At 36.8% G+C, this 72,089-nt stretch overlaps 1 protein-coding gene across 1 annotated transcript; it reads right to left on the reverse strand.

The window, feature by feature from the left end:
* Positions 1-9,438: 9,438 nt before the first annotated feature.
* On the reverse strand, positions 9,439-53,689 carry ERCC6L2 (ERCC excision repair 6 like 2). The gene is given in 21 exon segments (XM_088531446.1): positions 9,439-9,609; positions 9,611-10,535; positions 12,334-12,518; positions 21,494-21,648; positions 21,975-23,169; positions 23,587-23,667; positions 24,834-24,986; positions 28,008-28,107; positions 29,203-29,298; positions 34,173-34,318; positions 35,172-35,243; positions 39,581-39,700; positions 40,055-40,168; positions 42,052-42,192; positions 43,572-43,779; positions 44,971-45,132; positions 47,296-47,489; positions 48,648-48,767; positions 50,525-50,980; positions 52,306-52,354; positions 53,574-53,689. Coding segments are annotated over 21 exon segments (4,848 nt in total). The 3' UTR covers positions 9,439-9,549.
* Positions 53,690-72,089: the final 18,400 nt, after the last annotated feature.

Raw genomic sequence — 72,089 nt, forward strand, 5'->3', positions numbered from 1 at the left:
TCTGCCTCATTTATTGCTTTGTCACAGCAATAGCATGATCCAGATCAACCACTGATATCTACTCATGTGACACCAAGTAACTGTTTATGTATGGAAGCATACATCTGTACATGTATTGTAAGCACTGCTGATACTTCCACCAACAGTTAAACTTGCTTAACACTTTCTGTTATAGGACCCTGCTTTCAGTTGTTTATAACTACGCCAAGCTTTAAGTGCTCAAGCTGAAATTTTCCATGCTGGGTGTCTGACTCAGGATGAAATTTTCTGGTGAGTTTCAAGTAAAATAGTACAGCTGCTCTGAACATGGGGTTAAAGGAGAGCAATCTTGTTTTTCTCATGTTTTTCTTACAGGCATTTCATTGAGCAGCCCTTGTATCTGCATGCTTTCGGAGAGATACTGGGGCTGGAAAAGGGGGTTACTCTGCTCTAAGTGATCAGACCCTGTGAGGCTGTGCCACATACTAACCCCCCAAAAACCTGCCAAATTTTGGCCAAGTAATAGAGCTCTGAAATATGTGTTTTGTCCAAGCTCCCTGTAAGCTTTCTAGGGAGTATCACAACTATTTCTGCACCTAATATTCCACCTAGATGCATGTTCATCTTGTGTGCGCAACCGTCTCCCAAACCAACCGAGCACCCTCCCCGTGACAAAAGGATACGGGGCAGTTTGGGACTTCTCATGCAGTGTCTCTTCCTAGGCCCCAGGAGCTGCTGTGGCACCAGAACTGCATCACAGCAGTTCTGCTGTTGTATCAGCAATATCAACGAGGGGTACCAGTACAGCATAAAGTCACCTGGCTAGCTTGGCAACAAACTCATTCGTTTAGAGGTAAAATAAGAGAAACAGAAAAGCAGGGCAGACTCCAGGGTACAGATGCAATGGGAGGCTGGGAAAGGCAGGGCAGAATGACTTCAAGGTTTTAAAAATGCAAACCTGCTCTCCAGGCTGCAGGATAAAAATAAGAATTTCCAGGTGAAACCTAGTACTCCATTAAGTCAAACAACAGAAATGGTGACTCTAAACGCTGATAATGATCCACACGGGAATAACCCACTTCAGTGTAACAGAATTCCTCTTCTTTTTGATTTCAAAGACTTTAAAAATCACATAGTCAAAACCATTCTAGAAACTTTCAAGTTATATAAACAGTCAAAGTCAGAAAATTTCCAGCATCAAAACAGTTAATGCAAAGTGGTGTATACACACTATGGTACAATCTTTAACCACATACTCAGTGATAAACACTTTTTTCCCAGTACTCCAGCCTTGTTTTCTGGGAAGCATCCTTCTATGCCTTTCCCTGTCAGACATGCAGTTTTCTTCTGCGACTTCCACACCTTCCCCAGCACAAGGAGGAAGCTCCACTTTGTGCATCCAGGTCAGATGCAGCCTCCGTGCGGCTGAGAGGAGGCCGTGGCCATGTGGCTACCACCCCATCTCGTGCAAACCAAGCCACGGGGCGACTATAACCATTTTTAGCCCTCACTTGATCTCTGCTTCCTACATGAATGAAAACAAGAGGTAAAACCAAACACACAAGCACAGACTTCATGTCTGCCACCCTGTAATCCTGCAAAGCTAAAAATGGAAGTTCTTTAACACTGCAAAGAACAGATTCACTGCAGCTTCCCACCATTTCTAAACACCCGCTTCTCGCCTCCAAGGGATGGAAAGCAAAAACAAAACAAAACAAAAAGTGGTGACGTACTATACTAAGTTGATTAAAGAGGTTTTATGGCTCCTTCTGGGTCTTAAACATAAAGTCTTCTATTAAGACAACACTTGGAATTTCCACAGTGAGGAAAATAAGTGTCTCATTCTATTTTTTTAAATTCTCTTAGACTTTGTAACCATGATTTTTGTTTCATCGAGTCTACGAGGAGACAGCTGTCTCTTCATGAAGCCTCGGGCTTCATCCACAAGATGAAAAGCTGTAAGTGCATTGACCACGGTCTTAAGAAAACTCAACCATACAGAAACTACACTGGAGCATTGTAAAGAGATTTAAATCTTTACATTTCTGAGGGTAGAAGGGACAGAACAGCTTGAAATTCTGGACTAAGTGCTGTAGGTTTCATTCTCTGCTGTTTTTATTCACTAATTAGGATATTCCTCCTTTTAGGGGCATTGTAGTATGTGCAAAAGACAAAAAAAAAAAAAAGGCAACTTCAGATACCTTTTTTCTTTATTATTGAGGACTCTAAAATTTCCAATTCATAAGCAATGTCAAATCCAACTTTTCCCTTCAGGTAAAAATGGCTCCCAACTGCTTTTTCTCTTGAAATGAGGTGGAATTCACAAAGAAATCCCTTCAAATACATCCAAAAACTCTCTAGGAGAAATACCATACACAATGCCAAGTCCACTTTCCTATTTGTTTTTTCTCTCTTGTGCATGCAAACAGCTTACAAAGAACCAGAGAGATGAGTGCCATTCACGAATTTACTATGGATACAAGTTATTGTTTTTCGTTGGTATTGTGAGTAGCTTCCTGAAGTGCCATCTGACAGAACCAATTATAAGAATTTGATGCACCTATGGCTTTATTCTAAATCACAAAATTGTACTACTTTCCTATATTATGTATAGCTATAACTCCTCTCCATGTCTATGCATATATGTATATTACCTATATTTCTTTCTAACTCGAATAATTAGGGTATGAATATAACAGACAAGATAACTTGATTTCAATTTTGTCAAACACTACATCAAAAGTAATAAAACTTAACTTCTGATTAAAAAGCAGATACGCTTCAGAAACATAAGACTTGCACAATCCAGCAATATATTGTTGCAACCACAGGCGTGGAAATGATGACAGTGAAGCACGAAAGAGAACTTGTAAGAAAAAAAGAAACTTTCTCATGGGTACATATTTTATATTCCCAATTAGACCACAGCCTGAATTTGTTTTCTTTACCATTGAATTATAAATCAGAACAACTGGAAACTCTGAGCTGGAACTTCCACCACAGCCTTAATTACCAAAAGGCCACTGCTGCCACTTACACAGTTGTGAGCATTTACCTCAAACAATATAAATATACATCTGGTATTTGTTTTTAAAGTAATTGGCATGGAATGATTTTCAGAGTGATAGAAAAGATCATGTTTACATGAGTGTCTACTTGATGGAAACAACTTAATATCAAACCATACGGGAGGAAAATCCCCCTAGTATAAACAGTTCTGTTTAAGTAAAACACAGATTCATTTTGAGTCGAGCTGGTATTCATTTTGCAGGAACTAGCCCCGGTGTTTTGCTGCTGTCTTTAATGGAAGTGGCATTGGGAATGCTAATACGCGAATGTTAATATCAAAATAACTACCTACATTCAGGCATGGGAGCATGTTGCATTAGAATCTGCAACAGCCCCGTACAATGTAGCTGCCTGTTGGCGCAACACCGCCTCAGTGTTCATTAGGCCTTCAAACAGAATGACCTGAATGTGGTCAGAAGTACCTTAGCCTGAGGTGCCATCAAGGATAAGGACAGCCTAGAAGAAAAAAACTACTTTTTATGTTCCTACATCAGGATGGTAGAATCTGGCCCAAAGTCTTCAATTGAAAGATAATTACGCTTTTTCTACAGGATGCACTCTGCACTGAATCACAGTGTACTGAACCATGGAATGTACAAACGCAAGAAGAGAGTTTTCTTAAGAATATTACCTCATTTGTTGCATAAGCTGGAAGGTATGCACTTCATAAAGCGTGTGGGGCACTACAGAAACAGAAAAATACCTAAGAGCAAAGGTAAAGGCAGATAAGTGCTTCCTTGAAAGAACGAAAGAACAACCATCTTCTTTTCCTTCTGCCATAAGGTTCTCAAGAAAGTTACTTAAATCATCTGTTTCCTAGATGGTTTGTATCTTCTAGGTAAATAAATCTAAATTTATAATTATGCTTTTACCAGTTTCCCTCCCCTCTTATTAGTACTCCTTTGGCTGACTGTGCTAAAGCCATAGTGCTGGCGTCAGCCTGCCTGTCAATGCTTAAAGTCATGACCTGCTAAAGCGGAGCAAATACATCCTTTCAAACTGTCTTACTGTGTCAATGAAATGTTTGTATGCACACCCTGAAATTCTCAACCATATTCATTATCTGAAATTACTCAGTCTCCCTTCCCTAGGCCAAATACAAAATCTGTGTGTCACATGGCTACTCCCTAATCTAGTCACAAGCATGGCTTGAGTTCGTAAAACACACTTGAGATCTAGACTGCATACAATGTGTTTTTAACTGTGTTTGGTGACAGATTTTTATACAGGTTCCTGGCACAGCTGCCTTTGTTAGCACAGGCAGGGTCCAATTTCTTACTATTTCACTGGCATTTTTTTTTCCTCCCCTAGACAAGAAATTTCCATTGAAGCCAATGAGAATTACTGGTACCTCCTCTCAAGACACAGACCCAGAGTCAGAATTACACAAACCTCATTGACTCAGAGATCGTGGAAACTCAAATAAGCAACAGTAAAAGTCTAGAGAACAATTTCCAGCTGAAAGCAATGACAAAAAAGACATCCTTGTCCTCATGGCTGATTTATACTGAGATCAGATGATAACCATTGTGAAGCTGTTTTTTAATGTTAGGAGGCAGTTACAATTTCCTTGCAACTTACACCTTACAGCAACCACACTAGAAGCTGTGAGTGGAAGCTGCATGCATTTCATTTCACATAACCTTGAATGCAGAAGCCTCCAAAGACTCCTTTGTTTTCCAGTCAAACAAAACAGTCATCACAGATTTCCAAGAAGTTATCTGTTTTAATATTTAAAGGATATACCTTCAGATGTAGGTCAAACTCTTCCCTTTTTAAACTCACATATACTTATTAAGACACACTTATTAATTTGTGTATTACATACAGATCCCTAGGGCATTAGGTCACAATATTTATAGCTTAGATGATACTCCCTAGTAAAATATGCTAAATTTATACAGGAAGCTATAGCAGCATAAATCTTCTTTCAAGATGTTTTCCTGTTGTTTAGGTTAATTCAGATAGCAAATGCATTTCCACAAATAAATCAACAATATTTCGCATATACATGGATAAAACATGCATTTCTATGGAGTTCTTGATTTATGCATGTCATCACTTTATGGATGAGAAGCTTGATTTCCTGGTTATTTCACAAAAACAATTACGTTTTCTTATTTGGGAACCATTCCTGCCATCCAGCCTCATGCAGCTCCCCTTCATTAAGGGTTCTTCGAAAGCCAGATGTGCAGTTCAGCCTAGCGCAGTCCTGACCTTGTCCTCCCCAATTGTCCTCCCAGTATCTCCCGCCGTAGACATGACTGGTAACTAACGGTACCGCGGTGGGGCCCTAGTGGCCTGATATAACCAGAAACCAGTGAGATTGTTTTAGCCCCTTCTAGAGCTCAGATACTTTGAGAAGCCACCAGTCCCTCCCGGACTAAAATTAGGTCAATTATAGCCTTGCAATTTTTAAGTTACTTTCATCTCCTGTTCTTAATGGCCTCCAATCTCAGCACTCCATCCAGGTAGCCGCCACTCCAAACTTACCCTTAGAAAGTTTCTCTAGTATCTAACTATGTGTTTGCTGCAGTTTAAGCCTCTTACCTCTGGTCTGTTTGCAGTGGACACGAAGAGACTATTTCTCTTTGCAGCAGGAGCCTTCACTTGAAGGCCATCTTCTTTCTTCCACCGTTCTCTAGGCTAAGCAGCATTAGTTCACTGCTTTAAGCAGAATAAAGTTTACCTGTAAAACAAATCAATATTGATACCATTAATAAAAAGCCTTCGTTTATTCTGTATTTTTAATATTAACAAGAACAGGTTAGATATGCACTGTCTTCAGCTGACTTATTTAAATTGCGCACAATTCAAAGTCAGTAATGGCTAAGTATTTTATAGCTTCTCTATTTTCTTAGTTCACCCTTCTTTTTTAAGTTACTGTAATTGACCATCCTGAATTTGTTTGTATCTTCAACATGAGCATGATAAAACTGTAAGAACATATCAACTAAAGGTGAGAGAAACAATCTTACTACTTTATCACATATGTTATAAACAGAGTTTCTCAGTCCAGGTAGGCAAATGAGATTTCCCAATTAAATATTTAGAAGGTTTCCAGTTACATCAAGGGCATAATGGTTAACACAGACACAGAGCAAAGCCTGTAACAGCTTCCCATGACCCAAAGTAGAAGCTGCTCCAGATCAAATTTAAGCTTATTTTCCAGTGGGCAACCATCCAGACCACAAAAACCACCACAGTTCAGACTGCTGCTGTGCAGCTTCAGTGCCCAGGGTTTTAAAATTTCATAACATTTACCCTTCACATAAAACAATTTATATACTATATTCAATGTAAAACCCCGTATTAGTACAGCATTACATTTGAGATTTCAAAACCTACAGAAATAAAAGATTAGGGTTAAGGTTCCTAGAGAATATGAAGCCTTGGCCTCTTTCGGTTATGTGTTATGATAAGGTATTCTCTCACATGATCTTGTAACACTGGGTAATGTGACAGACTATTCAGCAAATGAGACATGACTATGCTTATCTTATAACCGTTTCCCCAGTCTGTGAAGGAACAGTTTTCACTTGGAGAAAGCCAGTATTTGAAGACTAAAATGATAAGTTTTAGGCATGTAAAGAATTCCTATTCCATATATGCTATATTATATACTCTCAAAAACTGAAAAAATAAATCCTTGCTCTGAAATACCATTAGAATATCAAGTATTGGAACAAAATGAAACTAAACTTTTTTTTTTTCTACTCTCCTAAAAAGCATTTCTTACATATTCAGAAATGCGTAGATCGATCTATGTTCGCATCCCAAACACTGAACAGAATCCTTGGGCCATGCTCTCAACTATCTTAGTACAAAAAATGAACAGGTCCTACTTTTGAAGCACCTCACCCTGCTGCAAGCCTTGTCAATGGCCCCCATGGTAGAGCTGAGATACAAACATTTCCCCTAAGGCCCACTGCGTGCCAGAAGATACTGCTCACTCACAGGGACAGAATGCCAGCCAGACTATTTCCACAACTACTTCAAAACAGGCTCAAGGGATAAGTTAAACAGTGACATCTAGTCATGAACACAGGTTCTGTATGTATTCCTTGGCGATGGGAAACCTGCTGATTCAGAGCATCTGATTTATGTGCGTAACTCTCCACTTAAGTCTGCAGAACGAGGCTACCTGTCCTGCCCCACTCCTCCCTTTTATTTTATCTGGAATTGAGTAGGGATGGAAAGACATTTTAGCCACTTGTGCCATTTATTCACAGATTCACACCTTTCCTACGCACTAGAGCCCATTAGCTTTTCAAAGACCAGGGCAGTGGAGAGCTGAAAGGAAGAGCACCGCACAGCATCTTTTGGAGTAAAGGCACTCCAAGGCTCTTGAGTGCTCAGGCAATGTCAAAGAGGCACAGCAAAGCGCTGAAATCCTCTAGGGTCTGTAAGGTAGCAACTTGGTACCATCAGCTTAGGGACAACTAAAGGAAGTTTCATATTAGACACAGATTTCACTGAGAAAAAGTGCTGTGCTAATCACACTACCTGCTCGCATCTTTCTCTCTATGCATTCATATTTTTCTATTGACTATTTACACATCTTACCTATTTTCAGTTTAATCCCTTCTGCAGCAGGAACCACCTAGGAAAGTCTCTGGAACTCTGTCAAGGATGTAAATCAACATGTTAAAATAGAAATTAGCACAGACACAGCAGGAGCTGCCGGAAGGAATTTCACGAACTACCTAACACTTCCCCAGAAGGCCTGTAGCAATACAACACTTCATGGTGAAGGTTCATCCCAACACCTAGTTTCAAACCAGTTCATCATCTCTCCTGTGCAGATGCCTGGCGACCCTAGGAATTAATGACCTATGCGCTCTAAGAGCGACATTAGCCCCAGTACAGCTACACCATGACAAAAATTAAAGAGCAAATTTAATTTCATATTTGTAGCTCACAACTTAAGTGAGATACCTTTCTGTAGCAAAAGCTAAGGTTAAAAAAGCAAATCGCTTCCATCAGATGGAAAAGTCCCTTTTATACATGCAATGAATGTGACCAACGTATTTGCACATCAGAATAAAAAGGACAGCTCAGTTAGAATTTCATGTCCTAGACACAAGACCTTCCTTCTTCTAAAGAGCCCTCAGGATGAAAACTGTACATTTCTCCAGTATCATACATTTTGGAGTGATTTGATGTAGCACAGTAAGAACTATTTTTACGCATGTATAAAGTGACTGACAAAGCTTCTGTCCGTTAGCACAAGCTGAATCCATGCTGCAACATACTTAACAGTAAGTCTTAATGTCAACAGAACTGCTTCAATATCCAGATTACTGCCTACTTCTTCAGAAAGAGTTGCCTCGTGTTTTTAAAAGTGACTATGCAGGTCTGGGTGATGCCCATTAAACTGCTCATGCTAAAATACTAATGTGTAAACAAAGAAACAAAAGGAAAAAAAAATCTAAAAAAAAATTGAAAAAAAATCCCAAACCTGCAACGTGTGCCCAGTTGCATCCTGTTTTCTAAGTTTATATGCAACACAATACTGTACTAAAAATATTTTTAAGAATATAAAGCTCACAAAAAGGAAACATTTATTAAATCATACAAAAAATACTTTTCAAATATAAGGCATGTTTGTTTTACATAATTGTCCCACCAATTTCTTTGCAGACCAAACAACCAAATGCAGACATAAGAAACAGTAGCATGCCCCAAACACTGAGGGGACATCAGCTTTTTACTGAAATTCACTAGTAAATAGTAAATTCCTTTTAAAATCATACTTCTCCCCTTTCCTTGCATACAAGAATGAAGAGCAGCCAAGTATTGTCCACTATCTGACAGAGACACGGAGTAGATTATAAATCAGGTGGCACCAAGGGATGAAAAGTGGCACACCGAGATACAGCCTGAAATGTGGCATCATTTGAAGTACTGTAGCTCTTGCATTAAAAAAACAGAGTGAACAAACATAACATGGTGGCTCTTCACACTAGGTAAGCTGAGGAACTCATTACCATAGGACACTGGAGATAACTAAGAGGCTTCGTTAGAATGAGACACTGAGCAAAGTCACATAAAAAATATACACCAAGGGCTACTAGACTCAGTGACATCCCCCTGCTTCAGGAAGTCCCCGAACCGACATGCCCAGCAGCCCAGAGAATATGAGCAGTATTACTGCCAAATTTGGTTTCTATGTTAAATTCTGTCAGGATGACTGAGGGTGGCCAGATGTAAACAAAGGGGAAAATAATGTAGTATAGGCAATAACTGTAGGAATAAGATCAGTATTTAAAACAAAGCAGACCACAATGAGAGGGTTTTTAAAAGAGTTTAATTTAAAATTAGCATGTCATAGCATACAATACTACATTGTACACCAAATGTAAAAAAGTGAATCAGTGGTATCACAAATATAAAATCATCACTTTGCTTTAATTTCATGGAAGTATCGTATGCTTCACTGCATACTGCTTAAGTTAGGGTTACTTAATATTTGTTTACCTAAAACAATCTTAGTGCAACTCATGTAGAAAGCTTTCGGTTTACTACATTGCAAGATGTAACAGTAGATGACTCATCCTTAATCATCTGGACAGTACTTTTTCCAAAGAAAGTTTTCATTCTTTTTCCAAAGAGAATTTTCACATACTTTTTTCTTTTCTGTCGCTGGAAGAAGAGGTGCTCTTTCACATAGCTTCTCTATGGCTGCTGTGTCTCTCAGATGTCTGAGGCTTTCCTCGTTCTGCTCATTCAGCATGTCCCAGAAATCCTTTGGTCTCCCTTTTGATTTTTCTGCTTGCCCTGAAGGAAGTCTCCTTGGTAATTCTGTAGACCCATTTCCATCATTTCTGAAGAAGTCATTGAGAATAGAGGTATCTCCAAGTAAGTCCACAAAAGAGTTTTTCTTACAAGCCTGAGCTTTTCTCTCTCCATTTTCTGACTGAGACAGGGATCTTTTTCTTGGCGGCTGTGTTCCTTCTGAGTCCTGCTGTCCTTTACAGCCATTTACAGACAGCACCTCAATTATTTCTGATTTACTGCTTAATGAGCCAGATGCCATAAAATCCTTGAATGCCTGACTGTTTCCCCTCCTGATATGTTGAGCAGCAACAGTGGGCGATTGTTTACATTTTGCATTAACTTCTGCAGTATCTTCTATGCAGGAGTCATTGTGAAGTTGCTCTGCTTCTCCTTTACTTCTTTGCTGGCTGCATATTTCTGTAGCTCCACTCAGAAGATAATGCCTGGCTGAGGAAGGCCTGGACTTGGATCTTCCAAAATTAACAATAGATTTTCTTTTTCTGGAATGCCTTGTCCACACTTCTTCCTCATCTGAAGCATGTGCTGGTATTTTGGCAGCAAAGAAAGCCTCTGTCTCTGGATACTTGGAAATGTAAAATTCTTTCAACATTTTCTGACGCGTTTCTGATGTAGCTTCTGCGAGATGCTCTGCAAGTTCCTCTATTGATCCCATCTTAAAGTGGGATACCATTTCCTCAAATTGTCTCCTATATCATCAGGAAGGAAAAATACTTTTTAAAATTAAGGAAAAAAAAAGCTTGTAAGTAGCCGAGTTCATTAACCTCATATATGCCAAAAAGCAATCACTAAGAGTAATTTCCTTTAGAAGCAGTATTTGTTTTACTACCAAAAAGAAGAAAGAGTAACTATTGGTTTTAGAAGAGCTAAAGTAACTTATAAACCCCAAATTCCTCAGTTTAAGAGCCGAGGATTCACTGACGTTCAGTGCAACCAAAGATTATTCTCCAAAGGCCCAGATTTCAGAGGGTATTTAGCTACTGAAAGAGGTATATAGATGGATGATAGAGTGTTTTTCAGAGAAAAGAAAAAGTAGTTTCTCAAACTCCTTTTAAAGCTTTTTAAACTAGACCTGCATAAACAAAGTCTCAGCAATCAGGGACTGTCCTTTCTGCCTATCGAGTTATCTGTGGAATGTTTGTCTACTGCCAAAAGGCCAAGATCCAAGTCAGGCAGGAGACAACACTGAGGATAACTTGTACTCTGGGGGCAGAGGTGAGTGGGAGGAGGGAGGTGGGTTGATGCTCCCCTCCTGGGGACGGGGCATGAAGCTCCAGGCATCCTCACTGAGTGTGGCAACTGCAGACAGCGCCTCATCCAGCTCTCTGACTGCAACAGCCGACCTCGCCTGAGCCACCCAGTGACTCACACTCACTGTGCAGGGAGTTTGGGCGCACTGCACAGCCGGGTTGTATCTGGAAGCAAACTGATTTGCCTAACGCCTAGGAGCACTTAATCTAGAGGTAGTTAAACCTTTTGTTAGACATGGCTTTAAGTTCCTGTAATAACATTCTCTGTCACTTCACTACCTTTGAAGATTATCTCAAGAAATTACTGATAGCTGTGGTTATATTTTCGAAAAATTTTAGCACAGAGGATTCTCCTCTACTTCCCCTTTAAATGTTCAGAATTTACAATATCTGTAAGAGTAAATAACTCCAGCACTTCATTAATAGTTTGGGCAGTTGAAGCCCGCTAGCTAACATGACAGATTCTGAAAACTGACATATTACTTAGACATCACATCTCCTATCTAGTAATTCCATAGTCCCAACACCAAATAAAAAATATATATATACACAAATCCCACTTCTATAGGATTGCCCAGTTAGCAGCAACTTTCTCCATTCTGTTTCCACTTATCGTTCTGCTACTGCATTTCTATCTATGTACCATTACAATTCAGATTTTAGATGGTAATCATAGTAATAGCTTGGGAAGAGGGAAAACCTGAGAAGACTGAAAGATGACCACCCTTCCAAAGACGCAAGCAGGAAAATGACACATTAAAAGAAATCTTATAAATAAATATTGAGCCACCTGCTACAGCAAAAACATTTTTGATTTTTTTTTTCTTTAAACAGTCTTTCAACGTCAGTGGTGAGATCTTGGCAAAACCAGCAGCCAGTCAAAATTTCACACTGTAAGATTTCTTGTTTCTGTACACTTTAAATCTTAGTTTGTAGTACTGCATGGTGCCCATACCATGAATCCCATAGTGATGGCATCTGCATAGCAATGTAATGTATGACATATTGAATCAACATGTTAGAGGGATTTGTGGGTTCAATTCACTTTATTAATCAATTATAATATTCTCTGTATAGTGTGAGCTGAAGTTTCCCGTTAGCTCTTGCCATAGAAAGTCATCAGTATCCTCTACGTATGGCTAAAGCACAAAGACAAAAACAGAAAAAAAGCAACTGCTCAAAGGAAATTTCTTTTTAAATTTAGAATTTTACTTCTATTGCACTATGACAGTCTTACCTGCGGACTTCTTTGGGCGTCCTTCCAAACAAGAACGTGGTTGAGCCTATTTTGTGTATTTTTTTGTTTTTCTGGGTTACAGGATGCATAACAAACAGGTGATGTTGCTTGCTGTTCACCAAAGTATCTTCTCTGGTAATACTGTTCTTCCCTCCTATCTCATCTTCTGGGCTCTCTTCATCTTCCTAGTAAAAAGAGACACAAAAATATATTTTTTTGACATAATGATGAGTTCTATAATGACCACTACTGCCATTCTCAGATAGGGCTCAGTGGTTTGGGTGCTAAGACACAGAGTCAGAGCTCCAGCATAAATTCCCTGTTTGGATATAAGCTTCCTGCAACAATGAAGGCGAGTGTTACTACATCATGTGTAACATGGGATATTTTTACTTCCAAAATACAGTTTAGTTGTAAAGACAAATGAAGGACCTTAAAGCTCTATAACACATCAAGACGTGAGTGTACAAATACTTTGTGTTGTGCAACAGGACTTAAATGTCAGTTAGACGCTCCATGTATTATTATAATATAGAAAAATGTCTTTGCCAACAGGTTACAGTCTTAATATAGCATCTTCCTGGATTCACAAAATACTTGAAAAGAAAAACTACAAGTAATCACAATATTATTCAAACGAAAACACAAACTGTGTTCACACCTTGTCATCCAACATTCAAACTTTGGTTTTTGATCTACAGCGTTTCTCCCAATGTGTTTCTATTTGATTCATGTCCACTTCCTAATTTCCATGAGCTGTTCACAAAGTTCTTCAGCTTTAGGATCTCGCATCTGTTCTCAATCCACTACTTTGGCAAGTAAGTTCAAACTAGCATATAGCCAGAGATGTTAATACTCTGGGACCTACAGACATACATTTTCACTTCTGTAAGATAAATGCATAACTCTAAACATTAAAATTTCACTGCGCTACTAAAAAATAAACTACACAACCTAAAATCAAGGCTTTGTTTAAGATGAAAAAGCTCTCTACCTCCCAGTTGGAATGATATGATGATAGCAACAAGCTTAGGAATTAGCAGATGTTATCTATGGCATATATAAATATTCTACAGTTATCTTGCTCATTCTGTATACATTTAAAATATTTACAAGTATTCTTTTTTGGATATGCAGGGATAATACAAAACTTTACTTGGAAAACGTATTTTAAAAGAAAAAATATTGGTTTTAAAATAAGCTATTTTTGATTAAGTTTTTGAATGAATAGTATTTACAGCTTTCAGAGCTCAGTGTTGAGTAATGGAGTAATGTGAACGCCGTATAATTTATGTCATGTAAACATATCTTGCGTAAAATTCAAGCCTAACCATGTCAATGTCTGTTCTAGAAGTATTTTAAACTCTCATACATGTGCATCCATCTACCTCTTAATAAACAAAACCAAAGTATATAAAGCAGCAATACTTTGGTTTATACATGTGTTCAAACATAGAAGATTAAAAATCTCTCTCTTTGGGAAAAAAGCCAAATCTTGTAAACATACTGAAAGCTATAAAATTGCTTTTCTTTGCAGAGAATCAGGATTCCTGTAGAAATACTAATTATAAATAAACCTAGAAATGGTCTATTTGGTCCTGCAAGTACAAAATTTCAAAGTACATAGACCAACACTGGCAAATCCAAAACAACAGAGAACCACCATGCAGACATGTAGCTCCTCTTCTTCTGCCCAAATAAGCTGCTGAAAGCTTATTCCAAAACATAGAAAAATTTACTATAAACAGCTATCCCAAGAGCTATAAGAGCAAATACTAGCAAAAGCTCAAGGCCACTGCAAATTACTCTTAAACAGCTCATCTCGGTTGTCTGGACTAAAGCCAATAGGTTAAATAGTGCCCAGTTAGACTGTAGCACAACTGTCTCTACTGAATTTGTGAGTATTTCTGAAAGTTTGAAAATTGAAAGCAACTCTCCCCCATATATCTATATACACACACACACATATATATGTATATAAGGGGATATATATAGATTATATACACCTACATAAATATATATATACAGAGACACATCTGGGTGTCTCTATATATATTGGATTCTGTAAGAAAATTTGTCAGCCCAACAGAAATACTTATTTCAGTTTTTCTTAAGGTGTTCTTTAAAGTCCATTATTCTGAGAGACACCCGGATGACGCCCTACATCTTTCTACTAGGGCTACTGTTTAGGTGAAAAGCTCTGTCTACTTTTCAGCATTTTATTACTATGCTTTCTTTTACCATTTGACTTATTGCTCTAAGGCTACTCAAATGACTTCCCTCTCATGCATTACTTGTTTCTGAATCCCCCTTTCAGTGGCTGCCTTATAACTTACTGATTCAAGTCTCCTTCTTGACAGCATCTTCCTTCCAACAACGTTCTATTTTCTGTTTCTCTATCAGGAACTTTGTCTGCCATGTCTACACCAACACTCCTCCTACATCAAAACCTGTATTTACATTACAACACAGGCCTTATTTGTCTGATATTATCCTGTACTTCATATGCATAAGCCATTCTTGCAAAATATGAATTAAAGTAATAGAAAATGATTAATCCTCCATACGGCTCAGTCCGTGCTCTTCTCATTCCTTGGTTAAGAGACTACGTGATGTGCCTCTACAGTGCCACAAGCAGTGCCACATAAAAGCAGAAAAGACAGTACAGATGTTAAGAGTTTCCTTTTCAAACTCACTTGCAACCAAATAATAAACAAAATCTTATGAAATTCTCTATGACATTCACATAAAACTGTAATAATTTTTTCTTCTTTTTATCAGCAGAGATGGCTAAATACTGGTTCTTCTTGCTTTAAAAATAAAGTCCATACCTTCATACATATAATAGGTATCTAGAGCATATAATCAGAAAACGCCTATTTTCAGTTAATTCTTAACCAAGTCAAAATTGCTTTCTATCTATATTGTACTGAACAAATGATGCACTTCAAAGGTGATTTATACATCTCACAGCTTGAAGTAAGCTTGAACACCATCATATTTTATAATGATTTCTAAAATGCCCATCATTTTTTTCCTTAGAATTTGAGCTGCCTTAGAGAAATGCTGTCTCCCTCACACTTAACTGGTCTATCATTCAAATAAAACAGGACCGCAAAATAAAAATATGATGTAATTGTGAAGATAATATTCACCACCTTAGCTGCCTTGGAAAATGAAGCTAAATTTCAACTGCTCTGGAAAAATTGCATTTTATTCCTGCAGCTGCTGAACTACACAAAACTATTCAGGATGTTGATGATTCATACAGTGACAATAATCTAGTACCTGGTAATACCATAGCAGAACAAAAGCTAAAATATTCTTTAAGCTACAAAAACACAGTTAAACTTATCCTAAGTCATATTTTCTCCTGGTTGTCATCTCTCTCAGTTTTACTTGTTCAACTGAGCCCAAGGACAAATTGCCATAGCAGTGAAGAGCAGACTGTCAGGTCAACCAAGGATGGGCTTCTCCTGGTTTGCGTTACCTTCTGAGTCGCACTGTCTCTTCTCCAATTTGGCACAGGACAAGCATTTCTCAGAAGCATTTTCATGCCATAACTTGACTTTTTAACAAAACAAATTCATAAAAGTAATACATCATTTTTCTGCTCCAAAAACCTGGATATAAATCAATATAGTTATCATACTGTTGAAAATGAGATAATCAGTCTGTCTGAATTCAAAACCCAGGCAATTGCTTATTCTGTCAGAAGTCTGTAAACTGGCACCTATCTTCTACAGTGCCCTGACCTCTCCAACAAAGAGAATTAAACTAAAATCCAGGCAGTTACACCATAAAGAAAATCTAACTATGTGTTTCACAAAATACCACATATAAACAACTCACTGCACTAAAAAAAGAGAGAAAAAAAAAGTGAAAGACATCCTGAAATGGTTAATTCTTTTTGTAAGCTGAAACAGTAAACTCAATAAAGCAGCAGTACAGTCTGATCATTTGGGAACAATTATATTAAAGCTGAATAGCTTCTCCATCCCAAAAGAACAAGTAGAATGGAATGTTATCTCCCAAAAGTCTACTCATTGTAAACAACTGTCTAAGCTTGCTAAACCCAAAAGCTGTGCAAACACACTGCAATCAGAATTACTATAACTGATCAAAAGTCTTTGCTTAAATAATCTATAAAATGTCAATTTAATACAAATACGATAAAGAGAAGTTCTAATAACACAACTTTAGTATTTACAATATTATCAACAGCACTTAACCTGCACTGGAGATAAAAAGGCACATTTTTTCTTTGGCTGACAGCATGCTTACTTCGCTCATTTACACCACATTGCAATAACATAAAGAAGGGTTTACCATTAATCCAGGTTTTACTACAAAGCATCCAGTTATTTCTCTGCCAAACACTGGCAAGAGTGCCAAATGTCTGTCATCCAATTCAGAGGATTAAGTTTTCTTTTATTGTGTGATTCTTGTACCAAATTATAAAAATACAGATATAGTTTCTTAAAGCTGGTCACAGTCTATATTTTGGCCAGAATTCATGCTACAGAGGTTGAATATGACAGCTGGCAGGAAGCTGAGGGGAGAATATATCCTCCCCCTTTTCAGTCACCACATTTCTGTTGCCATAGTGATTAATCCTCAATTGAATGGCTGTCTTTGTACATTGCTTTTCAGTAAAACTTTAAGTAAACTTGAGTTAAAAACATGCAGTTGGCTTAAAAAACCCCCCACATTTTCAAAAGGTACAGTTTTTGTGGTTGATACATTTCCAGGTATTAAGAAGAGTAAATGAACTCTACTGTAGGATGTCACCAGCTTTAGGATGTCCTGTTCCCATTTTTGCTTTTTTCTGTGAAATCTCTAAGCCTTCTCCAAAGCTCCCTTCATGCTCCAACCCCTGCAACAAGATCCCTATTGAAAAAATACTTCGCAAATTCAGCTTTGTAGGAACTAAAGAAAGCCTCTTCCAGACTTATGTAAAATATTTCTCACAGGTTGTTTGTGCCAATTAACAGAAATTAATTAGTGAATTAATTACAGAAAGTTGACATTTAATTCACAACAGACTAGAAACATCAGAAAAGGATGTTTCATTTTGGCTCTGGGAGGCCTCCATTTATTATGGAAAACCAAGAAAATCTTAACAAATGACAATGAAAGTTACCCAAAAATAAGTCATAAACTTTTGCACAAAAAAAAAAAAATGTTTTGTAACTGTAACCACGAAGAAAAAGAGAGCAAATGCCTGAAAATACTTAGCAGGTGACTAAGACCTTACAGAAAACATTAACACTTTTTTTCCCCAAATTCATAATGCTAGAAGATTTTTTTAAAAATTGTATAAACGTGTCTCATGACTTTGTGCAACAGTTGCAATAACCATCCTTTTCTTCCCTTGAAGATTTACTGCAGCTTTAGAAGGCTACCCTGTCCAGTCTAGAGGGTTATTGCACGCTTTCCTCTTTCAGAGCTTTTATTTTGAATGTTCTCCTTTCTTCAGTCACCAAACTAGACAAAAAACAATGCAAAGAACTTTTTCTAACAAATGGTGATAACCATCTGTTAGTTTCATGAAACAGCTATCAATATATAGCAATGTATTTTCACACAGGTGCCAAGTACTTGAACTAAAATAAAGATGCAGAAAAAATATGACTCAATGTAATTAAATAAGCGTGAAAACAACACAAAATGCAGGAAAGAGTCATTTATTACAACGGATGTATTTTTGAAGATAATCTTCACTCAAACCTTCACAAAAGACCAGAAAGCCCCTTTCAAGAATAACCTTATCCGGGGTATCAGACAAAGTGTATTTTACAGTCACGTGAATGACTGCAGAAGCACAAGGGTGAGCTCTGGATAGCTCTTCCTGGAGCAGCCGTGTGCTGCACTGAGCAGCATGCACTCTCTGTCTCCAGGTGTTCACAGTGCTGACACCTGGTGCGGCTCTCACACACAGCATTGCGATGGAACCGTATTTTTGCCTCTGTGTGGCAACTTGCTAGGAGAAGTTACAAACAGCCTGCATTTTTGCCTCCACGCTTGCAAATTACTATGAAAGGCTACAAAGAGCCAAAAATCTTTGCTCCCTAAGGCATCACTTGACTGCTTTCCAAAATGCCAAGGTTCAACACATTTTTATAACTACACAGAATGGCTTCAGCGGAGAGGTTGACTGAGATGTACTATTAAGTCAGTAATGTGGGATAATCTGTATCTCCAAAATATCTTCAGGAACAGCTGTCTGCCACATCTCTCCATGGAACAAGAATGACTGGCCTTTAATTGATTATTAAGGCTCTTAAACACCTCTACCTACGGAAGCCTAACGTTCTTTCCACATAAACAGCATTATTATAAACATAGTGGCAGGAGATAGTGGTTCACTTGGCAGGAGATTATCATGCAACAATATGTTCTATTCTGTTCTTTCTCCTCAAAATCTACATTGATCTGACACTGCTATTTGTGGTTGATTGATAATGCTGTTTAATTCTCTTCTCAGTCTAGATTCATATGTAAGCAGAAACCAAAAAATGTTCTACTTAATGTTCAACCAAGATTTGTAGAAAAAACAGTATTTTCCCAACTTAAAACTCAGCCACTTCAACTGAATACACTGTTAGTCTTTAGTGCTCATCTCTTTTTGAGGATATAAGTTTCTCAAAAGATACATTTGAACGTTATTAAGAAGATCCATATTATAGAAAGACTGCCCGGCAAAACAGGAAGATGGAGATGACTTTGATGTATTGAAGAGTAAAAAAGATATTTTACTCTTCATCCAAAGAGACTCCCTTATGAACTATAAGGAAAAAGATCCTCTTTTTGATCATTCCTATTTAGACAGTTCATTTACGAGACACTGAAAGCAGGGCATGCAGAAAATACACTATCATAGCACTGTCCAGGAAATTTCACAATGCTATTAAATAAGGCTACAACACAATTTACACGTGACTATGAATGAGACCAGGATAGAAAAGGGGGGTGAGGGGGTGGGAGGGGGAGAGAGAGAAAGAGACAAAGAGAGAGAGACAGAGAGAGGAGAGAAACAGTTGCACATCAACACTTGAAGACAACCTGTCAGAACTATGATGCTACAAATTGAAATCAATAAGAAAATTCAGCTGTTTGGTAAAAACTATGTTTTTCTCTCAAGATGTTGCAAATAACATTCCAGGATTTAATAATACCTTTCTATATCCCTAAAACATTTAAGAATTCAGTTCTATCAGTTATATTTTAATATTACATATGATGCAATTTTAACCTGTTAAAAGTCTTGTTGATTACACCGCTTCTGGAACTGGCAATTTCTTGATGTTAATACAATGAATTGCACTGACAATGAATAGCATACCTTAAACTGAAAGTAAGGGAATAATGACCAAGAAAAGCTGATGATCAGAAGAAAAACAATGATCCTGCTTTTTACATAATGTCTTTTGAAATAAGGATAAAATAAAAAAAAATAGGGAAAATAATAGCAGTAACATTCTAAGTAGATCATTTTTCAAAGTTTTCTGTGCAGCTCTACCAGCTCTTTAAGTAAAGGACATAAAACTCAAGATTTCCTCATTTAAAACAGGTGGCCATCTAGTGATTTTTTCTAGCTTAACATTTCTGTGTAAAAACAGGAAATGAAATCAAGAGGCAACCTTTCTGCTATTATTCATGTTTTCCTTCCTACTTAGATCTCTAAGAGAATACAAAACTGCTGTTGCGTCTGAAGGAAGAAAACATAAATAGAAAACACAATCAAGAGAATGCAATATATAGTGTAAAAATTGTACTGTAGAATGGCTGAAGGGACCTCTAGATATCATCTAGTCCAAGCCCCCTGCTCAAGCAGGGACACCTAGAGCACGTGGCACAGAATCGTGTGACACAGATATAAATTACACAAATAAATCTGAAGTCCCATAGGCTTTGGTTTTGGAGATAGTGAATCATATATTCCTATGCAGCACCATTTTCCAAATTTTTCTTTCATTTTTTAGAATTTTGTTAGCGTTGTCAGCCGTTGCCAGTAAGTAAGTATCTTTCTACAGTTTTCTTGAGTATTTTTTACCTAATTTCTTGATAAGAAGGGATATTCTAATGCAAATGTGTTAGAATTGAAAAGGGCTCACTTTTCACTGTGTTGGCCTGGTTTGATCTTCCTAGTGTAAAAATTCTTTGGCATTCTTGCTAATGATTCAATTAATTACAGTACAACAACAACACTGGAAGGCCCTTTTAGCTATTGTGGAAGCTCAACACTCCAGAATGGCATGGTCTTAAACCAATGACTTCTGTGATGGCTGCTAAAATATTTGTGAAAAACAACCTGCACATTCCCCAATTACTTTTTTTATGCTGTGGTCTAACTCATGAATCAGTCAAGAAGGCCACAAATGTCTATTATACGGCAACCAAAAGTGAATTGCTCACGTGTTTAAACTAGATTAAAACCACCACACTGTAAGAACACAAACCTCAAAGCTGTACCTGAGTTTATTCCAGACTTGCATGTATTCCAAAAAAAGTTTAAGCAAGATGCATGATGAACAAGAAGCACAAAAAGCATACCTGTCACTGGAAATCAACACTCTCAATTAATTCTAGTTTTGAGTTTTAAGCTTTCAGCATGGACTATAATGGCCAATTTAATGCATTACAGTGACTGTATGTTTACTTATACATAGCACACACACATACTCTGTGAAATGATTTATGTTTGACTGTCTATGCCACAGAGACATCATACACTCTGCACTCTGGCAGCTCAACTTCTGTTAACACGATTGAAGACAAAATGAAGATTTTTAAGTTTCATTGAGAAAAACAGCACAGAATTTCTACTTAAATTCTCAAACTTTACTTGTAGCATTCCTCTCACCATTCCCCTTCCCCCTCCCCCAAAAGAAACCCACAAAACAAATCAAATCAAAACGAATCTACTCACAGAGGGTCATCTGCTGCTCAACTACTCCTTCAGAACTGACCAATGTAAAAGTAAATATGGTAATTTATTAGAATGCCATTTGAGCCCCTTCCTCCTCCCATCCTTTGAGGCTTTAGCTCATTCATGGCAGCCATTAACAGAAAAAGAAGTTTGTTATTTTTCATCTTAAAGAAAAAATAAATAAAGATTAAAATAGAGCCAAAACATTTCCCAAACATTTCTCTTTACCTCGGCACTGCAGACTGCTACGTTAGCGGGGAGCTGGGAAAACTGCTTCAACTCAAAGACATCTCGTACTGCCCACCGACTCAAACGATTCTCAGCCTTGCTGGATCCAACCACATTCTGATTCGAATGAATATAAGCCACTTCTTGAACACCATCTGATACATTGGGGGAGAAATATAATCAAAACTGCTGGTCATGCCAAAACCCGAAAATACACAGTTGCACTGAAAAAGCAGATTTTTTTTAAAGGTTTTCCTGAAAGTTGTCAGTTCTGTTAAGATCTCAAGAGACAGAAGGAAGACTAGCAGGTAAGAAAAAAGACAGATATTGCTAAGTAACTTAATGGAATACTAATTTATATTGTGTAATAAAAACATATATAAAAGAAAGATCTTAAAACTTCCCAACAGATACAAATTAAAGTTACTAGTTTAGATGAGACAAAAAAAAAAAAGGGAAATTAAATGAAATGACTAGCTACCTAAATATATGTCCATTGATCCCAGTCTTCGATCCCGACTGTCAACTTCTGTTTTACTCACAGAACTTCTAGGCACAGAAAAATTTCCAGGCTTCATTCGTGCAGCAGAGATATCTTTAGTATCACGAGGCACTTCAGACGCAAACTGAACTCTCTTGCCTTTACACTTAAATCTTTGCTTTCGAGCACTAATTTTCTCAACTGGGAAGTTATCTTCTGAGGATGAAAATTCATCTATATTCTGTGAATTACTTCTCCTTTCTCGTTTATTTTGCTTCTTTCTTTGCAGTAGAGTTTTGGAAAAGTTACCAAATTCTTTTTTAAGGTCATGTGTTTGTTTCCGTTTTGGAGAGCTACAAGTTTTTAACTTTCTAGATTCCGAATTATGAGGAATTTCAATATCATCAGACTCATAACTAATGTCACTGGCCCCCTTCAAATCTCTTTCGGTATTATTGTCTTCCACAGAAATGATTTTGCAGAAAGCTGACACAGTATTACCAGGCTGTTTACTGTTTTCCTCAGACAACAACCCATCTTTTTTTTTTGCTGACTTTTCAAAATTTTCAGATGCTCGCTTATAGATTTCAATATTTTTAGTAAGCACAGGTTCTTGTTGAGCTGGATCTTGGGTAGGAAGGATGACATCATCATTCTCATCAGAACTGTTTTCTGTTTCCATGACCACATCACTTTGCTTTGAAAGGCATTGATCTTGACTTTCCCTGTCGTTTTCTTCCTCAGAGTTTGACAAAACCAGCCAGTTTGAGGCTGTACTCGCACCATATGCATCCTGTTTATCAGTTACATTTAGCGACTCAGTCCTTTTCCCATGCTCCAAAGCACAGATATGGCCTTGGTAATTGTGGGAATCACTCCTCTTGTTATTTACATTTGTTTTTACAGCCTGCCCCTGAGAACTTGATCGATGAGCATCATCAATACTACCACTCTCTTTGGTAGTATTGACTTCTCTCTGCAACAATTTAGAGAAGCCACACTGCATTAGAGAAAGTTGTCCCTGTGCTATCATTGAATTATTTGCAGTGTAAGGTTTCCTCCTCTCCATTTTTTTCCTAGAAATTTCCAGAATATCATCATCACTAAAATCATCATAAAAATCAATTTCTCCTTTCTTTAATTCTGTCTTAATATTTGGGAGATCTCTATCATCTTCACAGCTTGGTTGTACACACTAAAACAAGAAAAATAATTTACACTGAAGTTAGATATCACAAACAAAGCACATTATTTAAAACATATGTTACATATGAAGCAAAACCTTACTCTGAAGTAGTATAAGAATGCACATTTTCACTGTGTATTTTCCAAAAGTATACAAAACAGTAACACAACATAGACAAAAAACAGAAAGCAAATTAAGTGGAAATTATATGACGATGTTTGAAAGAATAATAATGAATATAGCATTAAAAAGCTTTATTACGCATTTGAGAAAATAGAAGTTGCCCACTGCTAAAACAACCTCCGTTTGCCCAATCCATATCCCTATTTTGTGCTATTCAGCAATACTTCAGAAAGAGACATGTTGCTCTATAACAGCATGTCACTAATTGTCATCCACGTCAATGATGCATGACAAGCAGCTCACCTTTTCTGAGATGCTTGAAGCAGTCTCTTCCTTTAGCCATGTAGTCGCTGTCATAACTCCTGCTTCTACTCGCCCTTCCCTCTATAAGGGATGAAGAATATTGCAGAACAACAGTAACTGCTTGTTCTCAGTTAATGAAGAAAAGCCCCAAGAATCAGTCTTCCTTCCCACAGAAGCAAAAGCATCAGGGGTAGAATCACCAAAGTCACCAACACTTACATGTAGGCAACAAACTTACCGCTGTTTTGATCTAACCCTTTACCACCAAGAAAGATGACATTCTGTATAAGTGGGAGGATATTGTGCATATACTGTTTTCATATTTTTAGACTTCTTTTCCATAGCAAAATACCTACTGCAGTATTTACAGTACATGCCATCTTTTAATTTAGATCTCAGCAGAGAAGTTTTTAGCTGATAATCTCCAAAATATATTTTTCTCACATTACTCTTACTACTATGCATATGACACTGATCACAGTCTTTTCCCCAGCCTCCTCCTTGTATAGGCAAGATAACAAAATGAAGAGAGGGTTAGACAGCAATAAATTCCAAGATACAAATCATCTGCAACAAACATAGTGAGTAGGAAAGAAAAAAAAAGAAGAAGAAACGAAAACAATAAGTTACACATACTTAAGCCCACTTTGCACTACACTCTATTGATCTGGGCTTGCACCCTTCTTAGACTAAAATGTAAAGCCTTAGTTATCCCCATTAACCCTGCAACATCTTTTAAATATGGTAGTATAGAATGGTATGGTAGTATCTTATTAAACAGTTTTTCCTCATCTCAATACATTCTATATAAAGGTTACCATCATCACATGATCAAAAAAAAAACATTCTGTGAAAAGAATTCAGGCTTAAAGACAATTATTGCTGAAGATGAATAGGAGACATCTGTGCAATAAGTTGAGAATATCTTGAAAATATCTGAAAATACACCCAAACTCGTTTTTTTTTTTAAAGGAAGAGAGATGCATTAGCAAGCTCTTATGTATTATAAACCAAACATACTTGAGAGTTTTTTTTTTTTGATGTAAGGAAACTTTTCTGACTTACATTAGACAGAAAAGTTAACAGGTCTAGTTCATCTGAGGCATTGCACAGGCAGGCACTGCTAAGTTTCACAATTCTGTTCTATAAAGCGCCCCCATTCAAAGTTATTACAAAATAAAACTATTTCATTAGGAAATGAAAAAAGTAAAACTAATATCCAAAAGTGAAAAGGAAAAATTTCACACCTCCAGAATGTCTTTGGTAAGACAGGACCCCTGAGTCCTAAGTTTGAAGAGGTTATGGATCCCAAAAAGCTCTCCTTGATGTTCCTTTGATCCTTGCACTGCTTCAAAATACCGCTTGGCATTTTCACTTCCAACCACCACACAGTGAAGTTGCTAAAACAGAACAACACAAGAGATTTCAGAAGTGTTTGCTCCAACAACATGTCAGAATTTCCTGGCATGCACATTATATACACAGCTTTAGTTGGAGCAGGCAGAAATTCCTAAGGGAGGATATTTTGTTTTAATTTCCCTGGCAGATGTTGCCATTGTGGTATAATATGAACCTGACCGGCTTGACTGAGCTAAAAAAAAAAAAAAAAAAAAAAAAAAAAAAAAAAAGATACATTTCTACTTTATTGTTGTCTTGTATTAGGCACCTACTATACCCACTCTGCATTTTGAGTACTTATCTTTCCTCAGTACTATTTCTTGATATTTTTTCATAGCCCTTGGTGTACTGTATGCTTACTTGGCAAGCACTAAATCAAATCATGTTGTTACTTCTACTGGCCTCTGAATATTTTAGTTCCCATGCACTATTGCTAAGTGAATTGTGACTAATAAAGTCTTCCATGTGGAAGAGAAGAGGACAAGTAAATAGCCAGCTTGTCAGACAGAACGCAAACATTCTTGAAGTCAGGAAGGTTTAGCTGCATTCCAACGACTGCAAATTTTAAATACTTACATAATTGGTATATTTGACTTGAGCAGGAGGAATGTCAAAATTTAGGTTTTATGGATACCAGACTTGCAATATTTTTTGTAACTGTCTCTACGAAGTTCATAGTTCTGGAGGTCTGCTCACTGCTACTTCTCTAGCACTGAATGAATATCCAAGACAGCAACTGCTTCTTGAATTATACAAGAAAGGTGAAAACTTCAGCTAGGCAAAATTAACATATTTTTCAACTTGTTCACGGTATTTACAAAACTACTTTTTAGAATACATATATGGCTAATTTAGGTTTATATATTTTAGATTTAAATTTTGTTTACTTTAGATTTTGACTCACAGAGTCAGACAATTGTCTGCTGCTAATAAAAAAAAATGCAATGATTTTAAAATCAAGTACATCCTTCAGTAAGAATACAATACAACATGACAAAGCACTTTGCATAAATTCAATTCCCACACAGGACAGATGATATTTGGTCTTCAGGAGTTCATTTGCATAGTTTACTAAAAGTTACATGTTCACATGCGCTCATACAATCCCAGATTTACAATGATTTGTTTTGCCTTTTTTTTCTACATGAACTTGAAAAAAAGAAAGAAAAAAGAAAAAAAAGGCTACATGCAAAAAGGAGTCTGGGTACGACTTTTGAAAATCCAAGCAGACAGCATCATCCAGGATGCCCTTATCCCAAGATTATTAACTCCAATGACTCACTAATGCATGGCTTCCATCTTTTAGGATTTTTAGTGAATACAGCTGGTCCTGCTAATTTGCTATTTGTCATTTTCTTAGTCTTTCTGAAATGCCTAATACTTGTACTTGTCTTTGAGATAAATCCTCAGAAGTATCTCCCACAAGGACAGAAACTCTCCAAGCACTTCAAGAATATGGATATGTAGTATTTAAGAGTCTTTTTGCTACAAACACTCTTTGCATTTTAAATTTTGCTTAAGCAATGCCCACACAGATACTCCAACAGGATTCCTTCTCCAGACATGTTTGAAAATATATTTTTAGTTTTTATACTTTTAGCCCTAAGTTCCTCAAAAATCTTTTTAAACTTTAGTGTTTTTAAATCTGACTTGCCTTGTTAGGATACAGTTTCAAAAATCTTTGAAAATTGTCTGATTAGCTGAAAACACTTTGCCCCTTCACATACTCTTAAGAGGTTTCTTCTTTTTATTTATTTATTTTGTTAAAATTAAGCAGATCTATTCTTGCAACTTCTGCAAGATAATGAATTCAAATAAGCTACGGTCTCTCTTACACTTTTCATCATACCATTTTAAAACAGGCCATATGCACTCCTGAGAGCAACTCAAGATTTAGTCCTATAGTTGTGCAATTTCTGAATATGTGCTCTATGAAATCAGATACCGTGTCCAAATATTTTGGTCTCAGAATCTTGTTCTTGTTTGTCACTTACTTAAATCTGTGTGAAGGTAATGGCAATCTCACTATTAAGGCATTTCTCATTCCATCTTCAATCTGTCATGATTACAACACGGTAATTGATACTGAGTGCCAGTACCATATTTTTTCTATTTATGGATGATAATTCAAAGTTTAGATTAACTTGTTAATTTCTTTTTTTTTCTCAGAGGAGTTACTCACTGAACTCACTTACCCTGTCTTTCTAATCCAACATATGACTGTCTCTCACTGATTTCCTTGCTTTCACCCACTTTATGTTATATGTCTATACTGACCATACCTGAATTTATAATACTGCGTTCCATTTTACTGCTTAGATTTGCATATTTTATGTATGAAAAAAAAAACTGTTCAGATTTTGCCCAGTTTCCTATTTGTCTTCAGTCTACTCTGCTTTTGATATTTTAGTTTGCTGATTTTCTGTATGTCCCATCTCACAGGAAGCAGTTGCTAGATAATGTGAACCTCGAACTACACACTATTTTGCACTGCTTTGCTTTTCCCAGTCTTTAGTTTAAAAATCTGTTAAAACAGGCACCAAAATTCAGAGCCCAGAGCAATTGTTCCAAGCTGAAGATCTCATCAGGCAACTTCATAGTTGCCAATAGCTACAAACAATCTACTTCCTTTTCCTTCACACAGGAGGTAGTAAAGGAGCAAAGGTAGCAAAGAGAGGCCTTTTGTAAGATTTTGCTCTCTCCCTCCAATCCTTCAAAGGAAAAAATTGCCTGAATCCGGCTGCCACATGTACTACCTTCCTCTAGCAGATGTTATTTTACAACTGTAAATAAAACAGATTCCTCCTTAGTAACAGCTGATGAATGCATGTTACCTATTTAACATGTCCAAAGTTAAAGAAGCACGTAGAACGAAATATTGCTTTATATTTATATAAATATATAATGTTTTACAATTACATAAATCTATTAATAACAGTATAAACCAAAAACCACAATAAACTAAATTTTGTGATAGGCTAGTTAAAAACAATTACTGATTTAAACAGTTTTGTGAAATTTACCTGTTTATAGACTTGTCGTAGGTACATCATCTCTTCCACAGTTCCCAAGGATATCAATCTAAACACTTTAACATCTTTGCATTGACCTATCCTGTAAGCTCTGCAAAGAAAATGCCATATTGAAAACCATATTCTTTATTAGTAAACATAAAGAGAGCTCCTAGGGGCAGTTTAAAAAAAAAAAAAAAACATAATTCCAGGAAAGCAGAAATACTCTAAATCATTTATAAGTAAAATATTTTTTTTTATCTTTAAAAGCTTTCTCAGCATTCCATCCCCTTTTATTCTTTTGTATTTTTCTTCCCAGCCCTATGCAGCTGAAAAAGCTTTCATCTCTTGATATCACAAGGCCTGTCTCCCATCTCTCAAGAAAACACATCTTCCATTACTTTTGTTTGTTTGTTTTCCTCCATGTCTACATCTGGTCTTGCACAAGATATCTGTGTTAGCTCATGGATTACTTGAGGCAGCCTGTGCTTTCCTAACTTTTTAAAGAACTGCTTATCTGCTTTAAAATAGATAATGAAGAGGGGTTAACCAATTCAAATTACTAGACTCTTAAACTTCTAATAGGTTACTTTCAGAAAATTCAAAGAAGCAGAACCATGTAGAACCGTAATCTCACAAAGATTCCATAAGGACAGTTTCTTCAACAATACAAATTTCTGACAGACTTATTGAAGTAGGATAGATATATATAAACACCTCTTGGAAATCAGAAAAGAGGCTTAAAATGGAGTTGGATGGGACAACAAAAGCAAGTTTACTTTTGCTCATTAAAATATATCAGATAACTGGATTTTGAAAGCTCCCACGATTCTTTTACTTTAGCTATTCAGAAGTCTGTCCTTACTGAGGAAACAATATGGTCAAAAAAAAACCAAAAGAAAAATCCAGATTCCTGGAAATACTGCAGTAGCATAATGTCAGACTCAGAAGTGAGTGATGAAAAGAGGCTAATATCCATGAGGGTGAGGCTGAAAAGAACATGGATGTTTTCTTTATGGATTCTGGAAACACCACACTCTAATTAAGGTCAGTGATAATGTACTTCGCCCTGACAAACACAGGAAAAACGCCATCCAGCTTGGCATTTTTATAACCCCCTTATGAAAGGGCCACAAAGAAAAAAAAACTATAGGATCAAAACAAAAAGAACACAACATGGACCAAGTTCTATAGTTTGAGAATGTACCTGTCAATAGCTTGAAGATCATTTGCTGGGTTCCAGGTTGGATCAAACAGTATAACAACATTAGCACCAATGAAATTGAGACCCAGTCCACCAGCCCTAAAATAATAATAAAAAAAAAATAAAAAGTTATCCTATAGCTAAAAAGCTAGGATATTTATTTCAATGCATTAGGGTATAATCCATGTTGGCATATCATTCCCCAACCATAATAAAACAAAAAAACTGAATCAGCGGGCTTTGTTTTACTGTTGCATTAATAACTACCAACCTCTCACATAACCACTGCTGTGAAATGCAGTCTTTGCACCTCAATAGCAAGAAGGCACCTAAGAAACAATTCATTTGGAACAGCTCCTGTCACCTTATTTTACTAAATTAACTGTCTGTTACTTCATGCCCACAGTGACTTATAGGGCCCAATTCCCTCAGAGTATAGTGAAATTAATAACCACTTTACAATTAACCCTATTTAGCTGTAGTTAACAGTTAACATTGTAGATGTATGATGCCAACAGGAAAACCACAGCTAAGATATAGCAGGACTAAGAATCTGCACTAAATTCTACTGCTTCTAAACCCAGGATATGGTTTTGACAACAATGTAATTATCTTTCACTAATCTTTCACTAATCTAGAATATCTCGTATCTATTCTTAATGAACAAAGAACTGTCAAAAGTATCTTCCTATGGTTTATTAGTCAAGTATTAGATATCTAATTGGCCTCACAGCTGCATGTGAGCAACATTCAAAGGTCATTACAAGAAAAAAAAATCATTGTTAAGAAAGCCATGCTGGGGAGAAGGAGTTGCATGGATAGCTCAGCTTACCAGGTTACATCATGATAAACATTTAACAGCTGTGGAGTGCTTTCAGATAAAACATGCAAGCCAGCAAGGAATTGAAGCATATATTTAACCTGAGATAGCTGACTAACGTCATTGCTGAATCCAGCAAAACTGCTCAGTTACTTAGAATTTGGCATGTGCATAACAGACTCATTAGATAGGAACCAAAGTGAGGAAAATACCACTTTTTATCAAGTTGCAAAACAAGCATATACCAAAAAAAAAAAAAAAATCCTGGTTCAGTCAACATTCCTCCATGAAACACAAAAGCTTCTACAGAAGCACACGCAAAATAGTATTACTCTTAACTAATAAAACAATTTTTTATATTGTTCGGTACTTTCAATATGGAATTTGTCCAACGAGGTACTGGAAAACTGAAGTTAATCCAATTTAATTTACCAAACACGTCTTTTGAGTAGATTACTTTATATTATCCTAAGCTTGTTTAAAGCAATGGGAAAGCATTGCAGGAAAAAGAATGAATGGAGGCAAAAACCAAAAGCTTATGGAGTCCCACACCTTTTCATGGAGTCCGTAATATAAATGTAGTTGTAGCCTTTTCCTTCCAGGTGCGGTGTGGTGTTGGGTTAGTTAAATAGGAACTGGAGAGGATGTGGGAGACTGCCAATATTAACAAACATTTCTGAAGGATGAGCATTCTTGAAGTTTAAAATACTGAATTAAAACCTTTGTATTTTTCAGAATACACTACTGTGCTTTGGAATTCTGATGTATTTCATATTAGCGAGGGCATAATTCAGCCTCTCTTCTTCAAACCAACTCTGCAGTAAGGCTGAAACAAGTCAGTATGCTTTTCTAAAGGACTTTGCATTAAAAAATTGCAAAATTTGGACCCAAAATATTAATCAGTAATTCCTTAGTGAAAGTAATGCACACTAATTATGTGAAATAACTGAAGAGGGTACATAGCTTTATAAAAAAATTCCTTTATACTATTTTTAGGCGTGCCACAGAAATTCATGTATTTCGGAGCAGAAAACCAGTGGCTCCTATACTCTTCGTGGACAGAAGGCAGGCTATAGTTAGTTAGTTTGTAAGGAATATCATCCATTTTAAATATCGTTTTAGCCAGAAGCTTAAGTCAAACTATTTCAAGATGATCCTTGCTATGGCTCAAATTAAACGCTCAGGTTTAGTAACATTTCTTCTACAAACAATTGTTTTCTAAATATCATGTTTTAAGACTGCATACTGTGTTAAATAAATGACTTGTTTTTAAATCCTGCAGCTGACAATTTAATACCACAGTGTTCGTAATTTAGAAAATAATATGGCATTAAAAAAAGCCATATGAGCTGTGACCACTTAATTCTATTTACTAAAGTGAGTAAGCTTTTTATTATTATTATTATTGTTATTATTTGAATGAGATTACATGCATTAAAAATTATTGGCAACATAGTTGCGCAGAATCCAAACTACATGAATCCTGCCAGGCATTCAATGCAATGGACAACGTGATCTCCAACTGCTTTGGAGAATCCTGCAGGTAAAATGGAAGTGCATGTGGTAACCATCCATGACAAAATCTACCTGCAAATTTCTGTGACCCTTATCACCTAAGCACCTCCGTGACCAGAAGAAAATGAAACTGAGAAGAAATGGCTTTAGATTAATGCCTTCAGAAAAACCGTAGATAAAAGATGAGTATGGAAAAATAATAATACAGCTTTAGCTTTAAAGGTGGGAATAATAGCCACTCTTATTTCTTCCAGAACCTTATAGCAGCACTGCCCAAACTCCAGTATATGCAGCACCCCATCTACAAACTAATCGGCATCAATGGAGCTGCAAGTTCCAACATTCTCCTTTCTCATTAGCAACTTCAGTGACTATTTTACCATTTGTTAGTGTGCATTAACGTTTATAAGTATGATCAAAAAAAAATAAATCCTGAAAAGCAGAAACATTTTATTTTTCCATGAACCTTAAAAGTTCCAACAGGATTATACATATTTTTGCTTAAAACTAGACTAAATTCATTATTTAAATGTACTGGTCTGATGGAATTAACAAGCTCTGCAGAAAACTGTTTTCTGCCAACATCCAGAGTTTTGCAAATAGTATGGATATCTGTACAACTGTGATCAATACATTAAATACAACACTTGGGTCAAGCTATACGGATACAATTTCACTAATATTTTTTAAAGCTTTGTTATTTAAACATCACTTCCCCAAAAACACATCAACCAATTAAAATCCAAGTCCATTTCCAAAATGTTTTCTGTGGGCTACACATAAGCAATTCCAGGCAGAAAAGGCATATTTTGCCAGTTTAAAGGAGAGAAAAAAAAAGTTAAAAATAAAAAAGAGGAATATGACACAGGAAGCTTGCAAGTTTACAGTCATTGCCACTGTCTGTACTGTACTATAATGCAGTAATTTATAGTCTGATACTACTTGCTTAGAATTGTATGCTAATTGTGCAAATGGAATAAAATGCCAGGCTCACAACCACTACACTGGGAATTCATCCTTTGCAGAATGTATTTTTGCAGCCAACGTGCAAGTGTTGTCAGAGAAAAAAAAAAAAATTGGCTCTTTGAGTAATGGGACTTTCAGAACACATATAAATTGACTGCAGAGAATAGTCCGCCAAAAACACTGCAAGAAGTACAGGGAGAAGAGTATGACCCAATTCTGTCAACTCATTATGCTTTGAGAAATTAGAAGATACTATGAAGTCTTAGTGCCTGAAAATTTTAATAGAACAAAACCAGAATCTTTGCAAAGAACTACAACAGAACCAACTTTGGATGGTTCTGTTTTGTAATCCTTTGGAAATCAAAAATGATCTATTACATCAATCAAGCAAAAAAATTTATTACTTGAGAGGAATTATACACATTGTTTTTCTTAGCAAACAAAGGTTAATGTTGAGTGTGTTTTGTTGTTTGTTTCTTCTATCCCCTCTATAAGATGAGAAACACTATGAAAAACAGAATCAGCGCAAGCACTGTCAATAGGCAATTCACCACGCTCTGCAAGTGCGAGCTGTTACGAAAAGGGAGGAGGAAATCTATCCCTGTTTAACTGAACTTCATTTTATTTCAGTAAATTGATAAAAAAAGAACTTAAAAGGTTATGGTTTTGAAAGTAACTAGACTGATAAAAGTGCAAGCTATCAAGTTTTTTTTTCTAACGTTACAGATGCAGAAATTCCCTGCTGTTTTCATAGAAGATTAATTGTTTAGCCTGAAGAAGGTCTTAGCGAAGCTAAGGGACAGATACTACAGTTCACTGAGATTACAAGCAGTAAAACAAGCATATACCACCAGCACCACCAATCTCTTTGTAACTCTTACCATGTGTACCAGTACCTAGAAAGTGTTTCTAACGTGCTCCATTTGCAATGATCCTTGAGACAATGTCTGACTGCTAATTAAATTGAATTAGCAAGGACTGGTATCTGCCCCTACCTACCTCTAATGTGCATGTTTTTAATAAAGGAGGAGGAAGTGACAGTATAGGGAAGAAAAGATTTGGCTGGTTGCTCTTCCCTTTCTACCTTTGAGTGATAACACAAACTGCATATAACAGGAAACATGGTATAAACAGGAACAGTTAGTATATTTTCATTAGAGGTGAACATATTGTGCTATTCCAAAAGAACAGACTCTTCATCATCAATTAATAAGCAGATTTCATGAGGCATATTTTTAGAAGTATACAGTGGTCATCTTACATGTGGTGTTTGCAGTTCAACATAGTGTTTTGTATTCACACCCACTTAATAGGTCTGCTATCGCAGTAAAAGAAATGGAGCCCATCTTTAGTAAAATAAAAGCTTTTGGGGGATCACTCTACTATGTCAAGTACTACAGCAACTGGAATTTTCAAGTTTGGATTCAGAAAAGTCACTTGCTTCAGATCTGGTATCCTCAAAAGCAGAGGAGAGGGGAAGGAGGGAGGTCTCCAGGTATTTCAAGATGTCTGAAGCCACAGCATCAATCTGTGGCATAGAGACAAAGGAATAATTCCCCTTCTCAGGGTAGTACGTAATCCCTCCCAAGGAGAGTCAAATAAAAAACAGAGTAACCTATTTTCTAAACACTAGAAACGCAGAATAAAAAAAGGACAAGTTAATTTTTCTTACATCGTTGATACAAGGCAAATGTTAATTTCTTGAGTGCCATTGAACTCTCTTACAATTCTGATCCTATCTTCTGATTTTGTATTTCCATCAAGTCTTCGGTAATCTAGACCAGATGCCATACAGTACTGTTCCAGCACATCAAGCAACTGAGGGGGGTGAAAAACAAAGTATTTTATAGTATCTTTTTGAATTCAGCATAACCACTATCTGTATTTCTTTCTAAAAGACCAAGCACCAAAACCAAGAACAAGTCTTTTCCCTTTTACTATCAACATCTTTGAATCACCTTTCTCTATAGCAGCCTAAGGTGATTAATTTTTGTTTGAAGCAGACTTGCTCTCTCCTCCGGCCTCAACAGCTTGTCCCAGGTCTGAGTGATGCTGAGCCAATTCAATAAACTGATAGTCAACTTGACCGTTTTCCCACCAGCTTAGCCAGTTAAAATGGCTTGAAGTACAGTAAATAAGCTCCAGAGCCAACACAGAGCAAGGAGCTGGTACGCCCAGGCAGATTTTGGAGGGAAGAAGTGAAAGACACTGCAACAACTAGAACACAGGCTGTTTTTAAACAACATATATCACAATCTGAGCATTTTACTAATTTTTACTAATATTTTTTGGCTTACCTATCAGCATTTTACTGCATCTAAATACTAAACTTGCAGTCTTCCTTTAAGCCATAAAAGAGAAGATTTGAACTGTCATGATCATTCATCTCTTTAATACTTCTTTAATATTATTATGCTAAATATTCAAATAACCTCCTAACTTGCACCATTTCAGAAAATGCATTTTTCCACAGTAAGGAAGTCCAGAAACAAGTCCCTAAAGTGAAATGCACACACACTTCCAGCTACAATGCTGCACATTGTCCTTCTCAACAGCATATTCCAAAGTATGGAGAGAAAGGAAGTGTGGTAGACAGCTGCTAACATCCTCAGTGCTTTACACTTCAGAGCTTAGTGCTACTGTTACCCAATACAAATCATACAGAACTTACCTTTGTGGAAAAGGAGAAAAGAAGTACTTTATCCTTGTTTTTTCTGAAGTGATTTAAAAGCTGCTGAAGGACCTGGAAATGAATCACAGAAAAAATAAGTCATCTCGTGCAGAATTAATTATGTTTTCAACCTTTAAGTAAACGAAACTGCAACTGATGCCTTGCAAAGTTAAATACAGGCATTACAAAAACACTGTTAGCAACATAATATGTCAAAAGCAAAAGAAAAACTAAGAACAGAAATTCATTTTTCATTGAACTCTGGTGTCATTGTGACAAGATAATCATATCACTGAAGGTAATAAAGGTAAGTAATATTTCAGTCTAGAAGTCTGCAACAAAACGCTACTTATGTGCTAGGTCAGGTTTTGAATCTTTAACAAATGAGCATAGTTCCCCTGAAAACAGGAAGGCCTATTTAAGTTTGTTGTACTACATCTGAGTTTAGAACTTCTTGGAACTTGTCTTCTTAAAATAATCAGTGAGATGTATGCCCCTCCTGCTCCCACTCTCTTTTGTTGCTCTGTTTACAGTAGGTCCCGGCTTCCCAGACTCTGTGCAGACCTCTAAATGCCAATAATCCGCCCACACACCATGTTCCTCTGGTGGGGAAGCAAATAATCCAGAGCCTTGTGTATAATAGTGATACTGTTATTTTCAAAAGAAGCATGTCCACATCTGGCAATGGCAGCACAAGAGTACTGTGCAGAAGCTATACACAGAAGGGAGAAGAATTTTATGTACCATGTCTGTAGCTTTCTCCCACTGGGCAATAAATATTTTTAGAAATTATTTATTCAGTGATAAACTGTTAATCAATACAGATTTCACTAAAATAAATCTTGAACAACCAAGTAATATGGAATGTTTACAATAACTTTACAGTTCTGAGAGGTAATAGCTTGAGTATAAAACAGTAATTCTCCATTACTCATACTTCCTTTTCTATACACTAAGCAGCCACTTACAAGTGAAAACAAGGAACAAACAAGATTATTTAGCCTGTTTAACTGCATAAAAAAGAGAACAGGATTAATTTTATGAGTAAAAACCCCCCATCAGGTAATTTAACCAAAGGTAAGTACGTTTTCATTTTATTACACAAACTAAAACAAAAATGCATGAAAAGACAGCAGCATGCTTTTAAAGTAGGAATAATGTGGCTACTGTATTATTGCTGGTATTACTAGAGTAGTAAGTATAGGTCAAATAATTAATTCCCTACAGCAGAACACAAAAAATTCCACCCAGTTTGTTTAAACAAAATGGATCAGTGTCACACTCACTGAGATTTTAGGTATTTCTGAAAGTAGTTATTTTGAAAAAGAAATACCTGATCATATTCAATCAAAACAAAAGTGTTTTTTGGTAACTTTTACATTAATTTAAATGGGCATTCCCCTTTACTACACATTACTATGATTTGCTTGACTGAGAAAATAAAAGTTTTACCTCTCACATCTGAGAACACTTATCTGTACACATCTGTCTGTTTTAGCCTACAAATGTTTACGACTTCAAAGCTATGCCTGCCTGGGTTATGGTCATGTTTATTGGCGAAGTTATTATCATTTGCAGGTCTGCTTTCATAGACTTGCATTTTGCTCCCAAAATAATGGTATTGTCAGGAAAAAAAAATCCAGTAGTCACTCCTAAGAGATTTGCATTAATTATGAATAGTACTTCAAAATTACACAAAGGAATATTTGTGACAATATTCTATGGGCAGTTCAAAATATATATATATATATAATTTCAAGTTTTGAGATTTTTAATAGTCATCTTAGTCTGCATTTTAACAAAAATGTAGAAGAACGAGACAATGTGCACATGACAACTACTGCAGACTTTAAATTATTTTCTCTATATCATTTCTCTCACTTCTTTTGCAACAATAGTCCTTGATACTTCTGGTGTTGTCAAACTGCAATCTGCAATCTGTGTGTTTGAAATGAATGGGATCACTTACACTTCCAGTTTCCCATTTTTCTGCTTCATGATCAAAGAAAACTAGTTGCCTACATAACAGCACATTCCTGTTATACCTCATTCCTTGTATAGTCCATTCTAGTCTGTAGACTATTCCATAACTATTTCAAGTTAAAACCTAGGCATAAAGTTCATCTTGCAATAGAATTTTTAAGGTTCTTCTGCAAAAGTCTTCTGAAATGTATTTTCAGTTATACTACAAACGCATAAAGGGATAATTCCAGAAAAACGGCTTAAGATAAAATCACCTCATTCAAGTGGGTAGTACCACTTCTTTCTATAGCAGAGCAAGGGATTAAGGGACTGGAGCATCTATCTTACGAGGAAAGACTAAGTGAGCTGGGCCTGTTTAGCCTGGAGAAGAGAAGATTGAGAAGGGGTCTGACCAACATGTTAAAGTACCTGGAGGGGTGAATGTAGGGAGCTTGGGCTAAACTCTTCTTAGTGGTGGCCAGTGACAGGACAAGGGGTAATGGGTAGAAATCGAAACACAGGACGTTTAATCTCCATGTGAGGAAGAACTTCTTTCCTGCGAGGTTGACAGAGCCCTGGAAGAGGCTGCCCAGAGAGGTTGTAGAGTCTCCTTCTCTGGAGATCTTCAAAACCTGCCTGGATGCCACCCTCTGCCACATGCTCTGGGTGTCCCTGCTGGAGCAGAGAAGTTGGACTAGATCCAACCTCAACCATTTTGTGATTCTGAGATACTGGAGATATGAGCAATGCTTATGTATGCACAGCTGGATTACCGGGACTGTTCTACCCAGGTCCTTCTTATAATCTTAAATTGTGACTAGCAAGCCCAGGACAACACATTGTTAATTCTACATCTTGCAGACTGTTGTGGCCACACTCTTATTTCACTCCCTCATGATTGCATTTATGTGATTCCAACGTTACTGATGGCACTAGGCACATCCCACAACTAAAAGAAAAAAAAAAAAAAAAAAAAAAAAAAAAAAGCCCGAGGGTCTGTTTCCCCACTGATTCTACCTGTGCATGGTCAGAGAAGAGAAAGTACTTTAGCAGGAACACTGCTTCTGCATTTCTGCAAAAAATTGCAATTGCCTAGCTTATGAGCTTCATTAATAAACCTCTGTCTATTTTTCTTTTTTTTTTTCTACTCTGGAACAAACTATTATGACAAGCTTTCCCTTTGCAAATATATTCATTTACAAAAGAATAATCTATGCCAAAATTTCTGAAAACTCCTAATTAAGTTTTAATTAAATAGATCAATTAATACCGTTTGCTCCACATTACCACTGGAAAGTTACAATACAATTTCAATTAATATACAGAACATCTATAACTTATAGAACAGAAGATTTTAATTATTAAAGCAGAACAAGACTATTAAAAATATTTCAGTATAATTTGCCTGTTCTTTCTCAAAAAGTATTTAAAAAAAAAAAAGTAGCTTTTATGTTCTACTATATTAAGGCTCTTCTGTGCACTTTTTCAGAGTAAGACGTGAAAAATCCTCCAAATGCCTTAGATTTCAGAGTATAAAAACCAAAACCACCCGAAGTAGCTTCTTCTTTAAAATCAAAAACAAACAAACAAACAAAATGTAATTTAGCCAATTTACTTTTAGAAGACTAACTCCAGTGCAATCTACATGAGTATTAAAAAAAACAAACAAAAAACTCACTATCATACCAGACACATGTGAAAATTTTTGGTATTACAATTACTCCAAAGCAAAACTTAATGAACTCAAAAAAAAAAAAAAAAAAAAAACTTTATTTTTCAAGGACGACTACTTGGCTTGTTAAAAAAAAAAAAAAAGTTCTCTTTTTAAAAATCTAATACAAACCCTCAAATTCAAATTCGTATGAAGTGGCTAACTTCCGTAATCTAATAAAATAACTTTGAGTTTACATATACTAGTACGGAAGGCTCCCACTTCCAATGAATGAAGCTTGCAGTACAATGCCAGCATCTTAAACTATAGCATCTCTGTAAACCTAGCATTAGGCATCCTTCCTTTCAGGCACAGAATTATCATCATATACTTCAGGATATTACATCTGTGCCAAGACATATATCCTGAATTAACACAAAATTAAAGTTCCCCTTAAAAGGCAGATCCATTTCCACCTAGACAAGCCATTCATTCACTCTTAGATATATTTTAGCAAGTTTGCGAGGACTGAAGAGCACAGATTTCTACAGTATGGCACCAAATAAATAACCACAGAGGTCACAAGAATCACAGGATGTGCAAATCACTGCAGGGTCTATCACTAAATAAAGCTATTAAATTTTAGGTCACTTACTATTTTCTTACCGTCTTTGCAGAGTGTCACTCTGATACAAAAACACCTCCAGTGTGGTACCATCAAAATACTGATAAAAAAAATTGTTTATACGTTGTTTTAAATTCAGGAGATGATTTTTTCATAAAAAAATGAATTTACCTTCATTTTTCCACTGTACTTTGGATCTGAAATTGTTTCAAAGGCTGCATCTTTGCTTAACTGCACAAAATCTGGAAAACTGGAAAATACCTGGTTGCATACCCGCTTGATATGTGCTTCCTAAAAGAAAAGCAAGAAGTTTGGATAGGCATAAACATTAGAGGTACATGAGAACTTGTTTCCACCTGTTAAACTCTTTTTTTATGGCTAACACTAATCTAACTCAACTAGAAAAAAAGTTACATATTTTTATTTAGTTCAGTGCAGTACAGCTCAGTACAGAAGTGCTGGATAAAACATTTACTGTATGTTTTTCTATTCATATAAGAAGGACTCAAATATGAAATCAGTGATTCCAGTTACTGAAGCAAGACATGATCACAAATCCTGATCCTGGGCCAAGATTTTTGTGAGACTGCCCATAGTTGCTAGTCTCAAGCCCCGAGAGCTTTTTTAGGCATTTCTGAAACTAACCTGCTGCTTACTAGTAGTGTCCATCTGCAGCAGTGCAGCATGATTTGCAACTTTCTGTAGGATTGTCAGGTAACTGAAACGCAGTGACTTAATTGTTTCACCATGAGCATTTGCCTACAAAAAAAGTAAGAAATAACTATGAAAATTCTCTTGAAAGTAAGAAATGTCCCAAAGCAAATGTTGTTCTAACATTTACTACACATAGTTAACGGTACTACCAATTGTAAGTAGCATTAAAACTGGTTCCAAAGAGATACATAAAACAACCAAAAACCACCTCCATTTCTCAGTTTGTGATCCTATTAACAGAGCAGATCTCAAAAAGCCCAGCTATGTTCATAGTTTGTTAAGTATTTCAAATAGTGTACCTGTGGAACTTGCTAAGATTACCAAGTAGTCCGTGGTTGACAAAAATCAGCTAGCTTTACAACTGATTTAAAGGTAAATGAAACCAGACGTTTGAATGACTTCTTACCAATAACTGCTAACTTTACTTTTCAGCAAAAATTTATCAAGTTTTATGAGCATCGGAAGTAATATAACTCAAACAATTTTAAACATTCTGTAAGGCTTTCCTCTGCAGTGATAGCATCAGATAACTATTTTTCTGGTTATGGCTGGTTGATATGACCAATATAGGTTTTCTTTTCCCTCCTCAAGTTACTTGATTTTGTGGTTAACTCAGAATATCGCGGTCTATAATAGTACCACAGCATCCACATTCCTGCCAAACATCATCTGTTCTACAAAAAAGAAATCATGAGAAACAGAAGTCTGCAAAAAACTAACGTTAATATTAATGAAAAGCCATTAGCAAATCCTCATCACAGGTAATATCTTAAAATAAAGACGCAGAGTAAAACCAGAAGAATTCTTACTTCAAGAAAGAGCCCAGAAAGAAAGGGTAGATAACAGTTACTGTTCTTGGGTATAACAAAAGAACATTACTACACTATGAAAAAATACTTACAAATTTAGTAAAGACAACAGTCCTTTGCCTACAGAACTATTTTTTGATCATGAATTAAGAAATGGCATCTAGAAAAAAGATTATATACCTTCCAGGCCACTACCCTTTAGGACACTCTCTAGTGTACATAACAAGCTAATGTTTCAGTACCAGTATGAATGGATTGCTCTACTGCATGATATAATTAAACAAGAGAATATTTCTTCTCTGATTTCCATCCGAAATGTTCTCATTCTTACTGCTTGAACAGCCTGACAGATTGTTTTCAATGAAAGATGTAAAAGACAAACTATATGATTTGGAAAAAAAATACACAAACCAAAGCACATCAGAAGGAAATTAGGGAAAAATCAAGCATGAGATATATGCTAAATGTGTATTAGCCACACTTGAATTAATCTCAGTCTATTGAAAGATACAGACAAAACAAATAGCAACGTAGACTAATCAACTGTTTTAAGAACTTAAGAGAAGATGGAAGAACTCTTTAAGAGTTGTCACTTTAGTGAAAAAGTTCTCCTTCTGGTTTAACTTGGCTGCTAACGCAATTCTCCCTTCAGTAAAGGCAAAGGAAAACATAAACACAACTTCAGCTTATTGTGCTCTAGCCAAACAGTTTGCTGGGTCCAAGATACCTCTAGTTTGCAGCTTCTATGCTGACCAGTTGATCTGTACTGTCACAGTATGTCTGACATACAGGACATCCTGGAATAGTACGCTTGCCACTGTCAACTGTGTCAGAGGTGCATCCATTTATCCAATATATCTATATTATGGCCACCAGCTCATGATGTGTAAAATGGCTGTGCTGTGCTCCTGAAGTGCCTGATCTCACTGTTCTTGTGATGCAATCCAATGTATCTAGACAGCATCTCCCAAAAAGAAAGATGTGCGCACTAAACTAGTGCCAAGGCCACGGCAGCCATTTGCACCAGTTTTTCATCTTAAGGAAGTCTTCTGAGGAAAACTTATCTACTGATCAAACAGGATAACCACATTCTAAAATCCAGACTGTAGAAGCTCTTACCTTGTAACAACAGTTCTTCCTTCTACGTCCACTGCTGCAGCTACAGGGCTCTCCCGCTCGTAACACTAAGCTTACATCCTCTGTCTCCAGCACAGCCTGGTATACTGCTTTCTGGAATTCTGTCAGGGAACAGTACACCATCTGACAAAGAAAGAATCCCAAACTACAATCATGTTCAACATACAATGAACAGCAAAGGGCATTTCAGAGACAGAAGAAAAAAAGGAGCATTATCCACCCACAGAACAGAAAACTGTAGCCAAAATGAACATATAATTATTTAATCCCTTCTAGAATACTACAGAGAGTATCAATATTGATCCACAACAATCTTATGTTGGGTATCCACAATGTTTTCAATTGAGTTTTTTAGCGGGACATGACGGAGTGCAAGGGTGAGCACAACAAAGGCATAACTGCAATTAAAGATCATCCTGTTTTGACGGTCCCTTTATTTGTCCTTTCTTTCCTCCTCCTTAGGCACTCACTGTTGTAGGGCACTACCACAGGCAGAACAAATAAAATACAGTACAATTAAATGGTGGTCTACGGCAGCCAGAACAGTGAGGAAGAATATGCAGTGCTAGGGCCAAAACTCTTATCCCTCCTCTTAGAGGCCATGGGTGGCATCTCCACGACATCTTTAGCCTTAAGCAGCAGGAGACAGAAATCCCAAGATCATTCCTTAACCTAGGCCACCCACACGGCAGCAGCAGCATGCTGTGCTATAATAATACAACAGTAACTTGAACATATACTTGCACTAACGAGAGAATGAAAAGAATAAAACCTGCTAGATTTAGAAAAGCAACTGACTGCCTTTTTTGTTAATCTTTCCTTTAGAAAATATTTTAGATGGCATTATTATGCACTGAGAATTAAGAACAAATAGAAAATTCTGAAAACAAAAACAGCTGCAAATAAATTTATCTAATTAGAAGAAAAGCACAAATATACATAATAAGGATTCATCACAACTCTTAGCTATAGTCATAAAGCATTTTTTTCTTTACACATTTACAAAAACATCAGATGGATTGATGGATTATAGACCTAGGGCAACCAATTTTAGGTATGTTTTGGGGTTTTTAAATGACTAAAAATGGACGAGTTGAAAAAGAAAAAAAAAAAGTGAAAAGCAAACTGCTCTGTGTACAAAATACCAAGTCTTGAATTCATAAGTCCTACATGGAATTTCAAGAGGTTTACATACATCGCAGTGGATTTGCACAGGTAATTACAAAAGTGCACATAAAGCAGATGCATAAATTTCTAGTCAGAAGTCTAGCTGAGCATTTTCATGCCTGATTAACTCCATTTCAGCAAGCAATCATACTAATTATGCGAACAAAGTACACTAGCGCATGTGCATTTTTTTCAAGGGTCTGGATTCTCCAAAGAAAACTATAAAATACAAGAGGCATGATGAAAGAAGGGAAAAACATACACACACACACAACAAAAACAAATGAAGAAATATATTCATTAGTGTTGTATTTGAAATACGCATATGCTCTTACTCTGTCTTCCTTTTTTGGCAACTGATCACTGATAAGAGCTTTAGTACGTCTGAGGAACCAGCCAGACATTTTTGCTGCTAGCTTCAGCATGGCCTTGCGACCTGTTGCTAGCTCTCTTTTAGTTGCAGTGTGCTTCTGGCCATGCTCCACTGGATCAGAAAATTTCTTCTTGAAATGCATTCTAGTTCCCAAAAGCCCTGGTACAGCCCTATTAAAAAAAAAAAAATAGAGGGAGGATTGGGTGGGGGGCGGAGCGGGAGAGAGAGGGAGAGACAGAGAAGAGGAATATGAGCATTTTCTTTACTTCAAGGCAGACTATCATTTCCATTGATTAAAAGCATACCATAAATTGTTTCTGGCTAACAGCAAGTGGTCTTAAATTAACTATCTCTAGGGAAATGAATAAAAGTTGTGTATATAAATAGAAACATACTACTTCCAGACATTCTGCTTTTTTCAGTTACTCACTGTGATCTTCAAATCTTAAAAGGGAGTCTCCTAAGGAAAAGGGACACAATTTCCAATAAATCTAAACATCAGCAGGCCATCATAAGTCACAAGTATAGATAACCTCCAAAGAACAGGGCCGCTATTATTCAGGAATCTAAACACAAAGCTGAGCAGCCATGTTTGCAATTGTTTGTTCTTCCCTTTTTTTTTTTTTTTTTAATAAAAACAGGTTATATAGATATTACAATTTAATTAAGATCTTAAGAAGTGCAATGGGAAGAAGAATACAGAAATCCTTGACAACATGATAGTTTTGAACAATCTATTACAAGCACCACCATAGTTTTAATGATATAGATGCAATTCTAAGCTTGGCATTGAAGAATCTCTTTCTTGACATTTAAAATACTTTTTTAAAATACATTTTTTTTCTCCTTTGTAAAGTAAGATTATTGTGTTTGGATTTATATCTAAGTTTATTTGCAGCTCTCCTTTAAAACTTTCCCAGGACAAGAATTGGTGGTTTGTAAATGTATGCATATTGAGAAAACAGCAAACTACTGTTACTACTTTCAACTTCTAAGTAAGTCAGGTTGACCTGCAGGTACTGGACTGGGCACAGACAGTTGCTCAAAGCTGTAAAATGACTCTAACTCTGGGAGAAAAGCAAGAAAAAGAGACTCTTAGAAAAGAATGATAAAGGTAGGAAAAAAGAAGACATATCTTTTTCCTAAATTCCACAAAGAAGCAAGATGATGAAGACAATGCCAAATTTACTAAATACTTGCAAAAACACACACTGCAAATGGATCTACAAAAACCTTACCTCAACACATATATGTAAAAACAGATATTCTTACAGGGATCTTGAGGGTTTTTACACAGCCCTATATTGATACTGCCACAAGGCAAAGGGGTTTTTAACCATAAAAAGAGATATTTTACTTACCAGTCCATGACACACCAAAGCTCTCTCATATTGTTTTGAAGAATTGTTCCTGTAAGACCTATGCGAACATTGCACTTCAAGGCCTTCATTGTTTGAGTTATTTGAGCCTTTGGATTCTTGATTCTGTGCGCTTCATCTACTATGACAGCAGACCACTCTACACTGCAATCAAAAAGGAACATCATCTTAACTGAAAGTATTCATCCAATCATCTCACAGATCTGAGTAACAAACATAAGCATGATTACGATAACCAAAATATGTTTCTTATTTTACACTTACATTACATTACTCAGTTTCACTACATGCTATTCACCTAATAAAATAAGTGCTCTTCATTAAGCCTGATGGCTAAACTGCATAGTCAAATGGATGGAACTACTGTTGACTGTATCAAACATTTTCTGTGGAAAAACATCTCTTTCCATCTCTGGAGATATCAACCCAGCACCTCTTAGCAGCACTCATTGCATTCATAAGTTAAATATACAAAATTTGATGGTTTTCTGGAGGAAGACTACTGAAAAATGGTAAGGGCAAAGGACCTTTTTTTTTTCCTCAACAAAACCCATCCAGCATAAATAAAAGCATACAGAAATCTTTTCTATGAACATATGATTAACATCAAAGCACTCTGATCTTACTTCAAAAAATAAAATGCAGAAACTGGCATGTTTAAAAAGAAATATGCTTTCAGGGCAAGTCCTATAAGACTGACTTTTGAATCTCTATGTTCTTCTTTTCCCCTTATGCAAGTTTTCACATATCCACTCTAAAGCTTGGCTAATGCAGTAATATGAAATGAGATGTCAATAGATTTCACAGCTAACTTGCTATAAAAGCTGGCAAGCCAACTTAAGTGTTTGAACCTAAGATCATGTCATAGAATTGTTGAGGTTTTAAGGAACCTCTGGGTCATCAAGTCCAACCCCTATGCTCAAGCGGAGTCACCTAGAGCACATTGCCCAGAACTGCATCCAGACAGCTTTTGGGTGCTTTCAGAAAAGGAGACTCCACCACCTTTATGGGCACCCTGTTCCAATGATCAGCAACCCTCACAAGCTATTGACAATGTTGGTCAGAACTCGCACAGTATTAAAATCAGTAATTCTTACTTAAGACCAATGTTTTGGGTCAATCCACCATTCCACATAAGCAAGACATCTTTTCTCAGTGCCATGAGAAGACCACCTGGTTACATACTCTGCAGAAGCCTGTTCAGTCAATCTGCACACTGAAGCAACATACACTTACAAGTACAGTCACCATCTGTGTCATTACAGTCAGGGCAGCACATGCATCAGCTGTTCCCTGACTACTAATTGACATTCCACCTTAAAGAGTCCCTCAGAAAGACAACAGACTAAATAAGGTGTGCTAACCTAACACCTTTAGTTGTCTTCTACTTGGCTTTTTTTCCCCAGACCTGAGCACAGACAGAAAATCCCACAGTTCCAGTAAGGACCATTCAGAATACCAGAATGTTCTCTAGTCCTTTCCCATTACCTGAGAAAGCCTGCAGGGCCATCAAAAGCACTAGAGAGCAGGCTCCTATTGATCGAGCTGTTGATAAAACTCCAACTCTAAAGACCTCAATTCTCCCAAGTCTGTAAGGCATTTGAAACTATGTATACATTTTCCTATGTACATACACAACACACACACACATGCACCCCCACACCAACTTAATCTCAAAGTTCTTAGGAATCAGAAATTTTGTCAAGCTTGTGAAAAGTCACGTGAAGCATAAGTAATAAGCAAAACATCTTATGAATACTTGTTAAAAGTATTCAACTCTTTTCTTACACTATACTGAAAGATAGAAATACCTTCTGCGTATCTTTTAGCTACCACGACTTTTCAGGTAGGCGACTCCTGCAGCTTTTAAGAACATTTCATGAATGGGGTAACAGCAAGACTAGCTATGTGAAAATATGTAATTTTGTTGCAGTCAACCAGTAGACTCATTAGACTTCACAACCATATATGCCATGCTGCAAAAGAATGAGTAAAAAGTTCTTATCGAAACATGACCTCGAGACACCTAAATACTTTCATGGTCACTAAGGAAGAGGGATAGGGAAAAAGACTAATTCACTTGTAACTATAGCTTTCTGAAAACATTTTAAATAATTTATTTTCCTAAGCACCCCTCTACAAAGATAGCATATGGTATATTCACTATATAAGAGAGGTTCTCTTCTTCCATGCAGCAAGCCATTGGATTTAACAGTAAAGACTTTATAAAAGAAAGAATTATAAATATTTGTAAGGGACAGTTTAAACAGACAATTAAAATAAGGATTGCACAAGTAAGATTTTTACCTGTTAAACTCATCCAAATATAGGCGAAGTATTTCATACGTTGTAAGGGCAACTTCACATTTCCCTTGTCTGATGCGACTCAGATCATCATCCTTTTTACTGCCATGCAAGATTGCAACTTTGAAGTAACCCCATGTGTCTAACTCATCCTTCCAGTTGTAGAGCACAGAAAGAGGGGCCACTATAAGGAAAGCCTGAAAACAAATAGCTGTTTAGGAAATCTGAAACACAGCACTTTCTCAAATAGGAAAGTTAGAATCTTGAGTTTTATTTTACTGTTACATAGTTTGAATTTTGTTTAATTCTGTCACATCTGTGTTTAATATTAATCTAGTGTTACAGACACAGAATAAAGAAAACATCTAAGGAATCAACAAAAAATCAAAAATATTCAACTTATTTACAGTGTGCAAATAGTATAGGAAGCGACACATACACTAAAATACTACAAAAATACCAAAGCAATAGTGTTGCTTATTCAAATTATACTCTAACAGCATTTACATAAATTAACAGATTCATTTCCACAGGGAGAATTAAGAAATTGCAATAAAGCAAACAAGACACTATCACTTTGCTTTGATAAAACACCTGTATCTTTATATCATAAAAGATTACACAGTCAAAACAGAAGCATGAAGAGATCAAACAGTTTGCTCCTACTCACTAGGTTAGCAAATACTTGAGTTCAGAGCAGAAAGTATCAAAATATGCTTAAAGGTTTAAGATATCACGTACATTTATCATAGAACCATAGAAGGATTCAAGTGAGAAGTGATCTCAGGAAGTATATAGTCTAATTTCCTGGGCAAAGCAGGGTAACTGAATTCAGACCAGATCACTTAGAGCTTTGCCTTGTGAAGTCTTAAAACCGTCATGAATGGGATACAGTCCACCATCTCTTTAGGTGACCTGTCACAACGCTTATTTCTCCTCATAGTGATTTTTTTTTAATTCTGTCTGGCCAGAAACACTGTTTTTTGTTCATAATCATTTTGTCAATCAAATATTCCAATAAAACAAAAACAGCAATAGATTACGGAAAATTGAATGAATCTTCTCATGGTTAAAATTAAAGCCAACTTTGGATAGCTCTTCATCACACAATTCTTATATGAATGTCTATATTCATTCATATAGATACATACTTTTTTTTTTTTTAATTTCAGAAACACGGTTACACAAAACTCTACCATCAGTGACACGAGTTTTTCAAACTACTTTAGTCACAAAACTGCAAAACTTGCATATTTGCAAATGTCTTCTGTACAGAGATTTCTAAAACAAAGTCACAACAAAATCTGCACTTCCTTTTCCCCAAAGCCTTTAAATTTGTATCAGCAATATTTTACCTTCTTGGGCCTACACTTCAACTCTTTTTTCACTGTTCTCAGTAAAAATTCTGGCATATTATTTTCAATATCTTCACGTGTTCCCTTTTTGTGCAGTACAGCAGCCAGAAATGAAATGACCTAAAAAAGGAAATAATTCACAGTAATCAGATGCAAAAATGCAAACAGATAAGATTTATTGCATGTAAATATTTAGGACCAGATCCCAAATTAGACTTTAAAAAAAAAAACTGACTTCAGTTTTTAAAATAGGAATCTCTCTCGGGGGAATCCTGAATTTGTGGCAACAGCAATTCTTGCTCAATTCTACATGTCAGTCATCTAAGTGGACAAAAGTTTGGAAAACATGGATAAAGGAGCCAAAAAAAACTAAAGATGAAACAACCCCAAGAATTTTCCTGAAAAGGCACTGCATGTGAAACTTGGATGTGAAAGCAAAAGGAAAACCTGCTTGCTAATTTCACGTTAGATTCTTAGTAACAGGTAATTTCCTGTTCCTTCAAAATCCTGTCATCTACAAAAACAGTTCTTTCTGATGCATTTAGGCACCTTCTTTCCATTGTACATTCAGTCACCTGCCTCAACCAGTCACCGTCAAGTGATTTTCTTCCCCTTTGACTATGGGACAGCTATTACAAGATATTACAGTGGGGACAAGCAGCTTGACTTGGGCTATTCAAAGCTGCTCCCATGGCAATCCAAAACAGGCAGAATGTACAGAGGTATCTGGCCAGAACACTCATATTTGTAAAACCTGCTCTGCATAAATGTATCTCGGGGTTAAGCAGCAGCAACAACCAGATGTGCTGCCAGACAGAGGTGTCCTTCTTTTGGAGATTCAATGGGCCTGGTTTACTAAGTCAGCTCTCGCCTCTTCCACTGGCAGCTGGAACACAGTGGCTCATAGCAGGGCAGAGGTAAAGCTGTCAGCTGTTGCCTTCTAAAAAAAAAAGAGAGAGGCACCCAAAGCTTTCCCCCTCTAAGCCTGGGAAGAACAGGACATCCAGCACTACAGAACTGACAGAAAAACACCCGAGTGGAGGCAAAGGAGGAGAAATGGGAGTGAGAAGCAGGTATGCAGAAAAAAAGGCTGGGGGGGAGGGAGAAGGAGGGGAAGGCAATTTTCTATATAACACTTCATATAAATGGAAGCTAGGAGGTTCCTGCAAGTTTGCACATGATCATAGAATCACAGAATCCTTAAGTTTGGAAGATGTTTAATTTTAGTAATTTTAGTCTAGAAGAAGAAAATTCAACAAAACAAAGTTCTTATGGAAGAACTATGCATCACAAATTGTAACTAAAGCAGATTGTAAAAGGGCTCAACTTTACTGAAAAACCTTTGACTGTTCTAGGTAAAGCGGGAGCAGAAGCAATCTAAAGGTCCTTATAGGAAACTTTAAATTTAGTAAAACCATGGTTATAAAAACATAAAAAGTTTTTTTCTACTTGTCTCTATCTCAACGTTAGCTTGAAAAGAAAGAGCCAGCCAGACAAACCAAATTAAGCAAAAATCCATTCAGAAACAGAAGGAATATTGAAGTGCAAAGGACTTCTAGAAAAATCCTTCTCTCAGAACTTGTGCTATAGTTTAAGACTGGAAAGGTTTGGCCAATTGACAAGTATACAACAAATCTTCTGTAAGACTGTAAATGAGTCAATGGCTATATAACAAGTTTTAATTAACATTTAATTTACACATACTCTTTCTCCTCATATGCACTGAACTACTTTGCTCATACTGTAAACTTTGAGAATACAAACACTGCACTTTATAAATAAATAATTTTTAAAAAACATATTTTTCTTCTGCAGGCTTTGTATAGTGACTAAATAACCATCAGATGAGAATTCCACGGAAATTCCCCAAATCATACCTGTATTGTTTTTCCAAGGCCCATATCATCTCCAAGAACACATCCTCTTTTATTAGCATAGTGTCCATACAGGAACTGGGCTCCTTCCCTTTGATAATCACGTAGATATCTGTTAATCGTATACGGAATACAATCCCCATTGTCAGACAATTTAAAAGCAGTAGCAGAAGAGGGAAGATTTTTGTCAGGAAAATTAGGCTTTTCAAGATCGTCATCATCAAATATTAAATTTTTCCATGGGTCTTTACTGGACTTGACTCTATGAAGTTTAGTTACTAATATTTTCCTTTCTTCAGACTCCAAGAATGATACAACAGCAAATGTTTCCTTGTCCTTTTCAATAGACTTTATTATTCCTTCATGAAGTTCCCCATTTTCAAGAGAAGGGGCAAGACATTTATCGCCAATGCGCCATGTATCTATGGGGAAAAAAGAAATAAAAAGCACAGTGAAAGCCTATCCAAATATACGAAGTACTTCATTCTGTCACACTACTCATCTATCTTGTCTTTACATTTCATACATAAAGATAACTTTCTACATAGTAAATGTTGCTAACAGAGATTGGAAACAGGAAGAGAAGAACAATGGTGCATCAAAGCTCGGAGAACACATATCAGATTAACAAAGACACATCCAACTAAATACCCATACAAGAAAATATAAGGCTTTTTCTCTTTTTACTCTAAAGGGAAAGACCTAGCAAATATGAGTTGCACAGAAGGTTTTCCAACTTGAACCAAGGGAGAGTTCTCTTTGAATATGAGGAAACCTTTTTCAGCCCTCCCCTTTCCCAAACCAATGAAACTGATACAGATGATTAACCTCAGCGCTTTTACTGTTTATTATTCTTATTTATTTTTTAGAATATCATTCTTCTACTTTTGTGAAAAAGCAGCAGCAGTGAGAGGTATCTGGGACAGGTTTTTATAGAAAGAAGCAAAGAGAGAAAATTTTGCACCAGAACAAGTATTTGAACTTCACAGCTATGATCAGTGGCAATACACCTTCTCTGCATACTGATTTAATGCTGAGACAACAAAACAAGTAGAAATAAAACTCAGATACTTTTCAGAGTGGTAAGGAACAGAAATGAGGAAGTCCTGAAGGCAAGAAACTATACCTTCCCCTACTGTTACGTGTCAATGCAAAGAAACTAATTGAGAGTATGTTCTTCTGAGACATCTTCCCCCCGCTCCTGGAACCGTAGACTCAAGAGAATTTTTCTTATTAACTGAATCAGTGATAATATTTACATTTTTAATTTAATTAAACTATGTGCAATAAAAGAGAACACAAGAATACCCATCTAACCCACTACTCTGTAATGACCAGAAGTCATAAATTGACTTCTGAGTATCAGTAAATATCACACAAGCATATAAAAAAACACTCTCTTCTAAAATTCTCCAGGCTTAAACTATTTTTTAATTCCTACAGACCTTCTGAGCCAGGTGGGGCTGACTCGTGAGTAAACCCCAGGAAATCTCTCTTCCCATTACCCATTCCATTCCCTTTCAACACATGCAAATTTCCTCCATGCAATATCTTTTGACTATGACTTCCACATGTCTGCTGTATTGAATACTTTTGTCTGCTATAAACTTGGATTCTACAACCTAACTGATGACTAATGAGCTCATAACCCTACCCTTTCTATATGCGGGCTCCACATCAGGCCTTATATTGTGGATCTTTTTTCAGAACACCTCCACATCACCCTGTTCAGGTTGAGAAGCCTCACCACACTGTTTGGCCCGAATGAATAAGCTGTTCCATACCTTCAGCCATTCCTGCTGATCTTCACTGAAGCTTGCACTTCTAATGCATCTTTTTGAGATGAAGGCCAGAGAAGTACATACAGCAAATCACATGCAGCAAATCTACGAAAAGTTAAGGCATTTCTACAGTCTCATATGCACACCCAGATACTTTAAAAAAATGTACATGAACTTCTAATAGCGTTTAAATCTTGCAACTGCAAGATTTTGCAGTTACAACATGCAGTTGCTCAAGATCAGGAGGCAAGGTTGATAAAAGGAAACCAGCTATATACAGCATGCTGTTAAATATGCAAAACAAAATTTAAAATGAGAATTTCCATAACTACTTTCTTTTACAGTCATATCTAAAGTGACTTGTGGCAAGACACATGACTCTAAGAAAAAGCCTCAAAGCCTCAATTTAAAACTATGATTTAAGATTACAGTGCCTTCTTTTTTTTAAACTAAAGATTTACTTGAGTTTTATAATACTGCATATAGCTTGATAGAATTTAAGGTGCAAAGCACAGTGAATAGCAATGGCCATAGTTTCAGCAATACCAAAATCCAAGCTTAGTTAGAAATAAGGCAGAGAATGCGAGAAAAAGATAGACTGGTAAAGCAATGGAAATAAAACTACCATTGTAACAATATCCTGTACAAGTCAAAGCACACCATTTAAGCAGGCCAATTCACAAACTTTTCAGGAACCACAACAATTATTTCAACAATTAGTTCTAACTTTGTTCATTAATAAGTTCATTCTTGTATGACTTCGTAGAGTGGACATACCAACGTGATTTTGTACACCTGTCATCAGTGACACAAAACAGTACCCATTTAAGATGGCTGGCAATAGACATCCTGCTGCAAACCTGGAAAATGTGCTGCTATACAGATATGTATCTATCTATCTATCTATATACACACACACACACACACACATAAACATGTTTATACAGATATCGTTCTAAATTATGTTGATAATCCCTATTGTCAGGATCTAGCTCATTACGACAATGCTCCTATATAAAATAAATGACCATGAATACCTCAGATGTGAGGTTTGACCACTGAAGAGGGTGAAGTTTATTTTCATCCCCAAAACATAAACATCTTTTAAAAAACAAAACGCAGGTAAAACATAAATTTTCCTTTCTAGTGTTATAAATCTTAAACACGAAATGTTAAAGGAAAAAAACGCCAACAAAATTAAAAAACGTGTTTTTGGGGGAGGCACTGAAACAGGATGTTCTGAATCAACTTCCACACACGTTTCCACTCACCCGTCCTCACAAAAAGTGCCATCAAGTTGTGCCCCCTGCCGCGGTGGCGGGCCCCGCTGCGCTAGGGGACCCGGGCCGGCGCCGCAGAGCCGCTTACCTGGGCCGTCGTCGCACATTTCGGCCTACGGCCGCTCGCGCAGCGCGGGGCGGGGCACGGGGGCTACCGCGAAGGCCTCGCTACGCGGCCGGGCCCCCGGGGACCCTGGGAGCCGCCGCCGGTAACGGCCGCGGTGCCGGGGGCGGGGGGGGGGGGTGGAAACTGTCGCCACGGGCGGCGGTGACAGCCGGAACGCACCGGCGGCGCCCCGCCCCCACCGCGCCGGGCTTGGCCCTCCGTGCGGGCCGGCGGGGGCGGGGAGCTATCGCGAGAAGAGTGGCGAGCAGAGCCGCGCGCGAGCCAGAGGCAGCAGCGCGGATGGTCTCGCGAGGCTGGCGGGAGGCGGCTGCGGTCGCGGCCGTTATGGCCGTTGGCGGGGGGATTTTGCGGCGCTCCGTTATTCGCAGGCGTCTCGGCAGTGGAGTTTGGCCTTAGGACGGCCTTAACACTCACTTTGCTCCTCAGGAGAGCGAAATCCAGTTTGCTATGAGGGGTAACGAACGCCTGGGCTATGCGCTGCCTATATTTACAAGCAGAAGATCAAATGTGTTTCTGTACAGCAGTGCCCAGAGGTAGAATCTGCTGTTAGTATTGCTGCTCTGCAAACTTTCAGTAACGAAAAGTAACAAAATACAGTGCCATGTGAACATGGCCTGGTGGAGCGTGTTTGTTCAAGGTGGAATTTAATCAGGCCACTTCAGCTGTTCTTACAGTTTCATAGAATCATGGAATGCTTAAGGTTGGAAGGGACCTCTAGAGATCATGTAGTCCAACCCCCTGCACGCAGGGTTACCTAGAGCACGTGGCACAGGACTGCATCCAAGCGGGTTTTGAAGATCTCCAGAGAAGGAGACTCCACAACCTCTCTGGGCAGCCTGTTCCAGTGCTCTGTCACCCTTACTGTTAAGAAATTTTTCCTTAAGTTCCTGTGGAACTCTTGATGCTTCAGTTTCTGGCAGTTTCCTCTAGTTCTGTTGGTGGCCACCACTGAAAAGAGGCCAGCACCATCCTCCTCACTGCCTCCCTTGAGGTACTTATATACACTGATCAGATCCCCTCTCAGCCTTCTCTCCTCCAGGCTGAACAGGCCCAGCTCCTTCAGCCTTTTGCTGTATCTTCAGGGCTGGCAGCTGTCTTGTAATTTGTTTTAAACAAACTGGAGCCTGCAGGTTTTTCCTTTTCTTGGAAAGCTATATTCTCTTGCAGAGACTGATGACAGCAATTCTTTTATTATCAACAGATCTGGCTGGGTTGGACTGCTTTTTTTACGAACCCATCTCAGCCCTTCAAATCATCAAAAAGTCAAAGCAGTGGGACATCCTCTTTCAACAGAGATTTAGATTCGGAGTAACTTGTGCTTTGCTCACGTTTTTACTCAGAACTGGGTGATGACTTGCTTTTTCAGAGTGTGTCAAATTTGAAACTAACAGGGGAAACAGAGATGAACCTTTACCATCTTTCCACTTCCTGAGCCATTTTAAAATAGAAAGCACTGAACATTTTTTTCCAGTTGATAGTACGAGTTTCAGAGCACCAAAACCCAATAACCAGGACTGTTCTTCTTTTTCTTCCTAAATAACTGAATAAGTGGGTTATAAATATCTCTAGACAAATATACCAAATAGACAATTTTGGTAATGTCTATATACCAGGTAGACAATGTCAATAATTAATACTGAGAAGAGAGCTAATGCTTATAGCATTTGCTGAAACAGTATAGGTTGATAGAAAGGCATAAATTAGGGCAGCTGAAAAAGTAGTTAATTCTGTTAAAGTTTCCTTTTTATTCATCCTTGTAACTTGAAAGTATTCTACAAAGGGATAGTGTGGCAGAACCTGTCATATGACACAAACCAGGTCACTGGCAGAGCCTGGCACTCAGTCTTCAGAAATTCAGGTTCTGCTGAATTCCTGAATTCAATAGCAAACCCACCAATTTCAAAGGAGGGACAGTTCATGTCAGATCTCTTAATTTCCACTGCAGTGTTCTGCAGTGCTACTTCTCACACCAGTGGGGCTTAGTCGCTTTTGTTAGACTCCTTACTCATGGCATAGTGTGTTAGAAGGTCTAAGAATTAAGGAATCTGAGTGTAATCTGAGATAAAGTACACTTTTCCCCTCCCTCCCCCCCCATAACATGCTCAATGTAAAAGTGGAAAAAAAACTGGTAAAGCTTCCATAAGGGCTACTCAGTAAATGAATATGTGAAATGAATTTCTCCACCCCTAAAGAATAATTCTAAGCAAAAAAACCCAACCAACCAAAAAAACTAAGAACTCTATTCTGGACAGTGAACGTCATGCAAATATATAGTTTCCAAAACAAGCTAATCAAATAAGTTATTTAATAAATTATTTCAAACATTTCAAAATCATTTATCAGGGAAACTGTTCTCTTATTTAAGGAAGCCTGTGTTTTACTTAATATAATCTACAAATGCTTTTGCTGTGTCATAAGTTGATTTTAACAATTTTATCCCGGCTGGTATAAGAGTAATCTGTTGCATAGTTTTAAGAAGATCTTATATCAAAAAAAAATATACATAGATAAGCTTTAGATGAAATCCTATGCCACTCGTATCATCTAGTACTCCAAGCATATAATCAAATGAACACACTTTTTTTCTCTCAAAAATAGTGAACCTGATCCAAAAATAGTTAGTCTTGTTCATAATTGATGGTGTGCCCAAACACCAAACCCTAGAGCAGAGATGAGATAAATGCTCACTTGAATGTTAAATATTTTCATTTTAATTTACTAGGCAACACTTCTTGCTAGTTCTTTTCACCAGTGTTCTCAGTAAGGTGACAAGTTACCTATTTTTTTTGTTTTTCTTGCTTCTGGACTTCAGTCTGCGTTTCAGCCTGAAATATTAGACAGCACCTAGCTTTTGGGAAATGCCATAAAGGCAGCCCTTGGGACCAAGCTAAAGGTAATTATTTGACTTCTAAAATATGCTGTAGCTGAATTTCTTCCCACTTCAGCTTTCATCCGTGGCAAAATCCAAGTAAATAAAAAAATAAAAAGGAGGTTCTAGAATTATTTTCTAATAGTAAATAATAGTAAATTGTAATAGTAAACAAGTAGAGATAACAGTTGATGGAATTATGCAACTGTGGCACTCAGCTAGAGGACATTCTTAAAATTTGTGTTGTAAAGAAAGATAAATACATTACGGTAAATTTTATACGCAACAATATCTAGCTTTTGGGGGTAAGATTTAAGTGATGGAGGCCCAGTTTCCACACGTCTCACAGCTGTCCATTATCAGAAGAGCTAACTGGATGCAGTAACATCTCACAAATTATAGGCTCAATAATTAACAACCATCCTATTCTTACCAAAAAAAATTCTACCTCATTCAGGACGTCTAGCCAGCTTCCCTGATATCTCAGTAGCACATTAATAGAATGTTGCAGGATGTACTTTTAATAGTGCAATATTAACTAGTTTTACTAATAAAAATTGCACATAAATTTGAAGATTTCACAAAGGATCTACTCTTAAAGAAGCTCTGATTGCATTTGTGAGGCAGATACATCATATACATCATATGATACATCAATTTGTGATGAATCTCATTGTTACTCATCTGATAATTTCAAGGGATTTAATGACACTTTGAAAGAGGGATTAAGAACTCGAGAAAAATGTCTGAACTCTTGGTGTATCTTCTGTAAAACTGAGTAAAAATAATATAGATAATCAGATTGACTAATCAAAGTTCTGCAGCCTTGTGCAAAGAATATTTTCAAAGGCAAAGTAAGGCATTAGAAAATCTGCTGTGTGGGTCTGTGTGCTGTGTGCTACCTGCCTGCTCTGAGTAATGAAGACTTCTGCTGCCAGAAGCAACATTATGTGGCTTCTGTAAGTTGTCTTTGCTGTTAGCCAGAATTTTGTTCTAACTGAAATTGGTGAAAGATGGATTGTGTTTGATTAACCAATTCTATCAGGCTGATGGGAGAGTGGTTGGCATCAAAGCACTAATACAGTTTCTGGAACAATAAACTATGTGAACATCAGGCATCACATATTTTGGGGGAGGTTGTTTAAAAATTGAATGTAATATAGCACCAATAAATTACATTGTTTTTAAAATATACATGCAATCATGTACTTTATTACATTCATTCAAAAGGAATGTGACAAGAACCATACACTCATAAAACCGAAGCTGCAAACAGGATGACATTTCAGATTTAAAAAACTTGGCAAAATAAACGCTGTGTAACTATCATGACCTCGGATACTTACTATACCTCAGAGCTCAGAGCATTCTTAGAAAAATCAGCAAGAGGATAGGCTGCTCTTCCAAGACAGACTTTTACACTGGGTTGTACTTGGAGATAAATGTGTGTTTATACCACAAAGTGTTTATTTAACTGAAATTATGTTGCATTTGCTTCTTAGGGAGATATTCGTGTTTCATAAAGACTCTTTCCTGCAGAGTACAGCTGTTATTTTACTGTCACAAATACGGTTTTATGACTTCATAATAGAGTGAAATAAGAAACAGATTAAATTCTTGCTTAAACATTTTAATTTTTTTAATAAGTAAATGGAATAAAATTCTGCCTACACTCCAAGGATCTCATTCTGCTTTTAAGTCAGTGGTAAGATCTCAGTGGTTTAGCTGAAGACAGAATTGCGCTTCAAAATCCTGCTGAAGTCACTAGAATGAGTCTCCATTACATTCTTGTAATGTTTTCCTTCAAGACGGACAAGAATAGGAGGAAGCTCTGTAAACTGGAGCAGTTGCTAGTTTTATGCCAACAGAACATTTTGCTCAGTCATTACAGTTCTTCCAGCAAATTAAAAGCAGTCTCTGTACCTTATGCCACTTGGGGGAAAAAAAATCTAGAACACAAAATATAAGCTGACCCACAGAGATTAGGACTTCTCTTCTTCATTACACTTTTAAGAATGTTTTCAGAGGCCATTGTATTGATTGCCTTCTCTTATGTATCTTAACCTTTTTTTAGAAAATAAAAGTCATTCTTTCAGGAATTATTCCTAGCTCAAATTAGGAGTTATTTGCTGGACTGTCTAAAATATCTTTCACTATGTTTCTGCATAGAAAGATTTTGTAAAAGGATTTCATTTTGAAGAAGTGTTGTTGCTGAAAAGTTCAAATATTTATCTGAACTCCTTAGGAAAATTTGAACCTATTCATAGTTGACTTAGTTTAGATTTCGTTAAGAGACGTGTTGCACTCAGATAACAGCCAAAATGGGCATAATCACTTCTTAAAGATGTGCTATATCCCTGAAAGCATTTCACATGTAACATTATGGCTTTCCTGTTCACTCTATTTCGGCAAAGAGGGGTGATAAATTAATTGATGTACATCTAAAAGCGGCAGCTTGGTTACATTTAAAGTAACCTCCGTGTCAGCATATCTGAACACAAAGCAAGTTAGTGAGCCTCAAATGTATTGAACATCTGCAAACTTCACTGAAACCTATAGAACGGACTAACTGCTAGAATTGTTGAAAATGTAAGTCAAGTGTTTAATTGTATACTAGAGGAAAGAAGTCAATATTTGGTTCAATGATAGTAATGGCAGCATTAAAAGTAGTACAAAGAGGAACTGAGAACTTAATTTTGTGATATGCACTAAATTAAAGGAACATTTTGGAAGGCATTTTGTCTTTCCAGACATTCATTTGTCATTCTGTTTTACACATTCTCCATGAATAATGTTCAAGAACATCTCATACTCCTTTGCAGCAATCACCATCACACTACTAGTCTGTAGTGTCCATGTGCTAATATATACCATGTAGGGAACAAAACAGGAGAAATTATAGCCCTTGTGCACAGTTGCAGGGCTATGATCTCTTCAGGATTATGGAAACCTGATGGGATAGCACATCCATGCTGCCATAGATGGATACAGGCTGTTAAGGAAGTACAGGCTGCGACAGAAAGGATAGAGATTGGCCCTTTATGTGGGATATATGGGATACTGCCTGGGGTGAGGGGCCAGCTGAGAGTTTATGGGCAGGGCAACAGAGGGATGCCATTAAGGTGGATGTCTGTTATGGACCCCCTGACTAGGAAGAAAAGCTGAGGCCTTCTTCAGACAATTGCAAGCTTAATGTTTTCAGGTCCTTCTCTCCAACAAATGGGGCATAACCACCCCTTGGAAGAGCACCACAGAAGGGCACAAGCAGTGTGGGAGTTTTCTCAGTGCATTGGTGATAACCTCCTGACATGCAGTGACTGAGGAGCCAGCGAAGGGACCTGCTCAGCCTCATACTTGTTTACAGCCTTGGCTGCAGTCATCCTGAAAGTTCAGGATCCTAAAAGAAGGGATCAAGGCAAATAAGATCCTAACCCTGGATTTCAGAAGAGCAGACTTTGGCCTGTTCCATATCTGCTTGTACAAATCCCATGGCACCCAGGCCTGGAGAGAATGGTCAAGGAGAGCTGGTTGATTTTCAAGGATCCTTTCCTTTAAGTGCAAGAGCAATTCATCTTGATATACAAAAAATCAAAGACAATAGGAGGTCTGCTTGGATCGACAAGTTGTTCCTTGCCAAATTCAAACATAAAAAGCAAGCGTATAAGAGGTGGAAGCAGGAGGTGACTGGGAAGGAATATACAGTCTGAATATGCAGAGAGAGGATTGGGAAGTCAAAGTTCAACTTGAGTTGAATCTGTCAAGAAATGTGGAAGGCAACCAGAGGGCCTTCCAGAGGTATATATCAGCAGACAAATGAGAATGAGGGAAAATGAGGGCCTGCAGCTGAATGGGGCACGGAATAGGTAGATATAATCAGTGCCTTATTCATCTCTATCTTTACTGGTAAGATGATTCTTCAGGTGTCCCAGGCCCCCGAATTCCAGGGCATAGAAGTCTTGCTGTTAATTCATGAGGATCATCTGGGAACATGTAAACAAAAGGGACATACAGAATTTCGTGTGACCTGATGGGATGCCCTTATGAATACTAAGGGAGAAGGCCAGTGTCATTGCGAGGCCATTCTCCATTATCTTTGAAAAGTCACGGTTATTGGTGCAGGTTTCTGAGGACTGGAAGAAAGCAAATGTCTCTCATATGAAAGAAGGACAAAAAGGAGGATCCAGAGAAGTACAGGACAGACAGACAGCCATCATTCCATCCCTGGGAAAGTGATGCAGCAACTCCTCCTGGAAACCATTTCCAAACATATTAAGGACAAGAAGATGTCAGGGAATAGCCAGTATGGATTCAGAAAGTAGAAATCATGCCCGAACATCCCAGTAGGTTTCTACGATGAAACGGCTCTGTGGCTGAGGGGAGAGCAGTGGGTATTGCTTATCTTGACTTCAGCAAGGCCTTCACCCCTCTCTCCCATAACACTCTCACAACCAAACTGATGAAGTATGGACTATATAAATGGACAGTGAGATGGAGTGAAAACTGACAGAACTGCCGGGCTTAAAGGGTTGCGATCAGCAGCACAGAGTCCAGCTTAATCCAGTCATATCACGGGGGTAAATACTAGGGCCAGTACTGGCCAGAGCAGTTTCACCGGTGACCAAGATGATAGGACAGAGTGCGTCCTCAGCAAACTTGTGGATAATACCAGATTGGGAGAAATGTTGATACACCAGGAGTAGTCCTGCCGTTCACGAGGGACAACAACAGGCTGGAGAAACAGGCTAACGAGAATCTCATTACTCAGTTACAATACATTCAAGTCATCATTTTCTTTTCTGTCCTAGTAAAAACAAAAGCCTGGAAAGGCTAAGTAAGTATGACAGGCATTGCTACACAACACTTTAGCATAAAAAATAGATAATAATTTGAGAGTTAAAATCAAGTAGTTATCCCTTCTATTGTCAGCTCATTCTCTCTGAGAACTAGACTGAGTGGTCCTAAATTTTCCGTAACTCTTAGAAGCCAGGATAGTTTAATTCTTATTATGTGGTGCAATATTGTCCTTTACAGTTCATCTGCCACATATTGTGTTGTTTAGATTTAATAAACCAGAGAGACGGATCCCACAAGTGTTGCAAAGTATTGATGCATTTTCCTCGAGTGTCTGGTTAAAGAGGGACTTGACCAAAATGTAAAGTTTTGTCCTGAAATAAATACTGTATATAAATGGATCATGTCAGCAACACTCAGATTTCATGACAGCCTGGGGTGGGGACTGGGTAATAAGACTTGTCAGCTACATTGGATTTGTAACAGGTATTTGTGTGGAAGAGTTTTAAACATTTCAGAAAAAAATATGTGAACATTTCAAAGACTTGGGGACCAATTTCAGTCATGCATTGGGCCTGCAAAACCAAAGAGCAGAATTGTTCTTCAGAGGATCTTTTATTAGGTGTTACATATTTCATTTAACAAATAATTTTTTTAGAGATTACAACTGAGTTTGGTTCCAGTATTCCCTTTTTTCCTTTATGAAAAAAAATTCCCTTCCTCCAGCCTAAATTCAATTTCTTGAGTTCTGCTTGACAACAAAACATGAAATACTTAAAAACATGCACACAAAGAAAGAGGTAGAAAGACACAGATTTTTGTTTAATTTCTCTGGGTAACTGTCCTTGGTAGATAAGGCAGTCATGATTCTAAGGCTTTCTTAATAGCAGGTAAGATGTAAATGTGATCTGGTATGAAAGGCTGGAGAAGCATCTTTTATACGTAAAACCCACAAAATCTGGAATGCACAACCCTTGTAAATGGGCATCTGACTTAATTATTTGATTACTTTGATCACCAGGTCAACCCTAGTCAAAATCTCACTAATCAAATAAAACTGTAAGGTTACCTTGGAAATGTAATGTTATCTGTGATTTGCTATGGACCTCTGATGATCAAAAATAAAGCAAAACTGCATATAGTTAAAAGCTTTTAGGCAAAACTTTCTTTTTTCTTTCTACCTGGCTTATTTTAGGCAATTTTCCTCAATTGTATTAGCCATAACATGTACTACTTTTTTTTTTTTAAAGGAAACCTGCAGACAAACATGCATACCAAAAAAAAAAAAAAGTCTGAAAGGAACTTTCAGATTTGACTAAGATTTAGGCCCTGCTTAAGCAAACAAACAAAAAAAATACAGTTCCAATATTCTGAATAGAATGCAGTGCTTTCTACAAGTTATTTCTTGTTTTCCTTTTCAGTGTCATTCATACAACACCTCTAGCAGAATAAGGTAGCTTGATCAAGTAGCAGTATTTAGAAGAACATTACAGCTGTGTGCAAATATGTTAAAGATGTTAACTAGAGCTAGACAAATAGTGGCTGTCAAATAATTCAACAGTAAGGTCCCACGAAGCATGTAAGTATGCTGAATGTTCCTGTAGAAGACAGGGGTATTCTTGTTCCTGGAGGATTAGTCTCCCAATGCTGAAGTCGGCTAACCTCTTTTGCTAGAATGATCAGACTGCCAGTGGTGCCAGAAATCACAAATGTCTGAGACCAGTTTGTCGCACCTTATTTCTGCTGAGTCATCTCTCCATGTAACAAATGTCTTAGACCAGTAACCCAAGCACAAAGACTTTTTTTTCTAACACAATGTGAAATTTACTGCAAAGTGATCTTTGATTCAGATAAATTTCTGGTTCCCTTTCCGGTGGTGAAACATTTTGTAACACAGATAGGTCCAGTACAACCGCAGTATGACCACTGGTGGATTTATTAGTCTTCTCTTATGTATAAAATCTAAGATAAAAGTAAATTTGGAAAAAATATCATGATATGTTTCCTGAAGCATGAATATAATTATTAAGCCAGTTATATTGAAAGTTAATTAAGGATTAATTAAATTAATTAAAAGATTTATAAGAAATACCTTTTAAATGAAGAAGTTGTTCTGAATGACTTTTCCTGGGTTAATGTCACTTACGTTGTTGTCAGGAACCTGATCATTGTAATGCGTAACTTCTCTGTTAGTTTTATTCAAAATAAGATATGATTTATCAGACTATACACATGTACCTACAAGCATATGCTATGTCACTGCTACCTGAAGAAGCTGAACCCCATTTGTACTTCAAGTTGCTCAATAAAAGTATCGTCAAATAAAAGCTAATAAAATGAAATAGTAGGTCATATACCCATAACTGAGCCTTGCTGTCTAAATAAAAGATATCTAGCTTCCTCAACTGTAAGCACATCCACAATTACTTTGAAAGATACTGTTTTAATTATTTTCTGTGCTTCACCTTTAGCAACGAATACTATGTTGATCCCAGATTTTTTAGATGTAGCATAAATTTATAAACCTCAAAACAAATATGACTTAAAAATCAATTACACTCACTATCAAAACCCTTTTTTTTCCAGCTTGGTTTTGCCTATAAAGTAGGCCCTAGCCTTCTTTATCGAAGCCTAATAGAAAAAAAAAAAAAAATCTTACTCTCAGATTGAATCCCATCCTTAAGATTTTTTCTTCATTTTTAAATAGAGCAGATTTTTCTCTTTATTTTTTAAAGTAACAGATCGGAGTGGAAGAGGGGTGCATTTATTGGATTTTGAGAGAATACTTTGTTTTTGAAGAGCTTTGCTTGCTGACTTTAAGTAGACTTGTAATCCTATTAGCTGCACTGTCACAGGCCTGCATTGAACAGTGGACCAACCAGCTTCAGCATAGTGCTCTCACACAAAACTGTTCATTTCTCCTGCCCTAAACAAAGAAAATTCATGCTATAATGTATTTGACCAATAATAAAACCAAAAAAAGTGAAAAATTACAGAGCATTTGATTTTTTTTTCTGCTTTCTGTACAGAACTACCAGAGTCTTCCCACAACATTTAAGATCGCCACCACCCTAGTTGCTTACCAGTCCCTTTTTAAATTGGACTGTGCCTTCCTGAGTAGCCCTAGAGGTTGACTCTTTCCATACAAGCCCTAAATTATAAGTAAGGAAGGCATAAGTAATTCTCTCTTTAGGCTAATTATCAAATGTAGTCCATTGACATTCACTAAATAAAAAGACCATGCAGAAAATCCAAACATGCAGTCAGAGTTATAAATAAAGGAAAAAAATAGCTAAGTAAACATTGCCAATGCCACTCACTCATACTGCATGTAAAATTTGTTTCTTCAAAAATGGATTTACTTGTCATACTCTGTGTGTATAGGTTGTGAGAGAATAATTTATGTTACACAGATATGAAGTTATCATGATTTCACTGACGTTAATCATCTAACTACTACAGCTATTGAGGCCATAAAAATAAATAGGTAACTTCAGCCACCCGAGAAAATAAAAACAGAGGAGAGGTCCCCTAGGTCAAATTGCTAACAAGAGGTTTCATGTCTTCTGTGGGATGAATAGCGTATGTATTCATTTGTATGGATGTAATGTCTTTTGTCACTTCAGCTGAAGCACAGATAGAAAAAGAATTTTATTAGGTTGCTGTATTTGTAGTATATGAAGTTAATTTAGCTGCTATAAAATAGTACAATCAAAGCAGTTTTCTACAAGGTGTAGGTTATTTCATAGGGTATTCATTAAAACAAAAAATACGATGTTTTAGATGATGTTTTAGAAAAAATCTACATAGAAAAAAAACACATGTGCTTAAGCTTTTGCTTATTTCAAGTTCTCTGAGTAGCACCATCCTCTCATAACAAGACAGTGAATTACTTAAATTCTTTTAGTTGAGTGGCACTTACACCCACTTTAAGTGATTTTCTAAGACAGAATGAGATTAGTCAGTAGTTAATGCTGGGACAAATTAGAGCCTAAATTATTACATGATCCCAGAAAGATCACAGAAGGCAGACAAACCCCCATCTTGTTCCTAAGAAGCCATATAATCTCAATTCCTTAAAAAAAATTCAAAAAAGGAAAGCCGCTATTAACTCTTATGAGGTAAGAGATTGCTTTGACCATGTCATTATCCAGATTTATGTATGTATATTTCAACTTCACTCAAAATCTAATTCTCTCCAGTCACTCCAATGTCTTGAGGATTAGTAATCGTTAGAGAATCCTCTATTGATTACCGTTCTCCTCAAGGACATGGGAGCAATTCCAAATTAATTTTCAAATACATTTATGTAAACTATGTGTCCCATCTCAGAAAGAATAATCCACTACATTCATATATAAATAGAACCTTTAAATATGCAACAGATGTCCCATTTTTTTGAAAGGCTCTTGAATTCATTGACAGGCCTTTGGCTAAAATGATGAATTAATTTGTTCAGGGCAGATTTTATAAATCCTCTAATAATTCTTACCCTTACACATCTTGACTTGATTTCTGAGATCTACAGCATGTGTTTTAAATGTTTTAACCTTTACTACTTTAATCAGGAAACATTTATTCCAGGGCTGGATGATGATCGGTCATTGAAAGATATAGTTGACTAGGAAATAAAATCCAATTTGTCAATTAAACAAATCTCCACATCTGCAATAAGAAGACAAAATCCCTAAAAAGCTTAGAAGTTTTGATGTCACCCTCCTTTTAAAAAAGATATAGGACTGGATTGATAAATGCTGCTGGTATGCCGAAACCATAGTTACTATGCATATGTATAAGCTGATTTATTGGAGTGATTTAAATGTAACTTTTAAAGATATACTGAGATTGTTTATATCATTTTAAAATATTTTTCTTTAATACTCAAAGTCAAAGTGTCAATTTAAACGGTACTGAAATCAGACTGAAAATGAATTTTGCCTAAGCTCTTGTTTTGGAAAGGTCTTTATGTTAGCCATGTTAATACTTCTGATGTAGTGTGCCAAATAATATCAACTAATTTAGGTGTGTGTAGAGGGGGAGTTATTGATGTGTTTGATAGCGTGCAATGGTAAGTACATGTATAGCTGCGTTAGAAAGATTTTTGTCATCCTTTTCTGGAAAATTGGCATGACAGCTGCCCATGCAATAAACCTTTGTATATTTTCTTAGTGTAATGTGACATTCTCAGTATAATGCAACAGGCCCACAAGTTTACAGTCTTTAAGCTGTAGTAAGGATATATTACATTTATTTTTATATTTTTATATATAAATATTTTTATATCTGAAGAAAACCATTAACAGAGGAAAGAGTCATTTTCGGCCTCTTACTCTAAATTTGCCAGTACATGGGGTAGGTATTCTGTGGACTTTTACAGACCATCATGAAAAGTATATAAAGTTCCATATTAATGGAACTTTTGGAAATTTATTAGCAATGCTTTTTTTTTTTTTTTTTTTTTGGTTTTGGTTTTGGGTTTTTTCCTGATCTTAACAGTAATCTGGTACATTCCTAAAAACTTCAGGCATTTCTGTGTTTTCTTATATGCTTCCGCTACATCTCTTCCATCTCTGTAGTGACATCTATAATAGATTTGTTTATTTTTCAGCAGGAAAGTTCTTGGGGAAAAATAAGACATTGAAATGTAAGGGTGGTATAAAATACAGTGTATAGTGTATCATACTCAAATTAAAAAGATACCATTTTCAAAATAGTAACATCTAAAATTACTTGGAGATGTCACAGAATTTTTCTAATTTAAATTGAACTTGTAATAAAGCACTGGAAACTTGAATATGGCACAACTGTGTAAACTCACACTCTTTCAGTAAGCTACACATAGAAGATTCTCAGCTGAGTGTGTATTACTAGTCCTCATCTGTATCAATCCACAAAATTGTATGTGTTACAGCCCAACCAAAGAAACTGCAGCTTATATTATAGCAATTAATTTTTTTACTCTGAAAAGTTTCTATTTGAACTCTTCTACACCAAACACAGTGATAAATTTGTGAGAATTGCAGAGTTAGGCACTAAATTCATCACAAACAGAGACCTGCCCATCAGAATTTAACCTTCAAAAATAAACTGAATTTTAGTTAACATAAATGTGCATGGGTTACATTTATTTGAAAGAGGTGTGCAATTAACATTTCTTAATCTGGGCTTACTGTATCCCTGCTATAAAAGTGTTCTTCATGAAACAGAACTCCATTTCATGAGTGAAAAAATAATTGAAAAATTAATTAAAAATTGCTAACAATCTTGTGTTTATTAATCTTAGCTCTCAAAAAACAAACTATTCTGGAAATAGGAGACCTAATAAAGCTTGTGTTTTTTCCTTTACATTGTTTACCTCACACTTTATTGCCAGTCTTCATTGCCAGTAGGCCATAACAATCTCAGATATCAGCTCACTGGCTGTCTAGCATCAGCCAAGCAAAACATGTAATAGCTGTCTCCAACCCCTCCCTTACAATGGAACTCATTCATGCAGTTATTATACAGAGTTTTTAGGAGATACAAAATTTGTCTTTAGAGGTTTGTAAAACTTGACTATATCATGAGCAACATAAAACTAACTTGAAGGCGGGCATGTTTTCAGCAAGAAGTTGGACTGTATGTCCACCTAACTTCTGACCTAATCTTATCTAAGATTCAGTGATTCTGTCACTCATTTAGCTGAAATTGGTCAGAAGATTTGAAGATTAATAGAGGATATTAGTAGATGTGAAAATCACATCTTGACACTTTGCAAAGTCAAATTGAAGATTACAATTCATGTAGGGAAAAACAAAAGAAAAGATCTAAAAAACAAACAGAATGCATATTGCTGAGTATTAATTTTATGAACTATCACAAACTATCATATTTTTTATATTTTATGATAGTTTTATGAACTATCACACAGCTCTCACAGGAACAACCAGATTTCATTGCAATCAGAGTTCCTGTAAAAGTCCTGATTTAGAGAAATCAAATGGGATCTCCAGGGCTATATTTCGATTCATATCATATCATATTTGGTCCTATGATGTTATTGACTAAGAGTGAATATTCCTGAGAAATGAATTCCTTTCATCTTATCCCTCCCTTACAGAGGGAATTTCCTGTAGGGTAAATCAAGTTTATAGCATTCTCAGGAAACAGGACTCATGCTAATTTGTTGTCCGCAGTGCAAAATAAAAATGCAAATGGATATTATGCCTTTAATTTCTTGCCAGGAGTAACCCTAAACATTGCTGCAAATGCCTATGCAAGGAATTTTTAGATTGTTATCAGACAGTGTATGTCACAAATATCAAACAAGCTGCAGGTATTACAGAAACAACTATGTGATTAGCCAATTTTTTGCTTTGTTATGTTACCAAATATGGACCATACTAGCAATAGGTGATGGGATAAACCTATAGCTGAAAAAGATACACTGCGAATTGCAAGTTGTTAGTTAATTTTATTCAAATATTTTATTAAATATAAACAATATCTAATTACTAACCTTAACCTATATTGGTTGTAGCAAACCATTTTACAGTTAGTTAATCAAATAAAAAGTCACTGAGTGAAAGATTAACCCCAGTGAGAAAGAAGAACTTACTGAAATCAGAAATAAAAAGTCCTTAGATCCTCAGTTTCTCATTTCTAAATTCTACATCCATGCTTCTAAATTCAAATTCTAAGATCAACTTTTATTCATTGCATATTGTTCTCTACTAAAAATTTTGTGAGTTCACCCCAAAATCAAGGGATTTCAAAACAGAGTTAGCTGAAGAAGTACAAAAACATGTAGACATTCAAAATAACAACATGCATGCCAGACCCCAGAACCATTTAAAAACAATTTCATATAAGCACAAAAGTCATTCTTTTCTGTTAGCCAAAGTGGTTGTCTTCATTTGCATAAGGTAACTAGAAAAGAAGATTGCATTGCTCCGTGATTCACTCTAAACTCTTGAATTGACAAAGGCTGATAAAATCATCTGATATGCATGTACACTGAAAACTTGTTTCAGTATTGTAGTGTTTTATGATATCTGAATCATACGAACAAATGGCTGGTAAGCATTTTTTTTTTGCATCAGATTTACCTGATTTATTCAGGTAAATAGGATAATTTGTTCTAAAAAATACTGTCTTGACAGTGTAAGTTGCACCTTTAACAGAATAATTCAGAAGTGTAGCTATATTAAAGTAGTAGTACCAGAAAATATGTGCTTCAGCTGTTTACATTGATGTAATTTTAAACTATCCAATTTGGATAAAGGTGCCATTTAGACACAGCAAGAAAGAGCTTATCCAAGATGGGTTGCTTTATTTTTTTATGTAGGTTTTGCAGCCTGCATTGTGCATCTCACTGAATTAAAACTGATAATTGCATGCAAACAAGGCAGTTTCAAGCAGTTTGAGTTTGGATAATTTGGTATACAATATTAGCTGAAACTGTTATTTGAGGTGCTAGCACTTATGTAGTTTATTGACATTCCTTTATATTTACTTTCAGATACAGCTGTGGTCCCACAGCATGAGTGAACAAGGGCATTTAGACAGTGTGAAAGCTAAAATTATACACCTAATGGTGAACTCCAGGCTTTCAAGAACAGTATACAAGAAATACCTAAGCTGATATTCATGTCTATAGTTGTTGACTCATAAAATTATATATGTACATGGTTCCTACAGATGGAGCTATAATGCAGTATGTAAGGACCTGTTTTCTTTCACAGCAAGTAAAGGGATGGCACCTCTACAAATGGGCTTGTTGGTTAGAGGGCTTTTGTTACATTTCCATTTTACCTGAGTTTCATTTGTATAAGTATTTTTCAGGAAAGATTAATTTAACAAGCACAGCTGCTGTTTGTATGAGTTTTATTTTATGCAAGTAAGTGGCTTTAGAGGTTGCTGAGTTGTATTTTCTTCTCATTCAATGTTAGTGCATTTAGCTTATTATCTTCTTCAGTTATATGGCTGCTAATGAATAAGGTGAAAAAATTAAGACTGTAACTGAGACTGAAGCAATCTGACAAGGACCCAAGCTCAGTGTCACCGCTATGTCATTTTATTGTTGTTGCATGTCTGCTGCTATTTTGTGTTTTCTTCTTTGCGCCATTTTCTCTGCATGTGGGTTTACGTGAATAGTATTTTAATGCCTGTTTTAGGAAAAGAACGTATGGTTGTTATTTGATGCTTGGGTTCCTCTAGAATATTGAAGAGACGTACTGTGTCTTTCAGATTCCTCAGATACCATATCCCTAAGGAGTCATCCTTGCTAATCTTCTACTGTACCCTCACGTAACAGTGAACAAGGAACCTCTTCCGCTGGCACCATGGACAGAGGCCCTCTATAGCCTGTGAAGGGCTACAGCTGAAGCCCATCCATTCCTGCCATGTCTTACTCATGTGGCTTGGGTAATTTAGATTATCTGAATTAGTTTCATTGGTAGATTTTGAGGATTGATAATCCCTCCCTCAAAACTGGAGGGAAAAAATAAAAATAAACCCACACAGAGATTCCTCTTCTGTGAAATATTTTAGTTTGAGACTTTTTCAAATGGACGACTGATAGCTTACATAGTCTGGGGTAGTATTCCCTAACATGTTATGTGTGGATAATTGTAAATACAAATATGAATCTATAGTCCAAACTTGTAGGATAACACTGTCAAACTTTTATTTGTTAGTAGTCCTCTGCCCTTTAGATATATTTTCAGCTCCCTGCTATGTACCACCATCAGTACACCTAATAAACATTAATAAACATATACAGCTGTAGCGCGCAACGGATGCAATCCAGTCTCAATCCACGTGGAATGTGGGAGCTTGCATTTTTGTTTTCTTCATGGAGTGGAGCTGGAAGATATTTGCTGTTCCCAAAGGATGCCATAAATGCCATAATTCAAACACAGCTTCTGGAATTTCAGCAGTGCACTGTACTTAGTCATTTCTGCTGACTTGAAAAAAAAGAAAAGTTTTTGCGTATGTGTGTGTGGCCTGAGGGTTGTTTCATATTCAGCCATTTGACAAAGCACTGTAGCTGCAACCCCCGTACTGGTTAGAAGAGGTTAAACACCCCCTCTACTTTGTAAAGGGATACAGTTAAACCTAGTTGGACACACCTGAGGAACTTGTGCAGGGAGGCTGCCCCAAGTCATGGTAGAGATGAGTCAAGCCTCACACCTGAAACAGAACAGTGATTCCTAAGGCACTAGCACTTGCTGTATAAATCTATCTGTAGCACTCGCCATCTATGAAGAGAGGTTCCGTATTTTTACTACGCATGCAAAATACAAAGCAAAGAATTATCTGCTCAAGGTTGTAGGAGCCCTTTGAGTGGGAACTATTAGTTTCTCCTAAAACCTAGGTAGGACTAAGATGAGTTTCAGGAAGGGAGAGGAGATTCTTGCTGACCAAGAATCCGGGAATGGGGCCTGCTCCAGAACAGCAAGACATCATTTCTAGCAATGTCAGTAGTCAGGCTGTGGTCCCTGTATTGTATTTTATATAAAATGCTTCTATCTTACTGTGCAAGACAGTCCATTTTTCACTGACTTGTTTTCATATGATGCTCTGCAAGCAAAGGGAATGCTTTTCATCTAGAGAGCTTGGTCTCCAAAGGGCTCTCAAAGACTAACAATAACAGAAATGCCTCCAAGTGGACCATGTATGATCCAGTTAGGTTCATAAGCCCAACTTATGTATCGTAAGCCGAACACCTTGTGTTTGT

This window comes from Tinamus guttatus, unplaced genomic scaffold (genome assembly GCF_059628265.1).
Source record: "Tinamus guttatus ecotype Peru unplaced genomic scaffold, ASM5962826v1 Tinamus_guttatus_pri_ptg000419l, whole genome shotgun sequence".
Taxonomy (NCBI): domain Eukaryota; kingdom Metazoa; phylum Chordata; class Aves; order Tinamiformes; family Tinamidae; genus Tinamus; species Tinamus guttatus.